This window comes from Geotrypetes seraphini, chromosome 16, assembly GCF_902459505.1.
Source record: "Geotrypetes seraphini chromosome 16, aGeoSer1.1, whole genome shotgun sequence".
NCBI classification, from domain to species: Eukaryota; Metazoa; Chordata; class Amphibia; order Gymnophiona; family Dermophiidae; genus Geotrypetes; species Geotrypetes seraphini.
The window spans coordinates 19,638,357-19,692,930 of NC_047099.1; the positions used below are offsets into that span (position 1 = coordinate 19,638,357).

At 44.5% G+C, this 54,574-nt stretch overlaps 2 protein-coding genes across 2 annotated transcripts; both read left to right on the top strand.

Moving 5' to 3' along the window:
- Positions 1–7,784: 7,784 nt before the first annotated feature.
- Positions 7,785–9,411, top strand: LOC117349582 (cold shock domain-containing protein E1-like). The gene is given in 2 exon segments (XM_033923173.1): positions 7,785–9,168; positions 9,171–9,411. Coding segments are annotated over 2 exon segments (1,446 nt in total). The 3' UTR covers positions 9,233–9,411.
- Positions 9,412–10,109: 698 nt separating this feature from the next.
- Positions 10,110–36,208, top strand: LOC117349762 (mucin-3B-like). Its single transcript, XM_033923353.1, has 7 exons — positions 10,110–10,209; positions 18,762–18,824; positions 20,454–20,616; positions 30,922–31,089; positions 31,993–32,090; positions 33,125–33,201; positions 36,140–36,208. Exons 1-7 carry the CDS (start codon positions 10,110–10,112, stop codon positions 36,206–36,208), a joined length of 738 nt encoding a protein of 245 aa, XP_033779244.1.
- Positions 36,209–54,574: the final 18,366 nt, after the last annotated feature.

Sequence of the window (54,574 nt, forward strand, 5' to 3'; positions counted from 1 at the left end):
CAGTCGCTTCTTTTCTGATCGGCAAGCCCAATCGGTGCTAGCTAAACTTATTTGTTTCTTACTCTTTAAATATATTGTAACTCTTCCCCATATTATTCCTCATGTATCTTGTTTGTTAATGTATTGTCTGTCTTTTAAGGTATTTTTCCCTCAAATTTGTAATTTTAGTAATTTGTAAATCGCTTAGAATTTGGATTAAGCGTTTAATCAAAATACAATAAAACTTGAAACTTGAAACTTGAAACTTGAGTGAATCGCTGCCCTCCCAAATTTGCATGCCATTTCTCTCATTTTGTAGGCACGGATCGGGAGGGGATCGCTAAACACTTTAGTGAATCGGGCCGGAGGGAAATCTGCTCGCTAAGGGCTCGCAAAACCGATCGGTACACGATCGGTTTGCTTAGTGAATCCCGGCCAAAGTAAGAAGACTGAACAATTCAGTGATGAAACAAAGCACGTGAGAAGCCACAGTACAATATATCATTTAAAAACTATCGTATGAGCTGGTGAAAGCTTTCCTTCCCCAATTTCACTGCTCTTAACCATCAGCTCAAAGTAATACTTATGATTTATTTTGTCTCTCACAGATAAGATTAATATCACCGTCCGGGCCACTGTGGAGGTGTGGAATGAAAACTTCACTGAGAGTATGAAGACTCCTTCTTCCATAGGCTATCAAAAATTTGTGATGAATTTTCAGGAACAGGTAAGAGGAGAAACAGGTTGTTTCCCTGTTAAGATGGAACATTAACTTTTTTTTTTTTGGGGGGGGGTCTCTTTTTAAAATGGGATTCAAGTACAGGATGGCCCCTTCTTGACTACTACCCTGTTTCCCCGAAAATAAGACCTATCCCGAAAATAAGCCCTAGCACGATTTTTAAAGATGCTCCTAATATAAGCCCTACCCCAAAAATAAGCCCTAGTTAAGATCGATCTCCAAAGCTCCCCCTCCCCCGAACATCCCCACATCCCTGACACTAGTGCTGCCTAATTTGCTGAAAAAGTCGGGACTCGTCGATTCGGCAACCCCCCCGCCCCTGCTACTTTAGGAGGCCTCGGAGCGTAGGTATGTCAGTCTCACGGTGGGAGGGTCGGTGGGGTTCTGCTGCATAAGGGAATGGGTGAGAGGGGGAGGAATGATGCTGCACGTGTGGGGGGGGGGGGCGGTGGAGAAAGGAAAGAGAAAGAATTGGGGTGGGGGAAGGGAGAGATGATTGTAATACTTGAAAAAAAATAAGCCATCTCCGAAAATAAGCCCTAGTGCATTTTTGGGAACCAAAATTAATATAAGACACTGCCTTATTTTCGGGGAAACACGGTACTACATAGTATTTCTATAGTGTTGCTAGACGTCCACAGACCATACCTTTTGGATGAGACTGAGAACTTATACCGTAAGGGGGGAGAAGGGAGCGGTTGCCTTCTGACTCCAAAGAAGATGCTATGATTTAATCACTATTGCCACAGCAAGAGGGTTGCGCGGGGTTAAAAAAAACCTCTAGGTTGCTGGGTTGGGTCTTATTTGGAGAAATGAGCCCTATTAGAATGTTTTTCAACGGTTTAATTTTTCCCTTCATTTCTCACATTCATTGCATTAAAAATATTTTAACGATGCAAAACAAAGTGAAAGAGCGACCAGAAACAAAAACATATTTTCATACCCAAAGATTACGGGCTGCAGATACAAATCATTCCTGGATAGAACCTTTAAGTTCCAAGCGAACAGACAGCAAGTTTGGCTGAAAAACTACATAAACGAACCCAACCTGTCTTACAGTGCATTCCGCAAATCGATCAAAACCGCCCTATTCGAAAAATTCACGGACTAAAATCATCCCCTCCCGCACTAGGACTCCCCTCCCTTTAAACGCCTTTCTTTCTTTCTCAAGATGCCCCTCATGTATTCAGATATTCGCTATCCATAGTACTCCAATTCAAATGGAAGTTCTAAAGAAATACTCAGTTACTCATTACCCATTGAACCCCAATCTGTAACTTTCCCCTCTTCACTATTGTATTATATTTAGACTCATTGTACGATACTGTATTAGACTTATGTATGGTGTTGTCTTTAGACTTATTGTATTGTATTATATTTAGACTCGTTGTATTATATTGTACTGTGTTGTATACACTCATTATATTGTATTGTATTGTATTGTATTGTATTGTATTGTTTTGTCTTGTATTGTATGTTGACTTATTGTATTGTATTGTGACCTTGTTATTCGCTGAATGTCCAGCCTTCTTACAGTGTGAACCGCCTAGAAGTCACCTGACTATGGCGGTATAGAAAAATAAAGTTATTATTATTATTATAGAAGACATAAACTCGCCTTGGCTGATAAAGGATGTATGCAATACGTGGTCCTTTTGTTCAGGTGTGCTAACCGATTTAGCGTATGCTGAAGATTAGCGCGCGCCAAATGCTAAGACATCCATTATATTTCTGTGGGCATCTTAGCATTTCACGCTCGATAATCTTTAGCACGCGCTAAATCATTTAGCGCCTTAATAAAAGGACCCTAAAAGAGGCGGGTGAGATGTCTAGACCACTAACCCCCTCGTCTACTAAACTGCGCTAGTGGTTTTAGCACGGGGAGCTGCGCTGAATGTCCCGCGCTGCTCCCGATGCTCACAGAGTTCTTATGAACGTTGGGAGCTGAGCGGGTCATTTAGTGTGGCTCCCGGCGGTTTAGTAGAAGAGGCCCTAAAACAGTTACATTTATTATAAACAAGTCCATAAGTCGAAAAGTATCTAACGAAGTCCAGATGCAATCATTCGATTGGGAGAACGATCTTTCTGGTGAAGTCCCGACTAGGATCTCAGTTTCAGTTATGCCTTCGTCAGGGGACTAATTAATGACATAAAAATTTTTTTTATATAAAATCAATAAAATACAACCTATACATTAAAAAATCCAACTTATGGACTTGAATATAATAAATGTAACTGTTTTAGTGGTCAACATTTCACCCGCCTCTGTTGTTACTTATATGCATTAAAAATATTTTAACACAAGTTAAAATGTTTTAAGAACATAAGAACTGTCATCTCCGGATCAGACCCATGGTCCATCGAGTCCGGCGATCTGCACACGCGGAGGCCCTGTCAGGTATATACCTGATGTAGTTTTAGTCACCCATAACCCTCTATGCCTCTCGTAAGGAGATGTGCATCTAATTTGCCTTTGAATCCTAGCACAGTGGATTCCTTAATAACCTCCTTTGGGAGAGCATTCCAGGCGTCCACCACTCGCTGCGTGAAGCAGAACTTCCTGACATTTGTCCTGGACTTGTCCCCCCTTAGCTTCAAACCATGTCCTCTTGCCGTGTCACGTTGGACAATGTAAATAATTTATTTTCCTGCTCTATTTTATTGATGCCTTTCAGTATTTTGAACGTCTCGATCATGTCCCCTCGCAGCCTCCTCTTCTCAAGGGAGAACAGTCCCAGTTTCTTGAGTCGTTCCTCATATTCCAAGTTCTCCATACCTCTTATTAGCTTCATTGCTCGTCTCTGGACCCTCTCCAGCAGTTTTATATCCTTCTTTAGGTTGGGAGACCAATGTTGGACACAGTATTCCAAGTGTGGTCTGACCATTGCTCTATAAAGCGGCATTATGACTTTCTTCGATCTACTCGTGATTCCTTTCTTTATCATGCCTAACATTCTGTTTGCTTTCTTTGCCGCGGCCACGCATTGTGCCAATGGCTTCAGGGTCCTATCTATCAGTACACCCAGGTCCTTTTCTTGTTCGCTCTTACCCAGAGTTGCGCCTGACATTCTATACTCGTGTTCCTTATTCTTATTACCTAAATGCATTACTTTGCATTTCTCCACGTTGAACTTCATCTGCCATTGCTCTGCCCATTTCTCTGATACAAGTCGCTCTGGACTTCCTCGCTATCCTCCTGCGATCTGATTGCCCGGCATAGCTTTGTGTCATCTGCAAACTTAATAATCTCACTGGATATTCCGTCTTCCAGGTCATTGATATAAATATTAAATAGGATCAGCCCAAGTACCGAGCCCTTGGGCACACCACTAGTCACTTCCTCCCAGTCTGAGTACTTCCCATTTATGCCCACTCTCTGCTTTCTGTTTTCCAGCCATTTGCCTATCCACCTTTGTATATCTCCCTCAATTCCATGGCTTTGTAGTTTCCTGAGAAGTCTTTCATGTGGAACTTTGTCGAACGCTTTCTGGAAGTCCAAATATATTATGTCCACCGGCATTCCATTATCAATTTGCTTGTTCATGGTCTCATAAAATTGAAGTAAATTTGTTAAACATGATTTCCTTTCCTGAACCCATGTTGACTGGGTTTCAGCAAATCGTGTGTATCTAAGTGCCGGACTATGCTATCCTTGATCAGTGCTTCAACCATCTTTCCAGGGACAGACGTAAGACTCACAGGTCTGTAGTTGCCCGGTTCTCCTCTCGATCCTTTTTTGAAAATTGGCGTGACGTTCGCTATCTTCCAGTCGTCTGGTATCTGTCCAGTTCTGATTGTCAGATTGGCAAGTTTTTGCAATAACTCTCCGATTTCAACCTTCAATTCCTTTAAGACTCTCGGGTGAATTCCATCTGGTCCAGGGGATTTGTCACTTTTAAGTTTGTCGATCTGGTACTATATCTGGTCCAACTCCATTTCAACTGTGGTGAGGCTGTCATCTATTACTCCACTAAACACTTTCACTGCTTCTGGTATTTTAATGTGTACCAATTGATTTCACACATTAATTTGTAGGTTAATGCTTATAAAATTAATTTCACCAAACAAAGTGAGATTGGACAATGAGCATTCCAAAAACGAACAAATTGTAAAAACAATCTTGTTTATTCCAAAGCAGACGAATGAACATCAGCTGTAGACTGAAATAAACAAGATTGTTTTTACAATTTGTTCATTTTTGGAGTGCTCATTGTCCAATCCCACTTTGTTTTGTGTGCTTTTGGGTTCTTGTCCTGTTGGACCTTTGGTGTTTGTTTGTATAAAATTAATTTAACATACGCTAACTCCGTCTTTTTAAAGCCGTGCTATCGGCTGCCATGTGGCTTTTGCCCCAAAGCCCTTTAAATCTCTATGGGCTTCTGGGCAGTTATCGCAATGGCGGCTGCCATCGTGGCTTTGTAAAAGAGGGGTTAAATTTTTAAAGGCACACACTAATAAACCACATGCAGAACCCTACTGGGGAATCGATGGGGTATTAACCCCTGCCGCCCAACTGAAGAGAAAAGGATATTAGAATATTGTCATCGTGGTCGAAGAAGAAAAATTAAGGGCTCCTTTTACAAAGCCATGGTGGAGGTTTCTATCGTGGGCTGATGAAGTAAACGCTCTGACGCTCATAGGAATTCTTGGTAAAAGCCAGGTTAAATCTGCTACAAAGAAAAGAATGCACTGCAGTAGGAGGGGACTGGTAGAGATACTGGTTGGCGAAGGAGTCCTTAAATGTTGTGCTGTTATTAGGATTTATGTACCACCTTTTTGAAGGAATTCATTGAAGGCCAATATAAGCCATAGACAATTATAACCGTAAAAATATTTGAATAACAATATAAATTATGGCATATGCAATATAATATTTTAATAGATAGGATAGGATGTGAGCAAAGATGGAACATATATATATATATATATGTATACAGTACTCCTCTGATAATCGTGGGGGTTCTGTTTCAGGAACCCCCGCGAATGTTGAAAAACCGTGAATACGGTTTTTAGCGGGGAGACAGGAGAGGGCAGCTGGAGCGCCGGCGAGTAAAGGAAATCACTCGCGGTATGCTCCGACCGCCTCTTCCCGCGCTAAAGTCGGGCCTCGCCAATCAAGAGCTGACCGCGAATGGCCGGGGGAGCACTGTATATATATTTGTATGGATAAAATAGAGCAAAGGGAGTTAGGAAACAAGATGCCTAATGTAAAGAAAGTTTCGCATGAGGTCAGAAAGGTACTAGAATATTATTTCAGCTATGTCATATTACGCTGATAGACCACCTTCCTCGAAAATGTTCAGCACAAAGTGGTTTACAACAAGAAAACCAAGACTGAGTAGCAAAGACATTCATCAGCTGCAGAAAGGGTGAGCAACATCCCATGGCATGCTGATCCAGTTGGCCCCGGCCTGCCTGCTCCTTTCCCTGGTTCACAGAGTGGAATTAGGTACTAAGGTTTCTCCTGGAACTGCCATTGTCTGAAGATAGCATGAAGGTTTCTTTCAAAAACTGTAAGTCTGTTCTCTTGCAGATGAAGATGGTGTATAACACTACTCCTGGGTACCAAGGCGTGGAGATTATTTCATTGAGGTGAGAAGGCCATCTAATTGTCCTGTAAGGTAGAGAAAGCAAATGTTTCTGTGTGATCCTTCAGAACACGAATCATGAGTCACATCCTAACCCTCCCGCCTCAGCTTTCCGACCACCATCATCAACGAAACCTGCTGTAAAAAAAACCCTGTAGACTTCTTGTCTTGGGATCAGTCGTATGGAATGTTGCTCCTATTTTAGTTTCTGCCAGGTATTTATAACCTGAATTGGCTATTGTGGAAATAGGATACTGGGCTATATAGATCATTGGTCTGTCTCAGTACAGCAACTTTTATGTTCTTTTGCGAGCCAAGTATAGGACAATCAAGCCATTGTGACATCACTGATGAGTTTGGCTCTTAGGCATTGGTGGAATGAGGCATTATGATATCACAAACTCAGCTCTGGAATGTTGCTGTTCTTTGGGTTTCTGCCAGGTACTTATGACCTGGATTGGCCACTGTAGATGCAGGATACTAGGCTTGATAGACCTTCGGTCTGATCCAGTATGGCAATGCTTATGATCTTATGTTCTTATGTGAGCCAAGTATAAGATAATCACTGACATCACTGTTGAGGATGGCTATTAGGCATTGGTGGAATGAGGCATTATGATATCACAATTTCAGCTCTGGAATGTTGCTACTCTTTGGGTTTCTGCCAAGTACTGTGACCTGGATTGACCACTATTGGAAATAGCAGACTGGGCTAGATGGACCATTGGTTTGACCCAGAATGGTGATTCTTATATTCGTATCCATATCAAGTGGATGGGCAGCTGTGAATGATATCATAGAACCCAATTCAAGTAGTTACGTGTAGACATAAGTTCATCTCTTGGGTAGAATATTATTGTTTCTCTCGTGCTATCTCCTGCTTATCATCCAGTGCTAGAGTTAACCCAACAAGTACCAGAGATAAGTGTATATTCTGTGGAAGAGAGGCTAGTGGGAAAAGGGTGGGAAAGGTGTACTAACCTAAAGGAGCACAATGAAGTTTGGTGCATGAGCTAAGAACTGCCATTAGAACTGACAGAGAAGTGGGGGAAGACGTTGAAGCTCTTAAATGGCGCATTCAGAATTTTTTAAGCTGACTTAGTTGAAGAGTTAATGTACTGCCAAAAAGTAAGTACAGAAGACTCTCAGTTAACCGGCACCCATGGGGATTGGTAGATGTCGGATCAATGTAGTTTCTGGTTGCTTGAGAGTTACTATTAAAAATAGGCCTAACTAATACTATACCCAACTATGCCAAACTACTGGACATGTGGCGTGCCAAGTTTAATTTTAAATTTCTACCAGAAATTGATTTTATTTTCATTTAAAGTATTACAGTATTCCTTTGATTTCTTTTCTGGTTGCTTCAGAGTTCTGCCAGGTTTTGGAAAACCCATCCAGATGCCTGGATGGTCCTCTAAAAAGAGGACATGTCTGGATAAATCTGGGCATCTGGTAAGATATTACAATGGCAATTCATGATTCCTAAAGAACTTCCATTTGGAGACAAAGATACAAAATCCAAGGTGACCCTTCTGGAAGGAGACCATGTTAGGTTTAACATTTCAACTGACCGACGTGATAAATTGGAACGAGCTACCAACATTGAGGTTCTCTCCGACACTTTTGACTTTACTGATGAAACCAGAGAAATGGATATGCTGTCTGCTCAGAGAAATCATGCTATAAGAATTAAAAAGCTTCCCAAAGGCACAGTTTCCTTCCATACCCAGACAGACCATCGTTTTGTGGGGACCGTAGAGAGAGAAGCCACCAGAACAAGTAGCCCTAGCAAAGGCAAAGAAAAGGATGGTGAAGAAGGAATAATATCTTATGAAGATTGTGGAATAAAAATGACAGTTTCCTATCAGACCAAGGATATAGAAGGATCTGCCCCTCAGGTTGGCGATAAGGTTGAATTCAGCATTTGCGAAGTGAAGCGGACTGGCATGCAGAGTGCTGTTTCTCTAAAGCTGCTTGGACGCAACTCTGGTGCCAGAAGGTTTTTGGGCTATGTGGCTACCCTGAAGGACAACTTTGGATTTATTGAAACTGCAAACCATGATAAGGAAATTTTTTTTCATTACAGTGAATTCAATGGAGATATTGATAGTCTGGAGCTTGGAGACATGGTTGAATACAGCTTATCTAAAGGCAAAGGAAACAAAGTCAGTGCAGAAAGAGTTAACAAAACTAGTGCAGTTAGCAGTTCCAATGATGCAATTGAACCAGCAGTTTTCTGGGGTAAAGTGATTCGACCCTTGCGCAGTGTAGATCCCAACCAGATGGAATATCAGGGAATGATAGAGATCATCGAAGAAGATAAACAGAAAACTATTGAAGAAGCTCCTGAAGAAACAGAGGAAGTGGAGACGGAGACTGAGTCTGGATCAGAACTCAGTGTACAGGGAAGCATAAAAGGCCAAGTCTTTCCTTTTGGCATAGTTGGTATGGTTAACAAATCAGACTGTCTGCAGAAAGGAGAGACTGTTAAATTCCAACTTGGTGTCCTTGGCCAGCGTGGACAGATGATGGCTTGTAATATTGAACCTCTTTGCAGAGGCACTGTTGAATGTGTGAAAGATCAGTTTGGGTTTATTAACTATGAGGTGGGTGACAGCAAGAAGCTTTTCTTCCATGTGAAGGAGGTTCAGGATGGAGTGGAGCTGCAGGCTGGTGATGAAGTAGAATTCTCAGTTATTCTGAATCAACGTACAGGGAAATGTAGTGCCTGTAATGTTTGGTGTGTCAGCGAAGGCCCCAAGATTCCTGCAGCTTCTCGTCCTGATAGGTTGGTTAGTCGTTTAAAGAGCATTACCCTTGATGATGCCAGTGCCCCACGCCTAATGGTTATTCGTCAGCCAAGGATAACACAAAGGGATTTGTTGCTGAGAGACAGATTCGTCAAGCTGGTGTCACTGAGTAACTCCCCTCTCACAAAGCACATTACTTGAATCAAGTACGATCAAGCAAAGGGGGTGTGTAGAGGGTGACGCAACAACTTGTCCCACCCTCAGGAATCCTGGAATACTTATTCTCTGTAACTATTACACCAATTTTTAACACCTATGTTGATGTTTAAAAACCAGAAACTTAATTTTAAAATAAAAAAATTATGCACAATGGCAATTCTCAAATAACTAGCCGGACAAGTTAGGACAGCTGCTTCTGTGGTCCTACTTGCTCAGGTGGTTATCTGGGTGCTACTACTGAATATCATCAACTCCATCCCATTTGGAGAAATTGCTCCACCCTGGCACTAACTGGAAAGCAGAAAGAGAAAAGCACTATGGACCCCGAAGAATAGGACAGTAGAGTTCTCTTTATTAGATGATCCCACACAGGCTATCTTTCTGCATAAATGCCTGCATCAGGTGGTCAAGGCACAAAATGCTTCAATATAGAATTGTCCAAAGGCGGAGAACTCTCGAATAGAACTTAGATTGTCTATAAGTCTAATCTGCTGGATGACACATAAATCCAGCAGCGCCTTGAAACACACCAAAAATGGAGAGTGTCACAGTTAAATATATTCTAGATTGGCTCATTGCAATTTAAACACGCAGGAGCTTCTCCTAGACAATTAAATAGTTTCAACATTGACTCCAAGTTTCCAAATGTATTAGTTTCTCATATACCGCCTATCAATGTAGGTTGTCTAAGCGGTTTGAAATCCCAGCAAAGGTGGCCCCACGGGCATCTGTATCAATCTAAGACTTGTCTTAAGGTGGACATTGACCACTCTCCTCTCTCTTTCTTCCAGCCCAGGCAGCGTCATTGTGGACTACAAAGTCATCATCCAAATGGCATCATCAAACTATAGCAATAGTCATTATTTAAAAGAAATTTATAATCATCTTAATCAAAGTACTCAAGACACAAATTGCACCAGCAACAGCACAGGTACGTCTAGCGTGACAAATATCCATTATGCTCTTTGGGATTAAATAACGGAAGATCTTCTCTTCTCTTACAGCATTACTTGAATAATATCCTAGGTTGCCACTGACTCTACAGAGCTTATTTGGGACTTGGGTTCTGTCCTGTTGTATTTTGTTCCTTTTTTTTTTTTTTTCAAATTATTTTTATTGAGAATGGCAAATGGTCCAGACAAGCAACCACATTCTGTACAGTAATTTACACATTATCAAAAAGAACACAAAGAGTGAGAAGAGCAGCAACAACGGGCAGGAACAAGCCGCTCCCGAGTGAAAAGTGCCAACGAGAGACGGGGCAAGGCGCAACAAGAGGCCAAAACTTGGAGCAAGCAAACCCCACCCCAGAACCCACAAAAAGAAGAAGCCAGACTAGACCCTCAGCCATATTTTATAATGGAAAAACCCCCACAAGCATCAACACCCAGACCGCTCACCAGACACACCAATCCTCACAACAAACACCCAAGAATCACCCAGCCACCACACATTCAAAGCTACCAGACACACCTACCCCGCCAAACCCAAACCCAACCCCCCCCTCCCCAAGGAATGCAAGCACGAAGTGGACCATGGAAAGGACAGTAACAGAAGTGGAAAGCCCCAGACGGGTAGATTGGCTAAAGAGAGTCCACAATTAAGAGAAGTCAGGATGAAAGAAGCTCCAGCAAATGCTCCCACAGAGCGACATAGTGCCTCAGGTCCAACTTACTAGATTTACTGTAAGAGCGGATCTCAAATTGTGCCATCTCTCTCAGCTTGGCCCGCCATTGGGCCTGGGGGGGGCGGGTCCTCGGAAACCCAATAAGTCAAGATCATTTTCTTCCCCACTAAAATGGCATTGTAAAGGAATCGTCGTACCGGGAGGGAAAAACCCTGATCCCGTAGGGACCCCTGTAAGCCCAGAAGGAGAGTACCATAATCCCATTCAATAGAGCTGTGGAGAACCGCGTCAAGAAGGCCCAGAAGCCCCGTCCAGATAGTAAGCTTTGTACATTCAAGGAAAGAGTGAGGGTACGTGCCAGGCTGGCATTTACATTTACTACATAAGTCGCTAGTCCATAGCCCTATCTGAGCCCCCCGCTGTCTAGTAATATAGACTCTGTGCAGAATTTTATACTGCATTTCCTGATAGTCTGCCGATTTGGAGAAGAGATAAAGGGACCGGAAGCAATCCAGGAATTGGGGCCCTGAAAGACTCAAACCCAGATCCCCCTCCCATCTCTCCCGTAGAACACTCATCCCAGAAACCTGAGCAGAGAGACGGAGAACACTATACCAGTGGGACAGCCGATTGAACTCCGGCGGGGTCACTTCAAAAATCCGATCCAGAGGCCCCGCGTCCCAGCCCCGCGCATGAGCCTGCCGAGTGACCTCCCAGTAATGGCGGAGTTGAAGGAAAGAAAACAGATACTGGGGGGGGGGGGGGGGGGAAGTCCCATTTCGTCTGGAGCTGTTGAAACGAGGGAAAAGAACCCCCCGAAACGGCCAAGACATCGGATATGGTACGACATCCACTGTGTGCCCAGGCCCGGAATATCGTCCGTCCCCAACCAGGAAGAAAGCCCGTATTACCCTCAAAGGTCATAAAGGGGGAAACCGCGACTGGCAGACCCTGCCTGCGCCGCCACCACTGCCAGGCCCTCCTAAAAGGAGCCAAGAAAACTGAGCGACCCCCCGAGCGGGCCACATGGTCCGGTTGAAAGTGAAGCAGGTTGATGAACCGAAAAGGTAGGCTCCAAGATTCAACCCAGCCCAGAGGGAAAGAGCGCGCTAAACCGGTGTGACCCTTGTGGATCCAACGCAGGAGGGCCGCTACATTGTACAGGCGTAAATCAGGGACATTCAACCCTCCCATTCCCCTAGCCAACATCAGCTTTGTCAGAGCGACACGAGGGGCCTTAGATCGCCAGAGAAACCGAGAGATCAGAGAATGAAAGCGGAGGACATCGGGACGGCGAAGGCAGATCGGCACCGTTTGGAGCGGATAGAGCAATTTGGGAAGCATGACCATTTTCACCAAGGCCACTCGACCCAACAAACCCAGGGGAAGGTCCTGCCACTGTAGGCACAACTTCCCGATGGCATCAAGGTGACGAAGAACATTCATGGAGTAAAACGTGGCCGGGTTGGTGCTGAGGTAAATACCCAGATAATGTACCGGGTGAAGCGACTGCGGAATGGGAAGTAAGGCATGCCACGGTTCCACAGGGCCGCCAGCCAATAGCAAAAGTTCGGACTTACTACAATTAACCAGCAAGCCCGATAAGGCCCCAAAGTCCCGAACAATAGCCAAGGCAGCCTCCAGGTGAATGGGGGCCTGGTCCAAATAAAGTAAAATATCATCCGCAAACATACTAATTTTGCACTCCTGTCCCCCCACTTGGATACCCCGAACCTCAGGGGCCTGACGTATTTTGATAGCTAGGGGCTCTATAGCTAACAAAAATAACAAAGGAGATAACGGGCACCCTTGCCGTGTTCCCCGCTGCAGTGCAAATGCCTCCGTCAAACTCCCATTGATAAGTATACGGGCCCGAGGATTAGTATACAATGCTTTGATACAGTCCAAAAAACTCCCCGTAAAACCAAAGTCCTCTAATATCCGAAATAGGTACTCCCAGGAAACACTGTCAAATGCTTTCTCCATATCTAAACCCGCCACTGCCGATTGTCCTCCCTTGCCCCTATGCTCGTGAATAGCCCCTAACACTTTCAACAGATTCATAGATGCATACCGACCCGGTACAAAGCCCACCTGATCTGGATGAATCAGGTGCGGTAGAAAACAATTAAGACGCCGCGCCAGCGTCATGGCTAACACCTTGATATCCTGGTCTAAAAGAGAGATCGGGCGAAAAGAACTCACCAGATCAGGGTCCTTCCCAGGTTTGGGCAACAACACTATGTGAGCCAAGTTATCAGAAAAGGGGTCAGCCCCTCCCGCCACCGCGTTACACATCCTGCTGAGCGGGAGAGCCACTTGGTCCCTCAAAATCCGGTAGAATTCTGGGCCCAAGCCGTCCGGCCCCGGCGCTTTGGCCAAAGTGAGTGAGCCGATCGTAGTGGAAATCTCCTCCGCCTGAATAGGCTCATTGAGAGGCACGGCCTGACTCGCCGTCAACTGAGGCAACTGCAGATCAGTAAAGAACTGGGACATAGCATCGACATCCAGAGGTCGGCGGCCATAGAGGGCCTGATAGTATTGAACGAATTGAGAGGCAATGTGACGTTCCCCCTCATGTCGGACACCCCTAGAGTCCTTGATAGAAGTAATAACCTGTCTCTTTTTGTGCGGTCGGATCAAATTAGACAGGAGCTTCCCCGTTTTACTTCCCCATCTATAAAGCTGATATCTTTGATAGTACAAGGAGTTCTCCGTTCGCCTATTGAGGAGCTCCTCAAGCTGACCCCGCACCACCCGCATCTCCTCCCGGTCCGAATCCGATAAGGTAGAGATATGGGAGTGCCGGAGGTCATGTAATCGGTCAGACAGCCGCAAGAGTTCCCCCTCCGTTTGCTTACGTTTACCAGCAATATAAGCGATAATGTGCCCGCGGAGTACTGCCTTGGAAGCATACCAGAAAGTAACGGGACCCACATCCGACGTGTCATTCGTAAGTTGGTAATCTAACCAACGCGCCCTTAAAAAAATGCGGAACTCTGGATCCTGATATAAAGAAGAGGGCAACCGCCAAGAGGAGGTCCTACCTGTCGGCGCCACGCACAGTCGGAGTCCCACCGGTGCATGATCAGATAATGTGCTCTCATAGATTTCAGAATGAGTGGCCCTGGAGAAAAGGCGTTTATCAAGGAGGAGGTAGTCCAGCCTGGCATACACCCTGTGGGCATGAGAGTAAAAAGTGAAATCAGTGTCATAAGGGTGCAAAGTGCGCCAAACATCTACCAGGTCTAAGTGCTGAGTAAGAAAGCCCACCCTTCGCATATCATGGTCCCGAGTCCGTGCCCGAGGCGGCTTACAATCCACACCAGGATTTGCAGTGATATTGAAATCCCCACCCACAACCAAATTGTAATCAGAGTGTTGTGAAATATGGGCCAATACAGTGGAGAAGAACTTATGACAGGAGACATTGGGAGCATACAAGTTGCACAACAGTAACTTAAGGCCCCATAGCTCTCCCAGCACCAGAACAAAGCGACCCTCCGAATCTTGAATTTGTTTATGAAGATGAAAAGGAAGATGTTTGTGAAGGAGAATGGCCACCCCCCGCTGACGGCCCGTAAAGGCCGAGGAGAACACTTCCCCCACCCAGCCCCTGCGAAGTTTGGTGTGTTCCAGCCGAGAGAGATGTGTTTCCTGTAGAAAGGCTATATCCGCGCCCAACTTGCGGAGGCAGGACAGCACTCGTGAACGCTTAATAGGAGATTTGATACCATCCACATTGAATGTGAGTTCCCTGAGGTCAGCCAGGATCAATTCTAGGTGGAGTGGAACATAGCAGAAAAGAGATAGAAAAAACCGCTCCTGGGTCTCCCAGCTGGACCCAGCAGCATGACAACAGGTACCAAACTAGCCTGCACCCCCCCCCCCCCCGAGACCTCCCCCCCTGCAGTCCAAACCACAATCCTAACACAAGCACACCAACATACAAACCCCCATTCACACACCCCCAGCAACTTCCCCCAACCCCCAAAATCCCCCTCCCACCCTCCCCCTCACTCCCCCAATCGTGTAACCAGTACACAGACCCTAACATGCCCACTGCCTACCCATAGGAGAACCCCCCCTTTCCCCCCCGCAAACTATCCACCCCCAGAGGACCATCACAATAAGCAAAAAGAAACACGTGAAAGAAAGTAAGTCCAAATCAAACCGGAATAGGCTCGAGAGCAGTGCAAAGCCCCGACAGCGAAGGACTAGGGTCCAAGGACAGTCCAAAGTAGCATGAGGGATAGCAGCCAATGTCTGACCCTAGGACCAAATGGGGGTCCGGCCGATAACCAGCAGGAACCAGCAGAACAAGAACAGCAACAGCCCCCGTGCCATCCCGAAGCCAGCAATCAGAGCGTCATGCGCCCACAGCGGGTTATCATCCGAGACACATACAAGCCCAGTCACCAAGGGCACAGTGGAGACCTGAAAGTCGAAGATCAAGGAAGAGGGCAAGCCGCCAGATTGCCCACATAGGTGCGAGCCTCCTCCACAGTGGTCAGGGTTTCAGACGCACCATTCCTCCAGACCCGCAGCTTAGCAGGGAAAACCAAGGCAAACTGGATCCCCCTCTTGTGAAGCTCAGTGCAGAAAGGCGACATCAGCTTGCGTTGGGCAGTGACGCGCACGGAGTAGTCATTGAAGACAAGCACCTTCGTCCCCTCGAACTCCAGGGTTCCAGCCTTGCGATAGGCCCGTAGCAGAGCTTCCTTGCCTCTCCAATTGCAGAAACGTGCAATAGCTGTGAGTGCCCGCCTACCATCCCCCGATTTGGGGCCAATACGATGGGCTCTCTCACAATCAAACTGCAGGCCGGAGGCCGACAGGCCCAGTTTCTCCGGCAACCAGGTACTGAATATCCGGTACAAGTCAGCATCTCCAACAGACTCTGGCAGACCAACCAGCCGCAAGTTGTTACGACGGCTGCGATTCTCCAGCTCCTCTATTTGTGCCTGCATGTCAGTGTTAGATTTGCGGAGCGCCGACATCTGGGCCTCCATAGCCGCACACGTGTCTTCCTGGCCTGAGACACGCCGTTCCACTTCTGTGAGGCGCCGCTGCTGGGAGTCAAACTTTTCATGTACCTCATCAACTGCCGATTGCAGTTTATTGAGGCGATCCGCCAGGGCAGCCGATACCGATCGGGTAATTTCTTGTATCCAGTCTCCCGCAGGGATAGTGAAAGACGCAGGCTCCGCCGCCATTTTAACAGCGGGAGACTGAGGCTGATCCCGAGTGGGCTTCGCGGATCGGATGGGCATGCCCGATGACAACGCACCTCCGGATTGCAGCAATAACGGTGCAAGACTCCCAGCACTGCTCCCGAGGAGATCGCAGGGCTGAACGCGGGGGAATCGCTGATAATTAGCCGGTTTCAGCGGGGTTGGGACGGAGCTCTCCACTCCCACGTCCGTTCAGGTAGGCTGCATCACGTGACCCCCCTGTATTTTGTTCCTACTCATTCCAAATCTTCCTGATATCTGGCAGGTTTATGAGTAGTTTTAGGTATAATTGTACTATTGAGCGCGCAGTCACCCAGTTTCTGTTAAGTGGTATATCTGGTATTTGCGTGATACACTTTATTTCTAATGTACTGCTTATTGCGAGTGGAGTAGAAGACTTGCCCAGTGGTCAGAGCACAGGGCTGAAAAATCAGGGAAGCCTGGTTCAAATTCTACAGCTGCTTCTTGTGATTTTGGGCAAGTCACTTAACAAGTCACTTAACCCAGCACTGCTTCAGGCACAGACTTAGATTGTGAGCCCTCCAGGCTGCCCATTTTAGCTGAGAGCTACTTCCTATTACCCTAAACTCGCCCTCACATGTTCTTCAGACGCTGCCTGAAAACCCATCTACACTTCTCCCTCCGTATTTGCGGTTTCAGCAATCACGGTTTCGATTATTCGCAGTTTTTAGCTTGCTAGCTCCCCCCCAAATTACGTCAGTTTGCATAGAGAAATCGCTGATTCCTGGCGCTTTCTTCACCGTGTTTTGCCTCTCCTTCAGGAACAGGCCAGGTTATTCGTAGTTTCACCATATCCACGATAGTTTTTAATAGAAAACCGCAAATAACATATGAAAAAGTTATTCACGGGTCTATTAATCCCCTAACACAGCGAATACGGAGGGAGAAGTGTATACAATAAATTCCTAACAGAGCAATGATCCCCTTCCCCCCTTTCTCCGCCATCTATGCTCAGTTCCTGGCCTCCTGTTCTTCTTAATGAACACAGAGGATCTAGAATCAGAAAATAATATGAAATATTGAACTAAGGCCAGTACAGGTTAGACTTGCAGTCTGTGTCTGTATATGGCCATTTGGGGGAGGATGCGCTGGGGAGGGCTTCAATGGCTGGGAGGGTGTAGATGGGCTGGAGTAGGTTTTGACAGAGATTTTGGCAGTTGGAACCCAAGCACAGTATCGGGTAGAGCTTTGGATTCTTGCCCAGAAATAGCTAAGAAGAAAAAATTTAAATTGAATCAGGTTGGGCAGACTGGATGGACCATTCGGGTCTTTATCTGCCGTCATCTACTATGTTACTATGGTGCAATGATTGGTTTCCAAAGTCCTTTCTGTTTAGTTGGTTCTCAATGTATTTGGTTATACAGATGGTACAGTGTACTGGGCTTGAGGTGTCTCTCCCATTGGATGAGGATAACTAATCGTTTCTTTGGTACAAAAAATTGCACAAACAAAAACTCTAGAAAATTTCAAATGTACTCTCAAGACATCATTTTGTAAATAAGGCTGGTAGTTTCAGTGCTATCTGTTTATTCAGAAAAGAACATATTGAATCCACATCTACAGTGAAGGTGGTAAATTTGGTGACTTCCAAATAATAGCCACAACATAGACTGCCTAAGTCAGGGCTGCCCAAGTCCGGTCCTCAAGGTCTACTGGCAGGTCAGGTTTTCAGGATAGCCACAATGAACATGCATGAGAGAGATTTGCATAGCAAGAAGGCAGTGCAGGCAAATCTCTCTCATGCATATTCATTGTTGATATCCTGAAATCCTGGCCTGCCAGTAGATCTTGAGGACCGGACTTGGGCAGTCCTGGCCTATGTAGTAAATGCACTCCTAAAATAGCCAGTGTTAGTAGGATAAACAAGCTTAGATAACTCAAAGGCCTTTCTACCCCGACTCAAAAGAAGTTTCTTCCTCTCTCCTCGGGAAACTATCTTGAAATCTTGCTGGAAGAACCAACAGTGCCTCCGAAGGAATATTATCTTCTTAGGCAGGCATCCTTCTGAAATTTGTTGCCCCTAGAAGTTTAACCACTCATTTATAAAACCAGGTTCTCCAGATTCAAACTGCAAATACTGATGTAGAATAGTTAGAAATACTATAGCCAGAGGACATTAGGCCAAGCACAGGTATAGTTAGGACTAGTGTGAGAGTGTTAAGTACCCCAGGCAAATCTATAGCCTCATGCCCCTGAATTAACTTTCAGGTCCCTCATGTACTTCTTCTCCAAGATTCCATGCTTTTAAATAAATGGGAAATGGCTGTTTGAAAACTGCCCACAGGCAAAAATAAGCATTGATAGTTCTTTTGAGTTCTCCTGGCTGCCAGAATCTATTGTTCTGCTGTGAGTGAAGCTGCTCTTTGCTGCCCCCTAGACTTGCCTAATGCAAAGTGCATAGAATGCTGTCTTCTGCCTTCTCAGCAGTTCTTGTAAGCCCTCAGCCCTATCTCTACAAAATATTTCATCCTTTACAGAGATAATGCCAACTGCAGGGACAGATAAGACAAAAAAAAAAAAAAAAAGAAAAACTAGAGGAAGGAAACTTATAACAGAATCCATCCAAAAGTGTAACAAAGCTGTAATTTGTTTCTCTTCTAGATAAGCTGTGCTTTACTCAGGGTTTATCAAAAGTCTATGCCAAGTTCACCCCGGACTTAGAAGGTAAGACTGAGAATTTGTTTGGGAACTTATGTGTTTGTGGCAATTCAGGGGAGGAAAAATTAAGATATTTTCTCCCTACTGGGGTTGCTGAAGCACCCACAGCACTCAAGCGCTGGCATTTATAATCTATACACTTCTCCCACCGTATTCGCTGTGATAGGGGATTAATAGACCCGCAAATAACTTTTTCATGTGTTATTCGCTGTTTTCTATTAAAAACCATCTATTCCTAACTATTTACGTGTAGAATCTTCCTTAAATCAATTTAAAACAAAGTTAAAAACATTTTTATTTGTCGATGCCTTTGAAACCTAAGGGCTCCTTTTACGAAGCCGTGATAGCGATTTAACGTGCGTAATAGCGCGTGCTAATTTGCCAGCCCCGCTAGCTGCTACTGCCTCCTCATGAGCAGGCGGTAGTTTTTCAGCTAGCACGGGGGTTAGCATGCGCTAAAAATGTGCTTGCGATAAAACCGCTAACGCGTAAAAGGAGCCCTAAATGTCCTTGTAAGGGCAAAACATGCTGTTCTCCACCACAGCAACCCTTCATTTGTTCTCTCTTTCTCTATAATATTGTAGTTCCAACCTTTATTCCTTTTGTTCCTGTTTCTCCTTGGTTAAAGCGTCCTTGTAATAACTACCCCTAAAGAGGTCTATTACTTTTAAATTTGTATCATAGTCAATATCTGTTTCTACTAAAATTGCACACTGCCTAGAAGTCTGTTTAGGCGGTATAAGAAATTTTAAATAAACTTGAATATGGTGAAACCGTGAATAACATGGTGGGAGACCTGGCCTGTTCCTGAATGAGAGGCAAAACACGGTGAAGAAAGCTCCGGGAATCCGCTTGGAATCAGCAATTTCTCTATGCAAGCTGAAGTAATTGGGGGCAAGGAGCCAGCAAGTTAAAAACCGTGAATAATCGAAACTGCGATTGCTGAAACCTCGCACAGGGAGGGAGAAGTGTAGTACCTTGTCTAGCTCAATTTTGGGAAAAAAAGGGGTTATCCGATATGGAGGCAGTCATTTCAGAGAAAAAGAAAACAGAAAAATGAAGGCAGGTAAAGACCATATGGCTCTTCCAGCGCTCCTATCCAGTGGCATAGCAAGGGTGAGCGGAGGCTGGGGTGGTGGAAACCCTCTCCTGCCCTCCCCCCCTGCTGACACGCGTGCCCCTTCCCAATATCTTTTTAATTTTGGAGAGGGCAGCCACCAATGTGCCGCCCGCGTCTGCTTCAGTGTTCTCTCTGATGTCACTTCTTAGGTGCGGCTCCTGGAAATGACATAAGAGAGAGCGCCAAAGCTGATGCGGGCAGTAACTATGCTTTGTATGTATGTGTAATGTACTTTCTTTAATGGTAAAAATATGTGATATTTTGGCTCTTTGAATATGTCTGACTATCAGGAATTTTTGTTTTGCTTTGATTTCGACTGTTCTTTGCTGTTCCTCAGAATCTGCTGTCCTAAGCAACTGCTTAGGCTTGGCTTAAAGTTAGGCGAGCCCTGCAATCAAGCCTGTACTATACTTGTGATGCCCTTCTATTCTTAGTGGAGGAGGATGGTAAAGTTAGTCTACAGTCTAGCTCTGACAGAATGCTTTGGTAACATGGTTCTTTTCGTGTTTGTCTAGGGGCTTGTTCAGTTGTAGTTCTAGTCGGATATGCTCAATATTACACTGCTTTGAATGTGTCCAATGCCCTCACCTGTGTCTCCAGCTGCAGCAACTCTAGCAAAGATCATTACGACTGCCACCGAGGAGAGTGCTACCTTGTATCTGAAGGACCAACCTGTTTGTAAGTCAACAATGATCTGCTGCTAATAATGGTCACAAGTAGTCTGGGGGGGATGCAGATGAATGCAGAGCTAGGGTTACCAGATTTTGGGTCGCAAAACCCTGGACACATGGTCCCACCCTGTTCTGCCTCTGGTTCCTCCTCAGCCCTACCCAGTTCAGCCCCCAGCCCCGTCCTACCCCCACAAATCATCTTCCTTGATGAGCTCCAGCTGAGTCTAGAGGGGCTGGAGTATGTGCGGATGTGTGTGGCCCTCCAGATGCGGCCGGAGCTTATCGGGGCTTTCTAAAACCTGGACAAACTGCCAGGTTTTGGAAAGTCTGTCCGGGAGGAAATGTCTGTTTTTTCCTGGACCCTATGCAGAGCCATATGAAGAGACTAACTGCAGGCCCTCATTTGCATAAGTCAGAAGGGACTGTAAAGAAGGACCATGTGCAAAAAAACACTCAGTGATATGGCCAGTCTTGATGGGGAAGGGACTCATTTTATAAACCTTTTTCAAGTGTAAAAAAATACTGATTTATAATGAAAGGCCTCTTACAAAATTTGGTCACACCTCCTGAGTGTAAGCAGGTGGCTATTTGTACAGTAGGCATGGTTAGAGGCAAAATTTGAGCGGAGCAAGGGCGGAGTTGATTTATATAGGTATATCCCAAGCTCTGCATTCTTTATGTGCTACCATGTATACCTCTCAGACAGGTGTGAATGCCTGCACCTTCGATATGAGCGTGTTTTCTGCAGGATTTGTGTTAGCATTATATAAAGACACAGAGGTTGCTTATGTTTTTATTAAATAGGCTACTTCCTGCCCTATTAACTTGGGCACTCAATTATAAAATGACCCTCCATGGGGGCAGTTCTGTAAACAGGCACTAACATTTGCATGTGTGTTATGTGCTTCATGTTTAGAATGCCATCATATAGATGCATATTTGAACATATATGCACACATATGACAAATTTATACCGAAGCGTTTTTGCACCTATCTTGTGTAGCTTGTATTTGTAAGGGGGAGCAATACGGGCAGAGCCTGGGTGTTAGCACAGCATACGTGTGCATGTTCCTTAGAGAATACTGTTAAATATGTTTATGTGTTATCTACAATTTTACTGGACAGTTTACAGCTTCACTGAACAGTCTTTACCATAGATTTCCTCAAGTTTTGTACTGAAAAGCAGGAGCTCCTCATGGCCATGCACTGCTGAACTCATTTAATTAGGTTGGCACTTCTCTGAGGATTCCCTTCAATTAACCCTTACTTCTGTAATCTTAGTGTTATTAGCCAGACTCTGTAGTTCTTGAACAACTTTCTTTAATAACATGAAGTAAAGAATAAACACTTATAATTGATGATTTCAAGGCAGTTCAACTTTGTCACAGAATCTTCTCATTCTACCAGCATATTCTATTCAAAGGGAAGCTGGGAGTGTGTCCACACACCTTATGGAATATAACACTGTGCTCCAGACTTAGACAGAACCTAAGCTGTGTTAGACTGTTAGAAATAAAACGTGAAAACCTGATAGGAGAACAATTTTGGACCCAGGTTTTCATGCAGCCATGCAGTCTTACAAATATGGCAATTGTTCTCACTCAAACTGCAGAAGGGCGGGCTTAAGCTCTAAAGGTGCAGCCAGGCTCAATGGGAAAAGCAAAGCTTTCTGGGGATTTAAGCCCACAGATTATACTAACACATTTTAACATAAACACTCATATACTTGATTATACAAGAACTGAGACGATGCGCACATAACAAGGGGGCAGAACAGTTTATGTTTATTAAAATTTGATATACGGTTTCCAATAAAAATACATCAAATCAATAGAAAAAAGAACTCCATTAAATATAGAACAGACCTAACTAAATTTTAAAAATGCAATTTTATCTTGCTGTATTTGCAGGTTAATCCCCGAAGGTCGCCAGAAAAGAGATCAATAAATATGATCACTTTGAGGAATATCATGCCCAAATACTAAACCCCAAAAATACATTTTCAAAAGTGTTTTAAAAGCCTTTAAATTCGATTCCAAGCAGATTTGACGTGGAGGCTGATTCCATAAACTCGATGCTAGATAGAAAAAAGCTTTAGAATGGGTAAATTCCCACTTAGTCCTTTTGACCAACGGCAATACTTGTACTGACCTTAACGTAAGTACTGGAGACTACGGGATAGTTAAGGAATTTAAATAACTTGGCTGTTGCAAATGAAATGATTTATGTGTCAACATCAAAATTTTAAATTGAACCCTTTATCAAATCTAATACACAACTTGTTAATTGTACTATATCAAAAAGGTTCAAGGCCATTTACATTCAAAGAGGCTGTAAAATCTATGGAAAATACAAAAGCAATCAATAATTAAAATATGACTATTACAAGTCATTAAAAAAGTTTTGAAATTTTTACAAAACTTTAACCCCCTCTTCTACGAAACTGCGATAGCAGTTTCTAGTGCAGGAAGCTGCGCTGAATGGCCCGCGCTGCTCCCGACGCTCATTGAGCTCCTATGAGTGTCGGGAGCAGCGCAGGACATTCAGCGCGACTCCCTGCGCTAGAAACAGCGCAGTTTCGTGGAAGAGGGGGTAAGTTAATGATATCAGTCCCAATGTGAACAGGTAGCTTTTTCCAAATTGTAATGGCAATGTAAGCAAAAGGGGAATTGAGCTGTTATTTATTCCATACTCCTCTAATCTGTGGAAAATGTAGTAAAAAGTACCACATAATCTGGTGGAAGAATAATGCTTAATTTGCCTCTCAACTGTTAACCAATGAAGATTCTTAAACGCTAATGCAGGCACTTTCAGATCTTTTTAGACCAAAAATTAATTTAATGTAATGTAATTTATTTCTTATATACCGCTACATCCGTTAAGTTCTAAGCGGTTTACAGAAAATATACATTAAAATGAAAAAATATGAAAATAATAAAGGTACTTAAAAAAAAATTCCCTTTCTGTCCCGAAGGCTCACAATCTAACTAAAGTACATTACATTACATTACATTACATTAGGGATTTCTATTCCGCCATTACCTTGCGGTTCAAGGCGGATTACAAAAGGTTAGTTTAAAAAAAACAGAGTTACAATGATTAGCTAGAGAGGTAAGTTGTAGATCTTATAAACATTTAGCAGGTTGTTGAGGGTGAGGTGGTTTGTAAAAGAGTTAATAGGTGGTCATAGTGGGAGTTCTTTTGTTATTATTAGTGCAGTAGTGGGTAGATCAAGTGTCAGTTTTAGAGTTAATAAGCGGTCGTGATGTTATTGCTGCTTCAGGAATTTCTTGAAAAGTGTGGTTTTTATTTCTTTTCTGAACGTCCTATAGTCTGGGGTGGTCATCAAGAGGTTGGAGATCTGGTTGTCCAGCCTTGCGGCTTGGGTGGCTAGGAGGCCGTCGTGTAGTTTTGTTCTTTTTACTTCCCTGATTGGGGGGGGTATGAATGGGGCGTGCGTTTTTCTTTGTCTTGTAGTGGGTGCTTGTATGAGGCGATTGTTCAAGTATGATGGACTGTCTCCGTGTAGTGTTTTGAATAGTATGCAGTAGAATTTGAATTGGATTCTTTCTTGGATTGGAAGCCAATGTGAGTTGATGAAGGCTTCAGTGATGTGGTCATGTTTTTTCAATGAGTAGATGAGTCTCAAAGCTGTATTTTGGATCGTTTGGAGTTGTCTAATCGTAGTTGCAGGGCAAGGAAGGAAGAGGATGTTGCAGTAGTCCAATATCCCTAGTATTAGGGATTGTACTATAAGTTGGAATTGTGTTCTTTCAAAGAATTTTCGGACTTGTCTCAGATTTCTCATGATTGCGAATGATTTCTGAATTGTTTTATTTATTTGCGGTTGCATAGTGCAGCATCTGTCTCTGGTCATGCCAAGTAGTTTTATGGTGGTTTGGATGGGATATTTGATTGTGTTTATGTCTAAGTTGGTTGTGGTTTGGATCTTGTCATTTTCGAGAAGGATGAATTTGGTTTTGTCTTGGTTGAGTTTAAGTTTGTGATTTTTCATCCAGTTTGTGACTGTTTCAAGTGTTTGGTGAAGTTTGTCTGTCATGGTAGGTTTAGAGTGATCGTATGGGATGAGGATGGTGATGTCATCAGCATAACTATAGGTGGTTATGCCCATATTGTCCAGATGCGTTCCTAGAGAAGCAGTGTAGAGATTGAAGAGGGTGGGGGATAGTGGAGATCCTTGTGGTACGCCGCAGGGGTTTGACCAGGATTCTGACTTTTCTTTGTTTGATTTTACGCTGTAGGTTCTGAGTTTTAGGAATCCTTCAAACCAAGAGTATACTTTATCTGAGATGCCTATTGCGTCTAAGATCTGTAGAAGGATGTTGTGATCCACTAAGTCGAATGCCGCAGTTAAGTCCAGTTGTATGAGAAGCATTTTTTTCCCTGTGCTAAGGTGTTGTCTGACGGTATCCATAAGGGAGCCTAGTAGTGTCTCTGTACTGAAGTTTGTTCTGAAGCCTGATTGCATGGGGTGGAGTAGGTTGTGGTCCTCTATGTAATTGGTGAGGAGTTTGGCTACTAGGCCTTCTATAATTTTGACATATAGCGGAATTGAGGCTATAGGTCTAAAGTTAGATGGGTGGTTTTGTGGTGCTTTTGGGTCTTTTTGGATTGGGGTGATGACGATTTCGCTGAGGTCAGCAGGGAATGTGCCTTCTGTGAGCGTGAGTTGAATCCATTGAAGAATTGTGGTGCGGAATTTTACACTAGAGGTGGTAAGGAGATATGAGGGGCAATGGTTGAGGTCACAGGAGATTAAGAAATTAATTAAAATAAAGATAGAAGAGGGAATAGAAATAAACATTTTAACAAGACAGCATTGAATTAAATTCTTTGGTAGATAGAAGAGAGAAGATCAAAGAGTAAATGCATAAGAGGAAACCGTTAAACAATAGAATTCTGGCGAAGTTTAAAATGATAGAAATGTTATAAAACGAAGAAAAAAGGCATAACAATAAGTAAGATTAAAGATAATTCATAAACAAGTAGGGAAAGAAAAGAAAATAACACATTGTTTTTAAAAAAAGAGCTTTTTCATGGTAGAGAATTGGATGATTGTTCCAGGATGTTATGTCTTCTTCCATTTGATGGACTCCCATCCCTCTCACGATTCATCGTCCGTGTCACATCTGCCATCCCAATTGCTGCCACCAAGAATTTAACCACAGTATTCTGGAGCAACTGCAACTTTTTGATCCGTTTTTATGTTACGTTCAGATGTAAAGAATTACAATAATCAAGTTGAGGTAACACTAACATCTGAACCAACGGTGACGGGACAAAAACGCGTGAGACAAACGCGCACCGACATTTGAGAGCGGACAATTCAGCGCAAGACTTCAGCGTGCCGCTCTAAAAGCTTATTTTAAAGGGTTCCGATGGGGAGTGTGAGGAGGGAACGCCCCCCCCACTTTACTTAATAGTGTTCACGCTGCTGTTTTGGGGGGCGTGGGGGGTAACCCCCCACATTATACATAAAACGTAACTTTTTACCTAATTTTAGGGGAAAAGTTACGTTTTCTGTATAAGGGGGGGTTACAACTCCCCCCAACCACCCCCAACGGCAGCGCCAAAACTATTAAGTAAACTGGGGGGGTTCCCCCCCACACCCCCTGTCAGAGCCCTTTAAAATAAGCTTTTAGAGCGGTGCGCTGAAGTCTTGCATTCAATTGTCCGCTCTCAAATGTTGGCGCGCGTTTGTCTCGCGCGCTTATGATGGTGAACCGAACCAACAGTGCAAAATGAAGTTTTAAAAAAACCGCACGAGTCAGATCTTCACCCGCCTAAGTTTCCTCATAATATATAAAATCTTCATCCATATTGGTAACCAATGATAAGAAAGAAATAATGGTGTAACATGATCAAACTTGCTTTTATAGCTGTCCCCACCCGTCCCCATCAGGATCCTCTCCATCCCCACCCATCCCCGCAAGGAATTACCTCCATCCCCGCCCGTCCCCATAAAAAGCAGCAATTACTTCTGACAGGATCATCAATTCCACAGTTTCTTTTGCTGTTTTCCTTGTGGAATCTCTTTGGTGGAACCCTTTTTTTTATTTCTGTTCAGGTAATTAACTTATAACCCCCCTCTTTTACTAAGGCTGACGTGTCCATTATATTATATGGACGAACCCAGATTCCAACACCTTTCATCCCCGTGAGAGTACCGTTGGCCAGAGGGGGGTCCCCGTGGGAGTCCCGTGGGTTAGGGGGGGGGATTTCCGCGGGATTCCCGCAATCCCCGTTCCCGTGCAGACCTCTAGTCCACAATTGCTCCACATCTGTGGCTGGTTTAAATGCTCACACCTAAATTGTATTGCCCATACGGCACTTAGGGCTCCTTTTACTAAGCTGCACTAGCGTTTTTAGCGCGCACTGCATTGCCGAGCACGCTAATCCCGCGCTACGCGCCAAGAACTAACACCAGCTCAATGCTGGCGTTAGCATTTAGCATATGTGCTAAAACCACTAGCGCAGCTTAGTAAAAGGAGCACTTAGTTTCTTATTTCAATGTTCTTATGAGGATCACCAAGCTGTATCTCACCAAGATGTGTACCAAATTATGCACGCGTCTCACGCTCCTCACGTCTAATACAAATTCCCCAGCTCCTCAGAAGTACCACCTGGGCTCAAAATGTTTCCTCTGCTCTAGGCTTTATGTACTACCTCCTCACAATAAAGCTAAGTACTCTTAAAAATTAAGTACACCAAAAGGGGTGTTAGAGAAAATAATAGAGTGAAAATTAAAGTTTGCTAGATGAATTAAATATCGGCTCCAGTGAGGAGGTAGTACGTAAAGCCTAGGGCAGTGAAAACTTTTTGAGCCCAGGTGGTTCTTCTGAGGAGCTGGGGAATTTGTATCAGACGTGAGGAGCTTGAGATGCATGCATAATTTGGTACACATCTTGGTGAGACACACCTAAATTGTAAGCGTGTAGGATAGGCTAGTAAAGAAACCTGAATATAGGTACCTATATTCCCTTATAGAATAGACTTGCCCAGTGGTTAGGCTAGTAAAGGAACAATAAACCTGAATATAGGTACCTATATAGGTACCTATATTCCCTTATAGAATAGACTCTTGCCCAGTGGTTAAGCTAGTAAAGGAACAATAAACCTGAATATAGGTACCTATATTCCCTTATAGAATAGACTCTTGCCCAGTGGTTAGGCTAGTAAAGGAACAATAAACCTGAATATAGGTACCTATATAGGTACCTATATTCCCTTATAGAATAGACTCTTGCCCAGTGGTTAGACTAGTAAAGGAACAATAAACCTGAAACCTGAATATAGGTACCTATATTCCCTTATAGAATAGACTCTTGCCCAGTGGTTAGACTAGTAAAGGAACAATAAACCTGAAACCTGAATATAGGTACCTATATTCCCTTATAGAATAGACTCTTGCCCAGTGGTTAGACTAGTAAAGGAACAATAAACCTGAAACCTGAATATAGGTACCTATATTCCCTTATAGAATAGACTCTTGCCCATTGGTTAGACTAGTAAAGGAATAATAAACCTGAAACCTGATTATAGGTACCTATATTCTCTTATAGAATAGACTCTTGCCCAGTGCCCAGTAACTAGGCTGAGAGGCGCCCGTGGCAGTGGTGCCCATCCCCCGCCCTCTTCTACACACACCACTTCCACATGATGCTCCTTCCCTGCCCCCTCCTGCCATGTACGCATGCGCCACTTCCCTTCCCCCGTACGTCTGTAATGTTCCTGGCACGAGCAGCAACCCCCCCCAAGCTGCTGTTGCGCCAGCTTCGGCTCTTCCCCTGACATCACTTCCTAGGTGCGGGTCAAGGAAGTGACGTCACAAGAGCAGGTTGGGGGTTTCTGCTCACGCCAGGAACATTACAGAGGTACGGGGAGGGGAAGTGGCATGCATGTGCAGTAGTGGTGGGGGGGCAGTGAAGGAGCAGGGGGACAAAGAGGAGGATGGGTGCTTGCAACCTCACCATGATGGACCAATAGGACACCCCCCCTGCTTCCCGCCCTTACTACGTCATTGCTCCTAGCAGGTGCCTTAACTGTAGTTACAGTGTTATAGAATTGCCCCTCATGCATGTGTCTTTGTACCTCTCAGTGCTCCCCACAGTGGGGGATGGGGGAGGCAGACCACCCTGGGCACCATCTTTGCAGGGACCGCCAATGCCCCTCCTCCTTTCTGTCCCCCCATTGCATACCTCTTTATGTGTTTGCCGGCTCAAGCAGCATCGTCTACTTGCTACTCGCGCCAATGTTGGCTCCCTTCTGATGTCACTTCATGGTCGCAGGACCAGAATGAGTCGATGCTGTCGCAAGCAGCAGGTGGAAGATGCTGATCGCGGCAATGAACATTTCAAGAGGTACGCGGGAAGGGGGTGCCCAAGTATCAGATAAGAGTGTGTTTGGGGGGGGGGGACACAAGCAGCGGGATAGAGTGTGTGTGTGTGGGTGAATGGCACAGCGATTCCAAGTCCTCACCCTCCCTCGCTACACTACTGGCTCCCCAGATTTTTTCACCTCTTTTTCAGGACTTAAGCATCAAATCCAGTAGTTGGGAAGTAAGGCTACTTCTGGACAGACTTCTATGATCTGTGTCCTAATTGTGGCTAGATAAATCTGGTTGGGCTGGAGTGGATTTTGATGATAACTCCAGTAGTTGAAAATTAAGCCGCTGCCAGGCACACCTATATGGTCTATGCCCTGAAAATGGCAAGGGCAGTTCAAGACAACTGTATGTATCACCTCCTACAAAAACTAAACCTAATACACTACATTTACGCAGACGACATATCCATTCTAGTCCCCCTAAATGACATCACAAAAGAAATAGTAGACAACCTCTCAAACGTAATGACTGAAATCGATAAATGGACCACCAATTTCAAACTAAAACTAAACGCAGAAAAAACAAAAGTCTTCCTGGCTAGTCCTAATGACAAAATCACAAAAACATTGATAAAAATAAACAATCACGAACACCCAATTTCCAAAAACATAAAAATACTTGGTATCACGCTAGACACTCACCTAACTATGACTGACCACACAAACTCACTAGTGAAAAAATGTTTTTACACGCTATGGAAACTAAGGACCATAAAAAAATACTTTGACCCAACATCATTCAGGTTACTGGTACAGGCACTGATCCTATCCATTCTTGACTACTGCAACATCATCTACCTGGGCATCCCACAAAAAACAATAAAAAAACTGAGATTAATACAAAACACCGCCGTTCGACTAATTTTCGGACTAAGAAAAAACGACCACATCAGCCCCTACTATAAAAAACTACATTGGCTTCCAATTGAAGCGCGAATACTATTCAAATTTGCTTGCACCTGTTTCAAGCAAGCCTGGGGACTAGCACCCTCATATCTACAAACTCACTTCATCCTACACAACCCCACACGAGCGACCAGAAACAAAAATATCTTTGCATACCCAAAGATCACTGGCTGCAGATACAAATCATTTCTGGATAGAACCTTTAAGTTCCAAGCGAACAGACAACAAGTTTGGCTGAAAAACTACATAAATAAACCTAATCAGTCTTACAGTGCATTCCGCAAATCGATCAAAACCGCCTTATTCGCAAAATTCATGGACTAAAACGGTCCCCCCCTTCAATAGGACTCCCTCACTGTAAACGCCTTTCTTTCTCTAAAGATGCCCCTCACGTATTCAGATATTCGCTTTCCATAGAACTCCAACTCAATGGAAGTTCTAAAGAAATACTCAGATATTCATTACCTATTGAACTCCAAACTATACGTAACTTTCCCTTCTACAATATTGTATTATATTTAGACTCATTGTAGGATACTGTATTTAGACTTATGTATAGTATTATATTCAGACTTATGTATTGTATTGTATTCAGACTTATGTATTGTATTGTGTTCAGTTTTTTGTATTATATTGTAGTTAGACTCGTACTATATGGTACTGTATTGTATACAGAATCTTTGTATTGTATTGTATTGTATTGTATGTTGACTTATTGTATTGTATTGAGACCTCTTGTTATTCGCTGATTGTCCAGCCTTCTTACACTGTAAACCGCCTAGAAGTCGATTGACTATGGCGGTATAGAAAAATAAAGTTATTATTATTATTATTATTATCATATACTAGGAGTTTATCTTGCTGTGCACACTGAATGGGGCCATGCAGGTCTTTCCCTGCCATCATCTACTATGATTGTGATTTGCAAGGGGAACTATTCCTAATACAGAAATCAGTGTTTGCTTCATTCCTCTGATGTTTCCTCCTCTCTCTTCCTCAGCTGCGAGTATTCAGATCTGTACTGGTACACTGGTGACCGATGTCAGGTGGTGATTAACAAGAGGGGGGTATACGGTGGGGTTGCAGTAGGCTTGGCTGTTCTGCTGATTATCATCATCACCCTAGCCATTTTCGCGTACAGAAATAAGAACAGGAACCAAAGTCACCAGTAAGCGATGGACTATTGATTTCGTGGTATTCACTTTATAAGGTGTCTGATAATTTATAGATATGAGATAAGTGATAACTAGTGCTTTATATAGAAAAGGGCTGTTTTGGTGGTTTCCATTAAATCACTGACATACTTCCTGGAATGGAAAGGACCTGAACTCTTTGGACAGCTGCCAAACCTTCAGACTAGTCCCAGGCTGCACTGCTAAAGGAAGTTACAGAGGGAACTTCTTCAGGAACTGATGGTCACACTTCCTTGTATGTCAGGGTGTTTAGGAATGTCACAACATCAACAGAATCACCAGAACCATCCTCTGATTAATGCTTTTAAAGCCAGTCTCTATAATTGCTGCATTTTCTTAGTGTGGCAGAGTGAGGGATTTTCCCTCTCTGGGACTGCTGTTAAGCCACTGGGCAGCAGAGGGCACCATGCATTTGAGAAGGACTACAGGTCCCAGAGTGCCCTGTTACTGCTTGGCTCAGTGCTGAGTCAGAGGGGCGGGCCTCAGGGAGGCGTATTTCTGCAAAGCTTGACTCAGTTAGAGGGAGGTCCAAGGAGAAAGGAGAGGTCTGAGCTAGAGCTAGACACAGCATTTGGCAGGGGTAAACCAAACTTCTTCTATGAATTAAGGGTGAGGCAAACTGTACAGAAATAAAAGCATTTTGTTCCTATGCCACTGTGGTGTGGTTTCTGTCTTGACCCTCCTAAAAATACAGGCCAGCCTGCCACTCCAGGTGGTTTGTTACACTTAGGCATGCCTGCCTTCCCACCACTATCAGCCATGTTTTCAGAAATATAACTTGATGCAATTCTGGTGGCCACCATAGTAGCTTTGACCTGGACAAAGCCTGGAACCAGTGCGGGCATGATCAGGGTTGTGCTGTTGTTTGGTTTTTATAGGGAAGCAGACTTAAATGAACGATGGTATGAAGAAGGATGGGAAGCCAACGTACCCGAAGGCTTCACAGTGAGAAACCCAGAAACGATGACCTGGGGAGGTAAGGCCTGCTCTGTACCACAGCTACTTGGCTCTTGGTTATGTTAATTACAGATATAAAAAATAATAGTGTATATATAAAACATTCCAATAAAAAAACAACCTCACTAAATCCAGTCACACACTGTTTTCATATATATGCTTTTTTCTTACCATAAATCATATATTTGATACATGTGGAGGGACATAATAATAATAATAAAAAACGTCTAAGTCTCCTTTTGGCCTAAGGTCCTAAACGTTGAAAGCAGAAGCAGGAAAAATGTCCATTATCAAAAAAAAAGTCCAAAAGGAGGTTTTTAAAAAAAATAATGGCCTGCCTCTACGTTCAGCTGTTTAAACGCCCAGACTACCACTACGTCTAAACTTACACCATATAATCAATCTAAAAAAAGCCTAAGTCCCAAACGCCCAAAACAAGGGCTTTTAGGCAAAGGATGGGCCAGTCCTTCACCTAAAATCTAGATTCTGTAACCGGGTGTGTCAAAAAGAACACCGGTTACAGAATCAACCCCACCCCAGCAACGATCGGGCTAGGAGGGAGCCAAAGCCCTCCTGGCCCAGCGACTACGATCGGGCCAGGAGAGAGCCCAAGCCCTCCTGGCCCGGTGACCCCCCCACCCCGGCCGACTACAATCTGGGCAGGAGGGAGCCCAAGCCCTCCTGCCCAGGCGACCCTCTACCCCCCACTCCCATTAAGATATGGGCAGGAGGGATCCCAGGCCCTCCTGCCCTCGACGCACCCCCCTCACAGGATTGCCCCCCGAACCCCCGATCGTCCCCCCACACGCAGACCCGCAAGACCCCCCCCCCCCGCCAACCCAACTCCCCCAATCCCCCTCCCTGTACCTGTAAAAATAGTTGGCCGGACAGATGGGTCCCAAGCCCATCCGTCCGGCAGGCCCGCTTTCCCTCGAATGGCGGGCCTTAGGGCCTGATTGGCCCAGGCGGCTCAAACCCTGCCTACAGGTGGGGCCTGAGGCGCCTGGGCCAACCGGAGTCGCTCCATTCATCTCTCTCATGTAAATTTTGCAGGATCAGAGAGTGGCGGATTCGCTTCCAGTAGAGAGTACTTCAGGCCATCTCTGGATAAAGTGGACACTTCTGCACAGGTATGCAAACCTTTTCACGGCACAGAAACCAGTTATTATCTGAAAACAACATGGAACCAGACCAGGCCCCGGGGTGACCTACTCAGCTTATGATGACAATACCTACAGTTAGCGTTACCAGATGTCTGGGAAAACCCAGACATGTCCTCTTTTTAGAAGACTGTCTGGGTGCCCAGATGGACTTTCCAAAACCCATTAGTTTGTCTGGGTTTTGGAAAGCCCTGTCCTCCTGCTGTGTCTGAAGGACCTCTGAGCATGCACAAATGACATCACACACATCCATGAATGCTCGGAGGCCCTCCAGACGCAATCCGGAGGTCAGAGAAAAAAGATGAAACTTGGTGGGATGGGGCTGGGGCAGAATGGGGCGGGGCCATATGTTCGGGTTTCTACATAAAAAAATCTGGTAATCCTATCCAGGGTGATTGTGTTTATAATTATTGCCATTTTTTCTACTTTGCTGATGGGTCTGCACCTCTGTAAAAAGCACATATGAGGACCATGAGTTGTATAACCACAATGGGAGTGGTAATGGAGGTGTTTCCCTGGAGCAGCAGCCCGCTATGTGGGTTCGTAGATTCGGAAGAATGAGGTGCTTTCTCCACTCCTGATTCCTGAGATTGCAAAATGCAACTGGGAAAGTTTCTGGGGTTCCCCTGTGTCTGAAGATGTTCACGAGGCTTAGAAAGTCCAACTATTCTCCAACATGGCTTCCAAGCCCCAAAAACACATTCCTGCAGACTCTACCCCTTCCACTTACAGAGGGATGAGCAGTGACATAGTAAAAGGGTTGAAGAGGGGGTGGTGGTCTGCCCTGGGTGCCATGTTGGTGGGGGCACCTCCTCTCCACCCCCACCTCTTCCCACTGCACCCCTTGTCACGCGCGTGCTCCCTTCCCTTCCCCAGTACCTCTAGTTGAAGTTGTTGCTCGCGGCCGTCAACCACGTGCTCCTTGCGAACCCGTCGGCTCGCCCACTGACGTCACTTTTGGGTGCCGCACATAGGAAGTGATGTCAGAGGGAGAGCCAACGGGGTCGCAAGGAACATGTGGTTGACTGCCGCGAGCAACAACTTCAACTAGATGTACGGAGGAAGGGGAGGGGTGCACATGGCAGAGGGGATCAGGGAAGGACTGGGGGAGGTGGAGCTGAGGGTGGGGGAGGTGTGCCACCACCTCAGGTGCCTCTCACTCTTGCTATGCCACTGAGCATGAGCATTAGCAGTAAATCCAAGACACTGAGATCATACTTCACTTTGGCTTAGGAGTAAAGTTCATTACTGTAATGAAATGTGCAAATTTGGAAACATTGACCCCACAGAAGGGAAAATACTGGAGCACAAAAGAGATGGGCTGACCATTGTCAGTGAGCTACAATAGATAGAATATTGGCATCAACGAGTTAACAATAGTTTCACATCAGTATGCTGCTTTGAAGGGACTCCAAGAATTTTGAGAACAGATGAGGTTTTAATAGCTTTCTAAAATGCATATATGATGTTGATATTCTAACCATTTGGCCCAGTTCAGGATCCCTGGAAGCGGCTTGGTATGATAAGAGTCGGTTAATGAATCTTTTCTGAGTACAGCCTTTGACTGAAGGGTAGGTGAAAAATGATCAGGAACGTGTAGAGCGGCTTGGCGACGAGAACAAGAATTGAGCAGTTAGGTAGTTGGGCAGTAGGCCATGTAGGGCTTTGTAGACAAGGCATCCAAATTTGAAGAGAACTCTTCCCTCAATAGGAAGCCAATGTAGTTTTTGGTAGAATGGAGTTATGTGGTCAAATTTTTTCAGGTTAAAGATTAGTCTCACTACCGTGTTTTGGATGATACTCAGTTTCCGGAAAAGCCTGCATTGTCTTGCTAGGTATGAAATGTTGCAGTAGTCCAGGAGAAAACACTAGCGATTGGACTAGTAATTGGAAAGGTGCAAATTCAAATAATTTTCTTATGGATCTTAGTTTCCTTTGCGTACAACTTGGTCCACTTGAGTGGTAATTGATAGCTGTCTATCAAGGTGAACTTCCAGGATTCTAATCGAAGGGGTGATGGGAAAGGTATTTCCTCTCAAAGTTAGGGTGTCCAAGGTGCAGTTGGTAGAGGTGGCTAGAAAAAAACTTAGTTTTTTCAGTGTTTAGTTTTAACTTGAAGTGTGACATCCACCCTTCTATAGTGGATAAGACCAAGTCGATTTTTTGAATCTCTGCAGGTGGTAGGCAGGTGACAGGGAAGACAATAGCAATGTCGTCAGCGTAACTATAGTGAGTAACATTTAAGCTTTTTAGATGAGCTCCCAGGGAGGGTAGATAGACATTGAAGAGAAGGGGTGATAGAGGGGAGCCTTGAGGAACACTACATTTGCTGGTCCATTTGTCAGATCGGGTCTCTCCAGACTGCGCTTTATAGCTGCGCCATTTTAAAAAGCTTTGGAACCATTGGAGGACATTTCTCAATAGGCCAAAGGAGTCTAGGCAAAGCAGCAGTAAGTCGTGGTCCACTAGGTCAAATGCACTACTGAGGTCTAGTTGTATCACTAGTGTATTTAGACCTTGACTCAGTATGTCCCAAATGTCATTCAAGAGGGAGCTTCATTGGGAATCATGGAGTAGGTGAAACCTTTCTATGTGGTTCATTAGTTGGGATTGAACTAGTCCTTAGGCAATGAAGTGGAGGTTTCTTCAATGCATATTCCTTTATTAAATTCACTTGGACTGTTTTGTCTCCTAGAAGCAGGGAGGAACTATTATTAATGATTGAGGGAGGGGGCAAAGGCCTTGCCTCATTTAGTTTTAATTGAATCTAACCTGTGAAGGATGGCATCAGAAGGGAGCACACTGAACTCTGATGGTAAAACACAAGTCGATCCTGTGACAGACTGTCATTTGAGGGGTGAGGGGTGTTGTTTCATCGCTCTCATATTCTCTGACTTCTTGTTCATAGCTTAAAACTTGGAAGACCACAAGCGACAAACCTATGAAAGCCGGAAGGGAGGATAAATCTAGCTGCTAACTGATTCATGGAGAGATTTTGCTATCGCTGCCTGAGATGATTTTGTCAGTAATGGTGGGAGGAAGCTGCTGGCTATGGATGCGTCTATGATGGAGCCCAGGAGCTCTTCACGGGATATGAAGAAACTGGAACCAGTGGGCTTGGCTGTGAACTGACAGATGTCTTGATGGAGCACCTGGATGGTTGAACCTGAATGATCTCTCTAGCAATGACTCTGTAGAGGGAGAAGAGCAGATGGAGAGCAGGATCTCTAGAGACAGAAGGACAAAGCAGGAAAAATGTAAAAGTGCTTGAACTCTGTGAATATGCTTAATGCTACAGTCTCACGGGCAGGACGCTCTAACCTACTTCACACCTGTACTTCTTACATGTGTCAACAGCGCTTGAGAATCTCAGCAGCATTCCAGCACTCATTCTATTCAAATTATTATTTAAAGAGTCTTGATGTGCAGAATGATTGCACTTTAGCTAAGTATGGGGAAGAGGCATCCCTCTTGGCATTTGCTGACTTGGTGCCTGTGGAGCTTGGGGTCAATGGTCATAACTAGTGACCTCTGACCCTGAGCCCTTGAACCCACATGCCAAGATGGGATTAACGTAACACTGCAGCTGAGCCAAAATATAAGAACTGTAGAGTGGGACAGGGAACAGAACACTTGGTGGGGGGAAAGGTCCCTCCTTCCCGGTTCATAGACAACCCCACGAAAGACAAAGGCGCGCGCCGACAACTGAGCGCAAGACGGAGGCATGCACTGAAGAAAATTACAGTTTTTAGGGGCCTCGACGGGGGGTTTTGTTGGGGAGCCCCCCCCAATTTACTTAATAGAGATGGCGCCGGCGTTGTGGGGGGTTTGGGGGGTTGTAACCCTTCACATTTTACTGTAAACTTAACTTTTTCCCTAAAAACAGGGAAAAAGTGAAGTTTTCAGTAAAATGTGGGGACATTAGGTCTGTAATTACTCTCTTCTATTCTTGTCCTGCTAGTCCCGTTCCTCCTACCTTTTACCTCCTTTTTATTGCTCACTCTCTTTTCAACTGTCCCTTCTCCAAATCTCTTTCCTGAAACTTCTGATAGATCTTACCAGTGGTGTAGTAAGGGTGAGAGGTGCCTGGGGCGGTGGCGCCCTTCCCCCGCCACTCACGCTGTGCACCCCCGCTTCCCGTTCTCGTACCTTTTGTCAACTTCTCCAGCAGGAACATCATGCCCACATGTGTTGGCTTGCCCTTTGAAGGCACTTCCTAGGTGCGGGTCGTAGAAGTGACATTAGAGAGAGCGCCGATGCCGACGTGGGCAGCAACCTCACGCAGGGAAGTGAAAAAAGTTTGGGGGAAGGCAGTTACTGACTGCAGCCAATCACAGAGCGGCGCGGGTCCAGGCAGGAAGTGCAAAGGTCGCGCTCCTGCATTGTGCGTTGCTCTTCTAAAACAAAGGCCGGGAGACCGCGTTGGACCATTGCCACTAAAAAATGTGCTGGGGGGCTTTGGGCGGCTGCAGGTGGCTTCTGGCGGCTTTGGGTGGCTTTGGGCTTCCCAGCACCAGACGCACCTATGTGTAGAGGAGGAAAAACCAAGAAGAAAAAAAATTCTGAACCAAATTTTTTTTTTCTTGGTTTTTCCTCCTCTACAGGTGGGTGCGTCTTATGGTCCAAAAAATACAGTACTTCCCAAGGTGTGTTATTATCATGTTTTGCCTGTCAGTGGTAGCAGTAGCCAATACCTGCAGTTATAGAATGGATGTGATCACATTCCCCACAGTCACTTTGCCTTTGCCTCCCCAACCTTTGGTTTCTTTACTGAACAAAGAGCCCGTGATTGAGAACATAAGAACATAAACAATGCCTCCACTGGGTCAGACCCGAGGTCCATCGTGCCCAGCAGTCCGCTCATGCGGCGGCCCAACAGGTCCAGGACCTGCGCAGTAGCTCCCTATCTATACCCCTCTATCCCTTTTTCCAGCAGGAAATTGTCCAATCCTTTCTTGAACTCCAGTACCGTCCTCTGTCCTATTACGTCCTCTGGAAGCGCATTCCAGGTGTCCACCACACGCTGGGTAAAGAAAAACTTCCTAGCATTTGTTTTGAATCTGTCCCCTTCCAATTTTTCCGAATGCCCTCTTGTTCTTATATGTTTTGAAAGTTTGAAGAATCTATCCCTCTCTACTTTCTCTATGCCCTTCATGATCTTGTAGGTCTCTATCATGTCTCCTCTGAGTCTCCGCTTTTCCAGGGAGAAGAACCCTGCATCCCCATCCCAAATGCAACTCCTGAGTGGGAAGGGTTCGCCCTAAAGGCTGTTTGCTACGTGTTAAAATACAGCACACGCGGCCTGAAGACAGACAGGTTCCCACCCTAACACACAGCACCTCCACAATTAACACTTAGGATTTGGTGCCAGAGCAGGGAGGGCACCGACACACTGCACCGACTGACTGACTCACCTCCCCTCAACAACCAGGGAACATACCAGCCCTCCCCAACATACCAGGATTCTAAGAGCACATGCTGGCTCACTAGTCTCAGGCTGTTTTGGTGGGAAGGGATGGGGTGGGTTGTTGGTGGTCTACTAAGGACAGGAAAAGGATTGAAGAGCAGAGTCAAGGCTGGCTGTGAGAAATCCTCATGCGGCTTTTGATTCAGGGAGAAAAATCAAAAGATAAAAATGCAGTTCTATAACTGGGCATCTGCATTGCTTTGCGTACTGTTCTATAAAGGAGTGTGTGACTGCATGGGGTCATAACACAGGCAGGGTTACCGGATGTCTGGATTTACCCGGACATGCCCTAGGCTGTTTCTTTCTCAGGCGTCTGTTTTTAAGAACATAAGAACTGCCAAAACTGAGACAGACCAAAGGTCGATCAAGCTCAGTATCCTGTTTCCAACAGTGGCCAACTCAGATCCCAAGCACCTGGCAGAAACCCGAAGAGTAGCAACATTCCAGAGCTGAGATTCTGATGTCATAATGCCTCATTCCATCAATAAGAGCCAACCTCATCAGTGATGTCACAATGGCTTGATTGCCCTATACTTGGCTCACTTAAGAGCATAAGAACTGCCAGTGGTGGGATAGACCGAAGGTGAAAGAAAGCTGAAAATTAGGCTGCCATATCCCGTGTAAAATTCTGACGAAGCCTACTATGGGAGGCGAAACGGGACCCGTCTAAAGCAAAGGGGCAGCTTTGGCGTTACAATTTTTTTATAACCGTTGGCTAGCAAGCCTTGTTTTGAGCCATGAAGACAAGAAAGTATTCAGACAAGTGGTGATTTTTCAACACTTTGACAAGTTGCTATTTTGCACTTTAGCTGTTACCATCCAGCATTTTCAATATTGCATCATGTTATAAGTGAGAAACGTGGGCATTTAATTAATTTATTTCTTAACACTGGTGTGAGAAATTTTGGTACACAACAATTAAAAAATGAAAAGAAAAATAAAATAAAAACTCATAAAAGAAATATATATAAAAATTGAGTTTTGAGACTAGTATGAAGGTTTTTGACCCATGGATGATCCCTACCACCATCTTACTTTCATTAGAGAATTCTATGTGTTCTATGGTCTTTTCTGTCATTTTATTGACACAAGTAAGCGAGTTGACCTTTTGTGGAACTATAGACCGAAGATCCATCAAGCCAAGTATCCTGCTTCCAACAGTGGCCAGCCCAGAACTCAAGTATCTAGCTAGATTACAAGTAGTAAAACAGATTTTATGCTGCTTATCCTAGGAATAAGCAGTGGATTCCCCCAATCATCTCAATAGTGGCCTATGGACTTCTCTTTTAGGAAATTATCCAAACCTTTTTTAAACCCTGTTAAGCTAACTGATTTCACCACATACTCTGGCAACAAATTTAAGAGTTTAATTACACTGTCTACCGCTGCCTCCTTTCTCATCAGAGACACTACTCATATCTAAGGAAAGGTTATAAAAATTCAAGTTCAGTATTTTTGGATCGTGTTCACATGAGCCAATAAAATTCACCCTAGCCTGTGGAGAACCAGTGTGCTTTAGGAGCCATACAGCTGCTAGATGACTTTTGTTACATGTTACAAAGAGTACACTGAGAAGAAAATGTTTTTTTCCTACCTTTGTTGTCTGTGTATTATTTCTCCCTCAAATTGCATTGGTTGTGGTCTCTGTTTAGGTGGTGTTTTGTGTTAAAAAAAAATATGCCTAATGTAGGGTTACCAGATTTTGTTAGCTGAAATCCCAGACACATGGCCACACCCCGTTCTGCCTTCAACCCCACCCAATTCTACCCCAGCCACGCCCCCACATGAACATCCGTGGCATTGGGGCAGCATGTGGAGGACATCATTGAGCTGATGTCCACGCATGCGTGGAGGTCCTCCACATGCTGCCCCAACATCGGGGGCTTTCATAATCCGGACAAACTGCCGGGTTTTGGATGTTGCGCCGGGCACCCAGATATGTCCTCTAAAAAGAGGACATGTCTGAGTTTTCCTGGATGTCTGGTAACCCTAGCCTAATGTGCAAGTTTTCTTCAGGGTTTGCAACATGGTGGCCCTGTTGTAGGGGGGAGAAGACAGACTGTAGTCAAGTTACCTGACACAAATGTATGTAACCCCTTGTTTTCCCAGATGAAGGAAGGGGCTGCTCAAAGTATTTATTGGTTTGGGATTGTTCACAATGGCAGGCCGAAGCAAGCACACGCCAGACAGTTCTCTCACTCCAAATAATGTAGACCACACCAATGAAGTTGAACTCCAAAACTCAGCTTTACTCTTTCAGTTGCTGAAAGGGCACTTCCTGGAATCAATAACAAAACTATAAACAATATCTCCACCTTACATCCACACTGGTTGTTACATTCCTTAGATGACAATTCTTACATTTCCTTCTAATGGTCAGTGGGTGGGAGACGGACCAATAGCCAAATTTGATACTTCTTAAAACCTTTCTGGAGCTATAGAAAGTTTACTAGGCCACTCCCCCAGGAAGTCCAAGGACAGTCTTGGCTTCCACTGCAAGGGGCTGCTGAAAAGTTCTCAGCCCAACCAAGAAGAAAATGATGTGGAGCCATGAAACCTAGAAGTTATTCCACACTTTTCATTTCATGTCACTGAAAAGAAAAATGTGGAATAATTTGTAAGTTTCATGGCTTCATATCATTCTCTTCTTGGTTGGGCTGAGAACTTTCCAGCGGCCCCTTGTATTGTGATGTCATAATGCTTCATTCCACTAGTGCCTATGAGCCAACCTCATCAGTGATGTCACAATGCCTGAGTTTCCCTATACTTGTGCCCATTTATTAGATGCATTTGCCTCATTGAAACAAAAAGCGTCAAGAAAAGTGTGGAATAACTTGTAAATTTCATGGCTCCACATCATTCTCATCTTGGTTGGGCTGAGAACTTTTCAGTGGTCCCTCGTATTGTGATGTCATAATGCTTCATTCCACTAGTGCCTATGAGCCAACCTCATCAGTGATGTCATAATGGCTGAGTTTCCCTATATTTGTGCCCATTTACTAGATGCATTTGCCTCACTGAAACGAAAAGTGTGGAATAATGTGCAAGTTTCATGGCTGTACAACATCATTCTCTTCTTTGTTGGGCTGAGAACTTTACAGCGGTCCCTTGTATGCTTACCTTTCTGGAGACTGTCAGAACTCTGTAAACCGTGCCGAGCTCTGCGCTTGCGGAGATGGTGCGGTATACAAACCTAAGGTTTAGTTTAGTTTAGTTTAGTAACCCATGAGCTAGGCCCCTAACAGTTTCTTTGGAGCCAGTAAGTCTGCACACTGCCTGAACTCTCTCTGAACTCCCATATCCAGATGCTGACAATTTTAAACACCAACTCTCAGTTTTGCTAGGCAGCCCTAATGACTAGTGCTACCTATTGTTGAGCTGAAAAAGCCCACAGCACTGATGATTTTAAACCTTTTTGCAGTCAAGGGAAATATATGCACCCTTTACACCCTTCACCTAGTGTATATTTCTCCACTGCTACATGTACAATAGATTAGCCTATGTGTCATAGAAGCAACCAGGGGGCACTGTGGTGTGAGGAAAAAATGCAGCCACAACCTTGGAAAAGTTTAGATGCAAGCGAGTGGTCCAGTCAAGGAGAAAATTCAGACTCCAGTTACATGAAACCTAAAACAGTGTTCTTCAACCACCACCGGTCTGCAAAAGTTTCTTGCCAGTCTGTGAAAGATTTGGGTCCCCCTCCAAGATACTGCTGTGCTAGTCCCTGCAGAAAAGGTAGAAAAAAAAAAATTTTATTTCTATTTTGTGATTAAAATATATCAGATTTGAAATATGTATCCTGCCAGATCTGGTGTTAGACATAACCGGGGACTGCAAAGCCCAGGCAGTGGCGTAGGGTTCTCTCTGACCAGGGGGCAGTTGCCCTAGTTGCACTCCCCTAACACTATTCCTGTCATGTGTGACTACGGTATTCTGTTAGCATGATATTTGTGTAGCATTCTGTAATAATCTGTCTTATTCAGTTTTCTTGATAGTAGAGGGGACATATGTGAAGGGGAGGGGAGACAGAGGTCATGTTGATCAATGTTCTTTGTATTTATAAAATGACAATTGTACAGAATATTGAGGACAGGGAGGAGTTTTTTATCATTTCAGTCTTAGTAGTTTGCCGGTCCATGAAATAATTTTTTTATTTCCGCCGGTCCATAGGTGTAAAAAGGCTGAAAAATACTGACCTGTCTCTCAGGAGTTGTGAAGCACTGTTTCGGCTGGAGAAGCCTATCAAACTAATCTCTGGTCTTACCCCCAAGCTCTCTAGTTGGTTTTCTTGCGGTGGACTTAACATTGGTCAGGCCATTCCACTACCAATGGTAAATAATTACACTTACTCTTCACCGTACTTATGGATTAGTTTATGTATTTGTGCATATAACTGAAAGTTCATATTCCTCCGTGCCTTCAGGATTGAACCAGGTTGAAATAACTGAGGGCACGGAGGAATATGATATTACTTTGACCGTAGAATTCAAATAATTTGAGCCTGTGTTGAGATTGATCTATAACTGAAAATTTGCAGAAATTCAAACCCATGCCTTGTGAATGCCTATGCTCATAGGGTTACCATTTTCCGGGCCGCAAAAACCTGGACACCTGTTCCACCTTTAGCCCTATTCTGCCCCAGCCCCTCCCAGTTCAGCCTCCAGCCCTGCCCCTTCCCCACCAAACCTCCTCTCTTCTTCCCCGACGTGCACAGATGCCCCTTCCCAATGCGATTTTGACAGGAAGCTTTTCAAAACCCGGAAAAGGAGGACATGTCTGGGCAAATCCGTACATCTGGTAACCCTATACATACCCGATGTCATAAATGCCTATTTCAGTCTATATTTTCCATGCAGAAATGGTATTTAAAATTGCCTTCCCTGGGAGGTACTGGTGGAATGGTAGCAATCAGAAAAGAACACCTTCTGGTCGCATCCAAGAAATCCAGACTGCCACAAAAATAACATAGCTCCTCTCTAATTAGCACATCAACTAGCAGGGTATTCATGAGACCTGCAAAACCTGCTCACGTATTCTTTTTGAGACTTCCCTTGGCACCTAAGGCTGGTGATTCCCTCTTTTTCCACTTCATATACACAGGGCTGGCATTAGGGGAGAGCAACAGGGCAGCTACCCTGGCCTCAAAGCTCCTGTGGGCCAGGATGTCCTTCCCTTCTTCCTATTCATTTCCTTCTTCCCCTTGGTGCTGTTCCTTTGCCGTGGTCTGCCCCCCTCTGATGCAACTTCCTGTTTACGCATGGGCAGACCGTGGCAGAGGAGCAGCACTGAGGAGGCTACAGACAGCATTAGAGAATCCCTGCCGCACTGGCAAATTCCTTGCAGTTGTACAAGTGAGGGGGACTTTGGAACTGGGTGGGGAGAAGGGAAGGACATCCTGTCCCAAGGGGAATCCTGGAATAGCTGATTTTTTAAACGAAGGGAGGGATGCTGGATGGGAGGAAATTTGGTAGGTGGTAAAATTGGGAGATGTTAGGCAGAAGAGGAATTGGGGGTGGGCTTCCTTAATTCAGTATGTCTAACACCGGCCCTGCATATACAAGGAAAAAGGATCCTGCTCACTTCAGTATGTCCTTTCCAAGCATGTGTTGGCAGTTCATACTGGTAAGGCCCTGGTTTGATATAGAATCTCTTCAATTGCAGATCAAGCACTATTAAGCCCCAGCTTTGTTCCTGAAAGACCAGAGCCGGCTCAAGGGATTCTGGCACCCTGAGCCAACTTTTGCATTGGTGCCCCCCACCCCCTCCACCTGTGATCCAGTATCTCGCCCTCTCTTTCATCTCCCCCCTCCTGCTAGACCAAGTGAGGCACTGGCTCAGGGCACTGATGATAAAAGGTGCCAAAATCCCAGTCCAGCATCTATCCCTCTAGAAGTTTGAAGGTAGACTGCAACCGACTCCCTGGACCAGGGCCTCACCTGGTCCATAGGTTGAGCAGGCCCTAAGCAAGAATGCCCACCCCTCTCACTCATCTGCAGGCTAATATTCAGAACCACTTATAACATAACATAACAGTTTATTTATCTACTGCAAAATCTCGCATTTCAATGCAATTCATAAAACAAGATAACTGAATACCATCAGCGAAATACAAATGTAAAGACACATTATACAGTCAAAAATTTACCACATAAACAAGTCTTTAAATTTCGGCTGAAATGCATATAAGAAGTACATATCTCAATTTTTACAAGCCATTCCTATAGTGGGGTTCAATATCAACAAATTCACCCCTCTAATAGCTTATATCTATATATTTATACTAGTGTTATAGCCCGTTAAGCCATCATCTTCACTGGACCATTTTTTATATATAATTTTTGAACATTAAAAAAAAATTTAACCATTATTTTGTATAGAGTCACTTATCTCAAATATTGTTGTTAATTTCCTCTCCCGAGCGATCAAAGGAACCATAACTGATTTAATGAGCCAATCGCAGTGTCATTATACCGGCCATCTGTACTTATATGTGCATGGCTTAGTCTTTGAGACACATACTTGTCTCAAAGATTAAGCCATGCATTTCTAAGTACACACTGCCGGTACAGTGAAACTACAAATGACTTATTAAATCAGATATGGTTCCTTTGATTGTTCGGAAGAGACAATTAACAACAATATTTGAGATACCATATATACTCGAATATAAACCGGGATTTTTGAGCCAAAAATTGGCCCACAAATGGGGGGTCCTGGTTTATATTCGCGTCATTCCCCAGTGACCACCCGAAACCCTCCTGGACTTCCTGCAGGCCTGCCTTAGGCCGTGACAGGAAGGATCCCTCCCGTCTCCTGCCCTAGCCGACAATAATAATTACCACCCTCCCTCCTTCCTTCCCTCGCATACCTCTTCACTGGTGGTCCAGCGTGTATACGCTGAAATCCTCCTTTGTAAATATAGTAGTCAGTGGTGCACCCGGGCCGGCATACAGGAGTGAGCTTTTCATGCTCCCGGCCGGCCCTGCACCGCTCCTTGATAGGCTGCTGCAAGTTCTCGCGGTTCTCGCAGTAGCCTGTCAAGGAGTGGTGCAGGGCCAGCCAGGAGCATGAAAAGCTCGCTCCTGCGTGCCGGCCAGGGTGCGCCGCTGACTACTACGTGTACAAAGGAGGATTTCAGCGCATAAAAGCTGGACCACCAGGGAAGAGGTATGTGAGGGAGGGTGGTAATCATTAGTGTCAGCCGGGGCAGGAGACAGGAGGAATCGCTCCTGCCCCGGCCTACCACTAGGTGGTTTAAGTTAAGGGGAAGGGTTACCATAATCTGTTGGCTGTGTTAGAGTGCAGAAGGGAGTACAGGACAAACAAGCTATTGTGACATAACTGATGGCTATTTTTAGGGGGAAGAAGGTACAGAAAAGGAAGGTGGAACAGTGTTCATAGCCTGGCAGGGAGGGGGCTTGGTTCACAGCCTGGTAGGGAATGCGACTGAGTGCAGGGTAGGGAGGAAAGGGGGCTGGGTGCAGAACTTGGCAGGGAGTGGGGCTGAGTGCAGACCCTGGCAGGGCAGGACACTTGACTATTAAGCCGCCTGACTTATTTTCGAGTCAACCATTTTTCCTCCTTTTTTGGGGGAAAATGTGTGTCTCGACTTATATTCGGATCGACTTATATTCGAGTATATACGGTAAAGGGCTCATAATAAAAAAACATCAAAAAAGTGGCCTAAATGGGTACTTGGACAATCAAAAAGCTTGATCGTCCAAGTACCCATAATCAAAGCTGGTTTTAGACGTATCTAAAACCAGCTTAGGCCTTTCCTCTGCCTCTAAATGCACAGAGAGAAAAGAGGCTTTTTTAGAGGAGGAGAAAGGGCGGGCGGTGGGCGGGAGGTGGGCCAACCTACACCTAGGCGTACAACACCTATAACCAAAGATTTTGACAGGTTGCCTAGTCGGCACATACGTTTTGACTTAGACCAAGTCAAAACAGGTATAAGTGCCGAAAAAGGGGCCGCTGAGCTGATGGCGGCTGGCGCGATCAGTTCAGCGGCCCGGCAACCTATCCACCCCCCCATCGCAACCATCGCGGCAGGAGAGATGCCTCATCTCCCCTACCGCGATGCGATCACCCCTCTACTCAAACTGCCACAACCCGCAACAGGAGAGATGCCCAATCTCTCCTGCCGCGGGTTGTGGCAGTTCAGGTAAAGGAGTGATTGCATCGCAGCATGGGAGATGGCCAATCTCTCCTGCCGCGATACATCACACCCCCCACAGTATTGGGGCAGGAGGGAGCCCAAGCCCTCCTGCCCTGCGATACCCATGAACCCCGCGACACGATCAGGGCAGGAGAGAGTATTCTTATATACCGCCTAGCCATAATAGTTCGAGGCGGTTTACAATAAGAAGTGCTGGACAATCAGAGAAATAGTCACAATGTAAAATCATCAAATACATGCATACAGAAGTAAAAACTGTAAAATTCTTAGGTTACAAATCAATTAAACAATTTCATTTTTACTGATTTTACTGATAACCAATTCCTAATCCACAACTGAACTTTGCCACCTATCCCATCCCATGACTCTTTAATTTTCTCAGGAGCCTCTCGTGAGGAACTTTATCAAAAGCTTTCTGAAAATCTAGATACACTATATCAACCGGCTCACCTTTATCCACATGTTTATTCACACCTTCAAAGAAGTCAAGCAAATTGGTGAGGCAAGATCTCCCTCGGCTGAACCCATGCTGACTCCATCTCATTAAATCATGTTTGTCTATGTGTTCCACAATTTTATTTTTTATAATTGTTTCTACCATTTTGCCCGGCACTGAAGTGAGGCTTACCGGTCTGTAATTTCCCGGATCGCCCCAGTTATAAGCTATTAGAGGGGTGAATTTGTTGATATAAGAAAAACGTCATAATCAAAGGGAGAAAATCTGGCCCTACGCGAGCTGCTCCACATAACTTTTCTGCAACCTACTCCTCATGGGGGGGATACGCAAAAAGACTGATATTTCGAGTGGAGCAGTTGGACACCACAAAGGCAAAATGCTCCATGAGATAATTAGGAACTTGGATTGCAAGTAACTTGGTTTGCAAGTATTTTGGAATATAAGCAAAATATTTGATTAAATTTTAACTTGATATACAAGCAATGTCTTGTAATACAAGTACATATCACAACTGAGCCGATGGTTCTTCTCTCTCTGACACTGCAAGAGTATAGTGACTGTTCTAAACAAGCAAAGTCTTGCAATACGAGTACATACAGTATACACGCGTCATATCATCACAACTGAGCTGATGGTTCTTCTCTCTCTGACGCTGCAGGAGTGTAGTAACTGTTCTAAACAAGCAAAGTCTTGCAATACGAGTACATACAGTATACACGCGTCATATCATCACAACTGAGCTGATGGTTCTTCTCTCTCTGACGCTGCAGGAGTGTAGTAACTGTTCTAAACAAGCAAAGTCTTGCAATACGAGTACATACAGTATACACGCGTCATATCATCACAACTGAGCTGATGGTTCTTCTCTCTCTGACGCTGCAGGAGTGTAGTAACTGTTCTAAACAAGCAAAGTCTTGCAATACGAGTACATACAGTATACACACATCACAACTGAGCCGATGGTTCTTCTCTCTCTGACACTGCAAGAGTGTAGTGACTGTTCTAAACAAGCAAAGTCTTGCAATACGAGTACATACAGTATACACACATCACAACTGAGCCGATGGTACTTCTCTCTCTGATACTGCAAGAGTGTAGTGACTGTTCTAAACAAACAAAGTCTTGCAATACGAGTACATACAGTATACACACATCACAACTGAGCCGATGGTACTTCTCTCTCTGACACTGCAAGAGTATAGTGACTGTTCTAAACAAGCAAAGTCTTGCAATACGAGTACATACAGTATACACGCGTCATATCATCACAACTGAGCTGATGGTTCTTCTCTCTCTGACGCTGCAGGAGTGTAGTAACTGTTCTAAACAAGCAAAGTCTTGCAATACGAGTACATACAGTATACACGCGTCATATCATCACAACTGAGCTGATGGTTCTTCTCTCTCTGACGCTGCAGGAGTGTAGTAACTGTTCTAAACAAGCAAAGTCTTGCAATACGAGTACATACAGTATACACGCGTCATATCATCACAACTGAGCTGATGGTTCTTCTCTCTCTGACGCTGCAGGAGTGTAGTAACTGTTCTAAACAAGCAAAGTCTTGCAATACGAGTACATACAGTATACACGCGTCATATCATCACAACTGAGCTGATGGTTCTTCTCTCTCTGACGCTGCAGGAGTGTAGTAACTGTTCTAAACAAGCAAAGTCTTGCAATACGAGTACATACAGTATACACACATCACAACTGAGCCGATGGTTCTTCTCTCTCTGACACTGCAAGAGTGTAGTGACTGTTCTAAACAAGCAAAGTCTTGCAATACGAGTACATACAGTATACACACATCACAACTGAGCCGATGGTACTTCTCTCTCTGATACTGCAAGAGTGTAGTGACTGTTCTAAACAAACAAAGTCTTGCAATACGAGTACATACAGTATACACACATCACAACTGAGCCGATGGTACTTCTCTCTCTGACACTGCAAGAGTATAGTGACTGTTCTAAACAAGCAAAGTCTTGCAATACGAGTACATACAGTATACACGCGTCATATCATCACAACTGAGCTGATGGTTCTTCTCTCTCTGACGCTGCAGGAGTGTAGTAACTGTTCTAAACAAGCAAAGTCTTGCAATACGAGTACATACAGTATACACGCGTCATATCATCACAACTGAGCTGATGGTTCTTCTCTCTCTGACGCTGCAGGAGTGTAGTAACTGTTCTAAACAAGCAAAGTCTTGCAATACGAGTACATACAGTATACACGCGTCATATCATCACAACTGAGCTGATGGTTCTTCTCTCTCTGACGCTGCAGGAGTGTAGTAACTGTTCTAAACAAGCAAAGTCTTGCAATACGAGTACATACAGTATACACACATCACAACTGAGCCGATGGTTCTTCTCTCTCTGACACTGCAAGAGTGTAGTGACTGTTCTAAACAAGCAAAGTCTTGCAATACGAGTACATACAGTATACACACATCACAACTGAGCCGATGGTACTTCTCTCTCTGATACTGCAAGAGTGTAGTGACTGTTCTAAACAAACAAAGTCTTGCAATACGAGTACATACAGTATACACACATCACAACTGAGCCGATGGTACTTCTCTCTCTGACACTGCAAGAGTATAGTGACTGTTCTAAACAAGCAAAGTCTTGCAATACGAGTACATACAGTATACACGCGTCATATCATCACAACTGAGCTGATGGTTCTTCTCTCTCTGACGCTGCAGGAGTGTAGTAACTGTTCTAAACAAGCAAAGTCTTGCAATACGAGTACATACAGTATACACGCGTCATATCATCACAACTGAGCTGATGGTTCTTCTCTCTCTGACGCTGCAGGAGTGTAGTAACTGTTCTAAACAAGCAAAGTCTTGCAATACGAGTACATACAGTATACACACATCACAACTGAGCCGATGGTTCTTCTCTCTCTGACACTGCAAGAGTGTAGTGACTGTTCTAAACAAGCAAAGTCTTGCAATACGAGTACATACAGTATACACACATCACAACTGAGCCGATGGTACTTCTCTCTCTGATACTGCAAGAGTGTAGTGACTGTTCTAAACAAGCAAAGTCTTGCAATACGAGTACATACAGTATACACGCGTCACATCATCACAACTGAACCGATGGTTCTTCTCTCTCTGACACTGCTGGAGTGTAGTAACTGTTCTAAACAAGCAAAGTCTTGCAATACGAGTACATACAGTATACACGCGTCATATCATCACAACTGAGCTGATGGTTCTTCTCTCTCTGACGCTGCAGGAGTGTAGTAACTGTTCTAAACAAGCAAAGTCTTGCAATACGAGTACATACAGTATACACGCGTCATATCATCACAACTGAGCTGATGGTTCTTCTCTCTCTGACGCTGCAGGAGTGTAGTAACTGTTCTAAACAAGCAAAGTCTTGCAATACGAGTACATACAGTATACACACATCACAACTGAGCCGATGGTTCTTCTCTCTCTGATGCTACAGGAGTGTAATGACTGTTCTAAATCAGCGAGGTCTTGCGATACAAGTACGTATAGTATTTTGTATTAAAGTTTTTGGATTGTGGAACAAATCGTCTGAGTTTCCATTATTTCCTATGGGGAAATTTGCTTTGATATACGAGTGCTTTGGATTACAAGCATGTTTATGGAACAAATTATGCTCACAAACCAAGGTTTTACTGTATTAGAAAACAGCCAAATTTAAATAAAATCCTAGCTGGGTTTTGAAATGCCATCCGGACCCCCGGACATGTCCTCAAACAGAGTTCATGTCTGGGGAAATCCAGACATCTGGCAACCCTAGGTCTGGCACCTGATTATTTAATAGATTCATTTTCTTTTGCCACGCCAGTTCATTCCTTAAGTGCTCATGCTTTTTTTACATATCCATCAGCCAAAGGTTGCCAGTTTAAAAAAATATCATCAACATCTTTTCTCCTTTCAAGATCTATGTCCTAGCAACATTTTAGCAAGCGATTGGAAACATATTTGTTTTCCAAATTTTAGGCCATAGATATATTTTATTCAATTGTTTGATTTCTCAATTTTGTTAACTGCGTGGCGCTTACCGGTTATGCTGTACAGAAATTGACTTTTTATGTTGTTATGTTATTGTAACACTGGGAATTTAAACTGTAACCGTTCTGAGCTCTTTGGGGAGGACAGGTTATCAATCTAAATAAATTAATTAATTAATTTAAAAAAATAAATAAATATATATATATATACAGTCAAACCTCGGTTTACGAGTGCACCGGTTTGCGAGTGTTTTGCAAGATGAGCAAAACATACTCGCAAATCGTGACTCGCAAACCGAGCATTGACTCGATTTGCGATTCCCCCCGCTAACCGACATGGCCCCCCCGCCCACAAACACTGCCACGCCCCGTGAACAGACATCTCCCCCCCCCTCGCGAACACCCACCTCCCCTGCACGAACTGGCATCCCCCACCCACCCAAACTGCAAGCTTACCCCCCAATGTGGCACCGGCACGCAGCACCAAGCCACAGAAGGTGCCAGTGCCCGAAGATCGTGCCTCTCCTCCGACTGAGCCTTGAGCATCTGCGCATGCTCAAGGCCTTCTGGCTGTCGTTCCCGGAGAGAGGCGGGAGCCAGAAGGCCTTGAGCATGCGCAGATGCTCAAGGCCCAGTCGGAGGAGAGGCACGATCTTCAGACACCAGCACCTCCTGTGGCTTGGTGCTGCGTGCCGGTGCCACATTGGGGGGTAAGCTTGCAGTTTGGGCAGGCGGGGGATGCCAGTTCGCAGGGGGGGGGCAGTGTTTGCGGGCGGGGGCCATGCTGATTTGCGGGGGAAGGGGGGTGATGTAGAAACGCGCCAGTGGCCTCAGGGGTGGGGGGTATTTTGGGGATGGGATGGGGTGGAGCAGCGCCAGTGGCCGGGGGGCGATGGGAGGTGGAATAAATCAAGTGAGTTTCCCTTACTTTCTATGGGGAAACTCGCTTTGATATACGAGTAAATTAGTATACGAGCATGCTTCTGGAACAAATTATACTCGTACACCAAGGTTCCACTGTATATAAAAATAATGAACGTTTGGAAAAAAAAAAAAAAAAAATACAGGCACCATTCTTAGGTGTCTGTTTCATGATTACAAAGGTGCATAGGGACATCTATGGCCACCTAAGGCATTTGTGGGCGTGGCTTAAGCCAAAAGTGGCCTTAAGTGTCTGTAGGCATCCCTATGCACCTCTATAGGTGCTGGCCTATATGTAAGGCACCTATGTTAAAAAAAAGACATGGAACCTACCAGTGATTGACATCTAGCAGGCACAGCTTCCAGTATCAGGCCCAAAATGTGCTAAGCTTTAGTAAAAAGGCCCCTAAATAACTAATATATAAATCTTGCCCTATACCTCTTTCCAAAGAGACACATAATCTGTAGGCTGCTGATGCTTGCTCATTCCATATTTGTTTGGCTGGCAGAGCTTGGGATACTCTCAGCATCCTCTCTGTGGCTCCCCACACACTAGACGTTGCCATTTCGTGCTAAGACACAGGTTGCACCCATGGTCATGACAGCCCCGTTCTATTATTGATGGGGATGTTATTGAGTATATTGCCAAATAATTCAATACATCATCTGAGTTGATGCTAATGTGAAACGCCCTAGGCTAAAAAAAGAAAAGTCAACAAACTTTGACTTGGAGGGCAAATTTCTTCCTGATAGGATGGAGAAGGACTTTATCTCGCCTGCTCTTAGAAAAGTTTGCGTTGCTTTGTGATGTTGCCTCCTCCCCTTCTGCCTCCTTTATGAACCCTGAGTGCAACGAGGTGTGGTTAGAACTTCATTTCAAACTCTAGGGGAAAGAAAGAACTGTGGATTGACCCAAATGAATCTCTCCTGAGAGTCTACCTTCTGAGAGAGTCTGGCCTGTCCTGAGAAGCACGCAACTCTAGTCTGTCTTCTGACAGAGTCGGACCAGTCTCGAGTAGCAGAGGCGCTCACTTTGTTTTCTGAAGGCATCTGACCAGCCTGAGAGCCTCTTGCGTCCCTTCTGCTTGCCTGCCCCTTCGTCTGATAATGTGGACCTAAGACAGCGGTGACACAATGAGATCGATACCATGGCTGGTCATAGCTCTTCTGGGATTTGGACTCACACTGACTTTTCTCTACGTGGGTATGTATGCTATTGCTTTTAGCTGTTGTAATTGAACATTTGTCCCCCTTTCTCATTACAATCACAAGCAACTGACAGGACACATCCAGAAGTGAAAGACTCATGCACTAGGAAAGTACTCTGAGTTGAGGGGGGGGGGGAAGGAGAGCAGAGCGGGAGGCAATGAGTCAAGAAGGCTGGATCTGACACCTTGCTTCAGTTCCTTAATAACTAATAAATCTTGGTTGTTTAAAATGGACTAGAAGAAGTAACTCAAGCACAGTGGGTAGGGCACACAGAGCAGAGGAGAGAACTTTTATGCCACTGGTGAAATACAAGGTAGAAATATTTGTTCTTCCAAAAGCATAATCTGTGATTCCCTAAGTGTATATTGGGTTTATAATACATACAACCCTGGATAGGTCGAATCCTGAGAGTTCAGCAACTTTGCTTTGAACTGAAATGACACGAACACATTTGGGAACGGAAAACTCCTTCAAACTCTCTGCAATTATTTACTTTCTAATTCTGAGCACTGAAGTAACCTGAAGGAGAGATAAGGAGAATGAAATTGAGAAAGCATTGTTCAGAGGTATAGAAGTGTTTGTGAAGAAAGAAAAAAAAAAAAAAAAGCCTGAGGAATATGCAGGGGATAGACATTTCAATACAGGCCTGGAAGTACCCAAGGAAACAAAGATGAAAAGATGTGAGTGTTGAGTATAAGATATTAGCACAATATAAATCAGGGAATGAGAAATGGAAGAATCTGCTTATGAAGAAATTTGTTTGCACATCGTTATGCCAATTCTGAAGCAATTACATTGTTTACCAGTTGTATTTCGGGTGTAACATAAAGTTGTTTCTGTGGTCCACCAGACTATTTACCATCAAACACCAGGGTACTTTTGACAAGTTGTGGCACTATAAACCTAATAGATCTTTACAATCTGAAAACCGAAAGCTATTAATTCCAATGGCGCAGGGAGATTATGCAGACACTAGAGCAGGGACGTCAAAGCCCCTCCTCGAGGGCCGCAATCCAGTCGGGTTTTCCCCCATGAATACGCATGAGATCTATTTGCATGCACTGCTTTCATTGTATGCTAATAGATCTCATGCATATTCGT

Bases quoted from the DNA above. Each gene is read 5' to 3' on its own strand.
- LOC117349762 (XM_033923353.1), top strand. From the start codon at position 10,110: ATGGCATCATCAAACTATAGCAATAGTCATTATTTAAAAGAAATTTAT. The intron at 10,210-18,761 runs GTACGTCTAGCG...TTTCTCTTCTAG, and splicing joins TTGCACCAGCAACAGCACAG to ATAAGCTGTGCTTTACTCAG. The intron at 33,202-36,139 runs GTATGCAAACCT...TCTTGTTCATAG, and splicing joins AAGTGGACACTTCTGCACAG to CTTAAAACTTGGAAGACCAC.